Consider the following 70,622-nt stretch of genomic DNA (forward strand, 5'->3'; position numbering starts at 1 on the left):
AATTAACTTTAACTTAAATACTTAAGAACAAGAGACCTTAGAGATATTCCTAACCACTTTTAGACCTTTTACGGACAGCTAAGCCTTTAATATTACGACTATATTAGCCGACCGTTCCTTTATATACTTAGTTACGCCCAAAAACCATTTTATAAGTACCCCCGTTACGAATGTTACAGATTATAAGTAGGACCTATTTATATATATTACCACAGAACGCTATACCTCTAAGGAATTCTACAGTGTTATAATCGATATAGGTGCCTCTAAGAAGTCTACTATAGGCTACGGATAATACCTTGTATATAGGACTACTATAAATAACAATACGGATATTAATATTACGTAAACTAGGGCTATAAATATCTAATTCGGCATTAGCTTAACCGCATTAATTAGATTAGTTAAAGTTAAGACTCTAATTAGCCTAGTTAACTTCTACGTAGTAAAAGCGGATACCCCCTTCCTACTCTATCTTGCAGATATAGATAGGTTATAGGTGTACTATAATAATGTTACGGATACCCTAATTGGCCCTATAACTGCCCTAGGAAGTAAGTATATTACTCTACCAATTACACAACGATTTAGACACCCGTTTCTTATATAGGGAGAGACTTTACGGACCTATATTTAGGAATCTTTTAACTATAACCCGTGCTACCTTACCAGTATGGAGATCTACCGCCTATACCGCCGTTTCGGCCACCCGTTAGCCGAAAAGCTGTATAGAGTCCTTAAACGCTCTAGATATAACGACGTTAATAGGAAGGCAATTGACCACCTAACTAAATACTGCTCCTTCTGCTAGAAATACGGACGTTCCCTAGGCCAATTCAAGTTCACCCTTTATAAGGACCTTAACTTTAACCACTTAGTGTACGTGGATATTATGTATATTAACGGCAGTCTAGTATTATATATAATCAACAAGGCAACCCGCTATTAAGCCGCCCGTTAGTTGTAAAATATATCCGCAAAATATACTTAGGATATTTTATGGACCTATTAGATCGATATATACGTCGGACCTCTGTAGTATATTACCCACGACGCTAATAGGAACTTCATCAGTAAGGAATTCTAGCAGTATGCTACGGCTATGGCTATATTAACAAAAGCTGTTTTAGTTAAGGCGCACTAGTCTATTAGGCTTATTAAGCGAGCTTACCTAGCCTTACGGAGAGCTTACCAGATTATTACGGACAAGTATAAGGATATTTAAAAGGAACTGGCTTTATAGATGGCCGTAAAAGCTATTAATAATACCGCTAGCCCCAACGGACTAGTACCTACCTTCTTAGTTTATAGAGCCTACCTAAGAATAAGCAACCTAGGCCCTTCTGCCCTGTCTATTACGGAACAAGCAGCTACAATACGGAAGGCAATAACTGAAATAGTTAAGCTACGGGCCAAGTAAGCTATTAATAACGCCCTACACCACCGTAACGGACCTAACACGACCCTAGTATATAACCTCCCGCTTAACTCTAAAGTCCTTATATAGCGTAAAAGCGGTAGTTAGAATGGACCTTATTGTCTACTAGCCGTAGAAAACGAGACGTGCTACGTATAGCTTCCTAGTAGGCTAACCAGCTTCAGAAGCACGTCTATAAAACCCTACTTTCGGCCTAAAAACACCTATAACGTCAAACTAGACGAACTGGAAGTACCCGTTAAACTAGACGAACCGGAAGTACCCGCCAAATCAGACGAACTAGAAGCACCCTTACCTACCCTAGAAGTCCCTTAGAAACCTACTAAACCTACTAAACCTACTATAAAGTATAGTCAAGGACGCCCCCGAAAGCACCCTATAACTAAGAATACCGTAATAGAAAATGACCTAACCTCCGCAGGAATATCCGCAAGGCAATCTCCGCCTGCGGATATATTAGTTCTAGTATAGGAAACCCCGTTTATGGACTTATAACGTAAAGAGATTAACGGACTACTTAAAAAGGGTGTCTTTACGGTTATAATAGAGAAAGACGTCCCGCAAGGCGTCTGTATATTTAACTCATGCTTTATTAATAAGATTAAGCACCCTAGTACTAATAAAGCCTTTAAGAAATTAAGGCTTATTGTACAAGCTTATAATAATAAGGGAAAGAACTTAGTCCTTACGCAATTGCCTATAATTTAATAAGTCAGCCAATAAATTATACTTGTACTTGCGCTGGGACTATAGCAAACCAAACCTATAGCCCTATACTTACGGGATATCTCGCAAGCTTACGTGCAGTCTAATACCTACCTAAGTAGGGACATCTTTATACAACCACCCCGTGAGCTTAACCTATAACTAGGAACAATTTTATAGGTTATAAAACCTCTTTATGGAGTACTAGAAGCTAGGAACTACTAGTTTAAAACGTACCATTAGTATTACGTTAGTAAGCTTAAAATGGAATAGTTAACCTATGACCCCTACCTTCTATACAGCCCATCGAACGGCCTTGGTATTGTTAGACTTTAAATAAATAATACCCTATTCCTAGCAGACCAGACCTTTACGGACGCTGAAGAAACTAAACTATAAAAGGCTAAGTTCTTAGTAAAGCTGTAAAAGTAGTTAACTAAGCAGAATCCGATTAAGTTTAATAGAGGCCTAATTATATAAAAGGGCAACCTAATTAAGCTAACTTAGGAACGCTAAGCTTAAAACCTAAAGCTTNTTATAGNAAAGCCTANNGACCTTANTAGNTCCNNNNGAGANACCTATAAGACCGTAAATATAAAGGACTAATACGCTATATAGCGTGCAAGAGGTGCCTATATTGCTATAGTCTGCTAACCTAAATCTGCCTATGACTTATCCTTTGCGGCCTAGGCAGTAGATCTATAAAAAGAAAATATTAAGCAGCTTAATAAGCGCATTTAGTAGCAAATTAATAATGCAGTAAGGGGACTTACTTTTATACCACTAGACCTAAATTCCCTTAGCCTACTAGTATTTACGGACGCCTCCTTTGCCAATAATAAAGACCTATTATTATAAATTGGCTTTATAATTATACTTACGGACTGTAATTAGAACGCAAATATACTACACTAGTCTTTAATTAAGTGCAAATAAGTAACCTATAGTATACTAGCTTTTAAACTATATATACTAGCTTATAAATTTAATATAGCAGCTATAATCAAATTAACGGTCTAGAAGATTCTATAACTAAAGTAGTTACCCCTGGTTTTATATACCGATTTAAAGTCCCTTTACAACTGCCTAGTTAAACTAGGTATGATATAAGAGAAGAGGCTTATAGTCGACCTAATGTGCTTATATTAGGCCTACGAACAACGTAAGATTACGGAGGTTAAATAGATTAGTAGTGGAGATAACCTAGTGGACGCTATAACTAAGGCAAAGCCGTATTAAGCCCTTAAAACCCTAATTAACATAAATAAGCTTAACCTAAAAGTTATAAAATAGGTAGAACGGGACTAACGGAGCACCTATGGTATGTCTACGGCCCGTTGGAAGGCCGTATGGCTTGTTATACGGTACAGGTGGAAAATGGTAGAAAGCTACGGTGGAATTTAGTGGACTTATATAACCTGCCGAATTTTGCAAGGTGGTTAAATTAACCAATTATAATTTTCTATCCCCGGGATAGAAAATCGCTATTGGTTTGCTTAGCACTAGCGCCTTAGCGGCCCTTAAAATCTAACTTATAGCTCGTCTACTGCCCGTTAAAAGGCCGTATGGTTTATTTTACGGACCGTAAGCAGAACTTACGGCTAGCTTGGGGCACCGTTTGGAAGGCAGCCTAGACGGCACCTTAGGGAGATTTCCTATATATTTTCCTTTGTGTTCTATGGTTTTATTAAAGCAATTACGGAGGCTGTATATAGGTGGTTTCATTTTTTAAGTACTGCTAGTGTATAATTATAGCACCTGTTGTACTAAACGCGTGCTTATGCGTTCGGTATACCAGGTACGCGTTTACGCGTTTAGTGCACTAACCACTTGCTTACGCGTCTGGTGCACTTATGAAGCACTAACTAATTAGGGGGGAGGTATATTAGTATATAGACCACGTAGTCTGCTTCATATAATTGACAGTCACCATCCAAACAAGTATACGATACTACATGTATTTCGTGCCCGTGGATACGACTTACTTGTGCTATTAAGTTAGTACGAACAGTCTTTAAGAAGATAGGTAACTTATATAAAGTAAAGCTCCTAGATTTAATTAAAGTTTACCCTATTTTCTCTTTAGATAAACTATAGAAAGCCGTAAATAACCTATTACCTAGATAAAAGAATAAACCTCCCCTACTAATCTAAGTTAATAGCGAAGATAAATACGAAATTAAAGAAATACTGGCCTATAAGCTTATAAGGGGAATATTAAAATATCGTGTTAGTTAGAAAGGGTATAATCTAGACCCTACTTAGTACCCTATATAGAACTTTATAGGTAGTCCCTATAAGCTTTAAAAGTTTTATAATCGTTACCCTAATAAACCTAAACCCCTAAAGTACCTCAATAAGTAGATAAAGTGCTAGAATAGCGAAGACGATAAACTGCCCATTAAGCATAAAGATAAGAATACCCTATAGATATAATACCCTATAGATATAATACCCTATAGATATAATACTCTATAGATATAAATACCCTAATAGATATAATACCTATAGATATAAATAACCCTATAGATATAATACCTATAGATAATAATACCCTATAGATATATATAATACCCTATAGATATAATATACCCTATAAGATATAATACCCTATAGATATAATACCCTATAAATATAATACCTATAGATATAATACCCTATAGATATAATACCCTATAGATATAATACCTATAGATATAATACCCTATAGATATAATACCTATAGATATAATACCCTATAGATATAATAATATAATACCCTATAGATATAATACCCTATAGATATAATACCCTATAGATATAATACCCTATAGATATAATACGGACGTATAAAGCCTAAGGGCAGACTTTTTTAGAGGGGAGGGTAATGTTACGGCGCTAGTAGAAACTAGTGGATTATAGCGGATAGTTTTAGATAGTTTTAGATAGTTTTAGATAATTACTATTATGTAACTAGAGGATTATATATAACGTTAAGCGGCGCTACCCTTCGTCTCCTTTTCTTTTTTTAACTTTAAATCCTTATCTATAGACTACTAATTGTATAGGCTTACGTGTCCCTCTTACTATACTCATGCCTTAATTAACTAAGTCGCTAATAGTATTAAGGTACTAGCGGATAAAGTTAATTAGTTTAACTAGCAGTACGTCTAATAATTAGATATACTTAGGGGGTTATACCCTTTTAATACCCTAGATAATTTTAATAGATTTGTTAATATAGAAGATTATACTAACTAGGTTAGGGAAAGGTTAAATAGGGTTATTAATTTAATAAGGTCGCCACTATTCATACACCCCCTAAATAATACACGTACACCCCCCAATTGATACGCATACACCCCCTACCTCATTTGGTTTGGATGCTTCCTTATTAAGTTAGATGCATCTTTATTAAGTTAGAATATCACGTACATTTGACTTGTTTGCGCCTGCATCACGAAAATTAAAGTGCAAGTCCGTAGTATTTCGCTCGAATGCTGAGGGCTCTCTACGAGTAGATCTGTTAACGCGATTGGCAATTGTAGAGCTAGTTATAGAATTAATTACCCGACCGCCGCGACGCTCTATAATTGCAGGCTCTTAAATGCGAAGCAGAGGTGTTGATTTAGGTCCCACCGGGCGCAGGCGCGGGCGCGGGTGTGGGCGTGGGCGTTGGGCGCGAAGCAGAGGTCGCAGCACCCAAATTAGTTTGCGCGACGCCTCACAAAGTACTACGCAATCTAATTAATTAACTTAGGCGCGATCTAAATTTAGACTCTACTACTTATACTGTAACTAAAATCGAGACCTGATCGTGATGTTGCAGTTGTAAAACTTACATAGCGCGTACTTTGATTTTCGCGATGCAGGCGCAAACGCACGTGATATTCTAACTTGATGAGGATTTATCTAACTTAATGAGGAAGCGTCTAAACCAAATGAGGTAGGGGGTGTATGCGTATCAATTGGGGGGTGTACGTGTATCATTTAGGGGGTGTATAAATAGTGGCGACCTTTAATAATTAACCTTATAACAATTAACATAATTAATCTTATAGAAATTAGAGTAGCTAACTAATCTTTAGACTTCTATAAACTCCTATAAACTTCTAAACTAATTAAATGCCTATATTTATTAATGCTTTAAACCAGTATACCTATAATAACCCCCTTAGGTTAAATTTACTCCGTTTTTAAACTTTTATAAACTCTTACGAACTTCTAGGCTAATTAAATGCCTATATTTCTATTTAACTAGGCTAACTAATCTATATAAACTTGTATATAAACCTATATACGACCTTTTATACGACCTTTTATATATAAGGCAATAATAGAACCTAGTAACTATATTTAACTACTATCTACCTATACTACCTACTAGACAACTTTAGGGCTTCTATAACGCCTTATAGTTAGGCCTATACTAAATAGTACCGTTATTTAGGATTACCCCTTAGATTAATATAGCCGGATTAAAGCTTGTCTATAAAGGATGCTTTATAGTTTAGCCTGTACTAAATAGTATTATTGTTTAGGTTTTACCCCTTAGATTAACACAGCTAGATTAAAGCTTACCCATAAAGAATATGCTATAAAAGCCGCCACTTTAGCTTACTAGAGTGCCAGAAAGTAACGCTAACCCCCTATTTTTCCCCTTACGCCATATTACTGCTGCTAGGACCTAGTAGTAGACCACTAAACGGCTTATACTCCGCTAAAAACCTTAGCCTAGGAGGTAGGGGTAAGGGATTCTTAGGGTCCTTACTTATTACTATTAAATACAACTATTCCGGGTATTAAATTAAGGTAGATTCTATTGAAAGGAACCGTTAACTAAGTTAAAGGTCTTCTAGATATTACCTTATAAGCTTTACTTACTCTATATAGTTTATATTCTACTATTATCGGACCTTTTAGAATCGCGCCCATTACTAATTAAGGTAGTTACTTAATTGCTTCTTTTCCTGCATAGCCTAATCGCTAGTGCTATATATAGCCTTCTGCCTAATTTAGTAGAGGCTTTAATAAATACTTTATTAGCTATAATTAAGTCGCAAATAAAGCCTCTAGTAAGTTACTTTTTAGCCTATTGTATTTAATAGGGTTCTAACTATAGTAGCAGCCACAGTAGGCGTACGTCTCGTTGTCGCCATAGAAGAGAGTGTTCTCTTCACTATTCCAGTAAACTCTCTTATTATTAAGCTTATTAAGATATACTAAGTTAGTATAGAAGCCTAGTATAAAGGCTGCTCCTAAGAGCTATATCTATCTCTTCCCTTTAGGGTAGTTAATTATAATTATAGCTAAACGCTAAACTATAGCCTACGATTTCTTCTATATGCGAGCCTATATAAACGCATTCTAATATAGGCTCGATATTACTAATAAACCTAGCTTTATCGTTAAAGACATATAGGCTAGTTCCCAAGTTAAGAATAATACTATCACGAACCTTATAATTAGAAGCTATGTTATAGGCTCCTATATAATAAACTATAAAGTTTCCATAGGGCTTTTAAGAGCTCTACTAGTTACTATTCTTTAGCTTTTTATTAGCTTAATCGTCCTTTTTAATTTACTTAATACAAGCCTTAATTTCGGGCGTTGCATTAGCAATCTTCTTATCCACCTTCTTCTAAATTTCGTTACTTAGTTTAAACTAAGATAGGTAAGAAATCGACTCTATAATATACCAGCACTTATTAAAGTAGTAACGTTTTCCGTATAAGCACTCCAGCGGCGGTCGCCTTTTCTTCTTCTACTTATCTACTAATAATTAAGGCTTTAATTTAGGCTTTAAATTCGGCAACTTATCCGTAAAGGTAATACCAAAGGATCCTTATAAGGTTTTACCCTTTTAGGCGAGCTCCGTACAATAGTAGTTTCGGTATATTTTAACTAGTTTAAAGAAAGTAGGAAGCGTCTTCTTCTTCCACTTAAGCCTTTTAAGCTAATTCTTCTAATATTCTAACTAGCTTAGTATAATAGATTTAACTGCGTATATAAAATCTTTTACTAAATAATTATTATTTACCTTAGGTAGATCTAGCTCCTTACACTTAGTATACACCGTCTCCTACTCTTATAACTAAACCTTAAAGTTCTAGTTCTAAGGCGCTTTCTTAAGCCTTATATACTAGGTAGCTAGTTAAAGCTTTTAGGCGCTATTAGTTAGAGTAATTCTCTACTTAAGAGACACAAAGATATTATAGGTAGTTACGCATTTAAACGTATAAATAAGGTAGGTATATAAGATAGAGCTTAGAATATAGCTATGTAACGTATTAAAAGCTAACAGCTGTTTTCTATATAGCTTTATATTATCCCTATAGTCGGCTTTAAGTATATAAAGCTCCTCCTTCTCCTCCTTATCTACCTCTACGAGCTTCATCTTCCCCCAGCTATTAGTATCCTTAGGTAAGGCTCAAACAGGTTCTTTAAGCTATAGTAGATCGGCCTTAGGTATTAATAGGTCAACATACTTCTAGAGACAATTATTATTCGCTTTTAACTTAATAACCTTAATCCATTCGTCCTAATTGTTTAGGCTTATAAGGATAACGAATAATATAATAACGGGAGGGGTTTCTTATTAAGAAGTTATTATAGGTAGTTGTCTATAATTAAGATAATAATTAAAATTAATGGGAATAAAGGCTTTGGAATTAAAGATAATACAGTAGACGGCCTAATAACTATTAAACGGACGATTAGGAATAAGAACTCTATCTATTAATAAGGGCTCTAGAAGCTCTTTATATACATTAGGTAGGTCTAGACAACTAAGTTAAAATAGGTAATAGAAAATAGGTAATGAGGCATTCGATGAGACATTTAGTCATAAGTTGAGAGACAACTAAGACATAGTTCGTATAGATGATCTAGGTCGTCAGACAGTATTACGATGGTGGTAAGGGTCGACAGAACGTGCGGCTCGCTTTTGAAGTAAACGCAATAACAGCCACCAAAACACTGGGAGCATGCCTCTATTGGACACGAATCTAGATCCTCCAAGAGCTAGTACTTGCAAAGAGTGTCGATGTTCTATGCGGCAGAAGCCAACTTCCATTCTCTTGCTTTCGGCTTGCTAGCAGCGCTTGGTCGAAGATTTCCCACGTTTATTCCGACGAATTGGACGAGAGATCTCTGCAATACCTATCGCTTTGCGGCACGCCGATGTTCCACATGTTGGATATGGTCAATACCTTTTCGCCAGATCGCAGCCAGATCGCCCGTAATCACGCTCCAAGCTCCGAATTCTCCGTTGCCCTTCTACTTAATTTACAAAGTCTCGAAGCAACTGATCCACGAGACAAAATCTACGGATTACTAGGCATCTTACCACAGAACATAGATCCTGCTATTCAGCCGGACTACACTAAACCTATAGATGCTTTATTTCGTGAAGTTGCTAAAGCATTGCTACTTAAGGATGAAAACCTGAGAGTCCTTCACTGTGCTGCCGAAAGAAGTCCCATACCAAGCACCTTGCCATCTTGGGTACCAAGCTGGCAGAGGAGCAATAGCAACTTGCCACTCGCGTCTTTCGTACCTTAGTATCAACAGAGTACTGCTATTCAATTCACTCGCTTGGTTCGATTCACCGACAATGACCGTATCCTTTACTGCAAGGGATACACTATCGACTACGTTGAGAACATCTACCATGGGGTTTCACCTTTCGTTAGTAAGGAGGGTCTCGAGGTCCTATACGAAAATATCCTAAAGGGTCCCCCGGCGGGCGGTGTGTCAGCCTTACAAGCGTTCTTCCGCGCCATTTCGTTGGACACCTACGGCCATGGTCTATATCGCAGCCAATTGATTGCTGACACCGATGAATACTATTGGCAAGCCGCCCGTTTTCTCAAATTACTGGCCCAGCAGCTATCCCACAACTGGGAGCTCCCGTCCACGATCTCCATGGACGAATTTCTTATATTTACCTTTTTTGGGGATGAGGAAATTACTCTTGCAGCAGTGGAACTGCTTTTGCTCGTCGAAGATCCAGGGCTTGATTTGGGTGTCTACCATACTCATTTGATAACTATGATGTCAGGTCGTGTGCCTTTCCGGTCTGCAAATGGCAGGATGGGTTTGGGCTCTTATCGGCAGCTTTACTATACCAGAAACGTGCAACGCCTGCCCAGGTTTCGCGATCGCGCAGGTCCTCATTTTCGATAGCCATGCGATATCAACCAAGATCACCAAGACATTCGATCCAAGTATCCTCAAATGTAGGCACGGTCTCGTAGAGAAGAGTCAGCATCTAATAAGCAAGGTATATAAAAGCGAGCATATAATCCAAACTTTCGGGCAGCCAACGACGTAATAGCTCAAGGAAAGAGTGGATACTATGTTTCCACATTCTAGCAGGCATGGAGTACTTAGTTACCAGACAACGTAATGCGGGGGAAGTAGAAGGATGTTAAGAGGCCAAAAAGAAGTCATGATGCTTATGCAGCAAGGTTCGGTGTAGAGTAGTCAATACTTGCCAGTGATTATTTGCAAATTTGGAATTTGGATCTCCTTCGGTTTCAGGAGACGCAGAGGCCTAAGCTCAGTGGTCTCGATGATATTTTTATTCATTGCTTCTTAACGATATATTCATTCATAAGGAGTGATAATGATTGAATATTTTAATAGCCCTTATGAATGAATATTCATAAGATTATAAATATATATAGAGACTTAAAGCTCTCATGGGGTAGTAGGGTGTAGTAAAAGGATACTAAGGTGTAAACACAGGACCAGTTTTACACTGTACGTTCTNATATATACGCAAGAGTCAAATTTTTTAGACTCGCCCACAGATGCTTCCTTTCTATAATATTATTTAACACCCCCCCCCTAATACCAACCACAATTTAGTACCATGCCTCCTTCTCTCTCGCAATCCATTGTTATTAACTCTGATAGCAATTCTAACGCCCAATCGGAACTATCTAAGCTTAAAAGCGAGCTCTTTAAAGACCTAAATCCCAACGAAGAATACGACGCGTCACTCTCTTCCAAGTCCTCCCCCCAATTCTCCCCCTAATCCTTTAAACAGGCCTATAAAAAACGGAAAGTTCGGGCTATAAATACATGGGCTCTCGCGCGTAAGCCTGTTGGTAGTAAGCCGCTTATAAATAGTAAAGGAAGGCAATACTAGTACTATAGGCAATGTGTATTTTAGCGTAATATAGTCACCATAAATATACGCACTTATCTATTTAATGCCCACGGCGTAGTTGTTAAAGAGGAAGACTTAGTTATTAAGCGGGCCATATAGCAGAGTCTTTAGGGCCTATTTTATAAGCAAGGAGAGCTTTATACGCAGCAGCTTAAAAGGCAGAAGGACACTATACTACGAGAGAGCGTAAATCCAGCCCTAGTACGCGATGCCCTTGCACAGCTAATTGTGGTTCGAAATCTACCATATAAGGTAGTAACTTGGCCGGAGCTTCGAGCGCTACTTCTTACAGTAAACTACACCTACGAAGAGGCTCTAATAGACTCCAATACTACGGTGCCTAGAATAATTAAGGAGTCCTACATCCTTAATAAGGAAGTTCTTAAGCAGAAGCTACAGTCCTCTCTTATATCAATACACCTCTTACTTAACGCCTAGACTTCGCCAAATTAAAAGACTTTTATTGCAATCTACAGTCACTTTATTAACGATACAGGCGTACTTCAAAAGGCTCTACTTACTCTACCTTTTCTTCTTGGTAAACACGGCGGCGATAAGCAGGTGGAAGTCCTCTGGTAAGTCCTTAAGGACTACTAAATACTTAATAAGGTTGGATACTGTATGGGCGATAATTACGGCAGTAATAATAAACTTCTTTAAGAGCTATCTAAGAGGCTTTAGAAAGTAGGGACAGAAGCTTAATACAATCCACAGCAACACCGTATTCGCTGCTATAGGCACGTACTTAATATAGCCGCACAAGCTTTCTTCTTCTTAGAGGATAAGGAAGCCGTCGACGCTGCCTTCAAGGAGGCTCGCGAGAAGCTTAAGGCAGAGTTAGATCTTGAGGACGATCGGATTAAGGAGCTCCTTGCTAAAAGGTTTAAAAAAGGGAAGGCTAGCCAGTTTACTTATCGCTAGATTAGTCCTCTAGGAAAGTTGCATAATGTTATTATATATATTTAAAGCTCTAACGCCCACTATAATTACTTTATCGCGACCGCTCTTTGAGCTATTTCTATAAATAATAACACACAGTGGAACTCGTGGTATTATATAATCTTAATGGCTCTTAAATTAAAAGACGCAATTATAAAATATTAAGAGCAGTATATTAAGGAATTTAATAAGGAGGACATCCTTAACGCCGCCAATTAGAGAGCTCTTAAAAATATTAGAGACTTTCTACAGCCCTTCTAGAGAGTTATAAAAGAGACGGAAGGTGACAAGGCTACCCTTAATAAGGTGCTTTATATAATGGATTTTATAGTAGAGCACTTTAAATCAGCTCTATATAAGTACGCAGCCAACCTAAAGCTCTGCGACTGCATTCGAACCAGCTGGCACGCCTTTAATAAATACTACCTTAAGACCGACGAAGTTACCGTATACAGCGCAGCCTTACTATTGGCTCCTTACTGTAGGAAGGCCTATATTAATCGCAACTAGAAAGCTTCTTAGAGGAAGCCCGTAGTTAATGCGGCCCGGAGGCTTTGGGTAAATAAGTATAAGGATAAGTATGCAAGTCAAGCAGAAGAGGAAGATATTGCTCGCGATTAGGAGCCTAACGAGTACAATATATGGAACAGGAAGCAGTCAATCCTTAACGCGATTGAGGATAAATTTAAACACTTTATTAACGCCTCCCCTACTAATCTTCCTGCTGGTACTACTGCCCTTAATTAGTGGCTTAATCCAAGCAATTACGTAGACTACCCATCACTCTACCGTATAGCAATAGATATCTTATCTATACTACCTATGTCAGCTAAACCAGAGCGAATATTTTCCGGAGCTTAAAGGACAATTACTTAGCAACGGATAAAGCTTGGGCCAGCGAATATTAAGCGATCAGAGTGCTTAAAGTCGTGGGTAAGAGGAGGAGTTGTACAAGGCTGGAGGAGGCAGCTACTGGTGAATATAAGGGGGGGAGGGAAGGGGTAGAGGACTCTATAGAGACGTCGCCTAGATCAATTTAGGTACAACACCATGCCAAGACTGTTGATATTGCCTATATCTACAATATCGCGATTATTCATTCATATCGCGATATTCTGATTGGCTTATGAATTGAATACGATATTAGGCCTATTTATTCATTCATTCATCATCGAGACCACTGGCCTAAGCTCTATCCACATAAATACATTTTGTCTCTACCATTGTAAGGCCAGCATATATAGACTTCACTTCTAAGGCGAGCTGCTCTTAAGAAATAGGGCGTAAGTCGGGTTAAAGTAGAAGATTTGGATATCGAGGATTAAAACGCTGAATTTCCATAACACTTGGCTGCCGTTGGCGGGTTGGCTGTATATTGAACGGCGACGGTGAACCACCTACCAAGCTGTGCTTTGGACTTCCATAAGATGGCGGCCTATAGGTCTTGGATTGTCGCCGATGGGTAGAGTAGTAGTGCCCGTAGGGGTTTGCTTCAACGGACTACCCCTCACTGGGCGGGCTGGACGTTAGCTGTATAAATAGATTCACACCAGCGGTCGGCCATAGTATAGATCAAACATGCGAGCGTGACTAGATTTTGGCTTTGACGGATCCAGGCCGCCAGCATATCGAATATCTCTTGAATAATCTAAGTCGTCCGTATACGGATCGCCGGCATTGGCACGCCTCGGAGTGTCCTGGCAGATTGGAACTCGTGCGGCAAATTCTGTAGGCTGTATGTCAGAGCCCTGCAATAACCGGAAATGGAAATGAATTCACACCGGAAAAGTCGGTGAAATTCACAGGGTACAAGTACAAATAAATCTTACGTAGGATAATTGACCAGTGATCTTGTTGGACTGGACTGGACAGGAGCTGGAGCTGGAGCTGGATTACTAACCTTTATAGGTAACCGTTAGTCCCATTTAGGTTTAGCGTTCGTGGAGCTCCAGTAGCTTTGGAGTGGATTTGGGGGTCAAATCCACTCCACTCCAATCCAACAAGACCACTGGAATTGACAATACGTGCAATCGGTAGAATGGGTGGGTGTGGCTCGAAGGAAACACCCAGCGAATCTATGCGGTTGGAGCAACCTAGGGTTGCCACTGCCAGAGCTCCCACTTCACATCGGCCTCGCACCAGCCAAAACCGGCCCGTATCTAAACAGCATTCCCAAAGGCCTTCATCTAGTTCAACTCGGCCTTCCACTAATTCAAAGCGGCCTTCCTCTAGTTCGGTTCGGTCTTCCTCTAGTTCGGTCCGGCCCTCCTCCAGTTCGGCCCGGCCTTCATCCAGTACGAATCGGCTCTCGACTTCGAATCGGCTCTCGAGTTCTAAAAGAACTAGCTCCGGGCACGGGGGACGGCGCCCAAAGTCAAGCTATCCGCCGCAACCGACGATTTACGAGGATGACATACCGGAGGAAAACGACATCACGGAAGGCATAATAGGACTCTGTACGTTGATAGACCAGCACGCGGAGAGTTTTTTCGGTGTGGATAACACTTCCTATGCTCGTCAAACCATTGGTAAAGCCCTTGTCAACCATATTATGGCTAGCAGCAGTAACGGTATAGCCCCGTTTCTATTTCCTAATTGGTCTCATCTAATCCTGGGTGTAAATATTAGTGAATATTATCTTAGATAATCTTTCAGAGAAGCTTCATCCTTACGCTAGAGCGGATAGTGGGCGTAGAGACAGTCTTAACCAGATTGGCGAAAGCGCCGATAGGATTAAACGCTCGCAACGAAAACACCCATCTAATTGGAGTTTCGGACCATTTGAGCGGAATGTATGGTTTCCGAGTGTTTCCCAAGATGGAGTTGTAGCTAAGGATCCGAACACTAACGAATCCAGGTTAGTAGCCAAGGCATAACTTCTTAGAGGTTCTTACAATATTCTAAATGTACACAGGAAGCGTCAACCGGAATGTGATGGAGGACCGCGCGAAAATAGATTTCCCCCTCTTTTTTGGAATTAGTGGTTTTCCCTCCAGAAGTCGCAACAGTCCTTGGTCAAACGACTGACATTTGAAGCTTTAACTGATTAACCAAATACGTCGTAGATTAGACGAAGCTGACGACGATTTCTTAATGTATATATAGAGGCTCTAGAGCCACGTTCAATGCAGCAGAATTCCCATTCTTTGATCGTCCTGTTCGACACCTTTGGCGGGTCTTATAGGCAGTTGCTTAGGCGATAGAGCCCCTATAACTCTGGGGCCGTATGCGGATAGCTACTAGTCCCAAAAAGGAAGGGGAAATCTATTTTCGCGGGTCCCCACATTGTCTTTGTGATAGCTCGCACAAATGCCTTCAAGGTGAAGCCTGTGGATTGCTATATTACGAAAATACTAAGCTAAGGAGAAGGAAAAGGGGGCCGCTAGGGCCGGTGTAAACAAATAAATAGAGCTAGCCGCTAAGGCGCTAGTAGTAGGCGAGCCCATAGTAGTGTGGCAGTATGCGGCATGTTGCGGCAGTAGGCAGAATATGGCAGAATATGGCAGGTGACGCGCCCCAGCACTATCACTGTCTTAATTGGCGCTGCCAAAAGGACCAGTCTTTTTAGTACCAGTTAGCGGTCAATAGTTATGGGCCTAAAGTGACTTCGAGCGTATTTTGGGAATCACCGGCGGCTATAAGACATAACAAGAGTTCGCATCCCCTTAACTAGCGGAGAAAAATTCAAATTTTACAACACGTTTTGTGTGCGATTTAAGCGAGATCTAAGAGGCTAAATCCGTCAGCGAGACTGAAGCGGGCCCAGAGCGGCCTTTAGCGGCAACTAGATCTAGAAAGGACTAGACCCAGTCAAATAACTAAAACGGCAGAATCCTAAAGAAAAACAATTTTTGACACAATGGAGAAATTTTTCAGGAATTACTAGCCGCTATCAAGCCACTAGCCCCTGGGGGGGGTGCGTGGACCAGAATTTAAGGCTATATATTGTCCTAATTGGCGCTAGTTAGCGGTCAACGGTGGGATACGCCGGACGATGGGTTCGCACCTTCACGTGGTGTCCGGCGCCTACACCACCCTGGCGCATCCGGTTGAAAGCGCGTGTTGATCACGCTAATCAAAAATGCGTATATTCACACCCAAAAAAGATACCTGTGAATGCATAACGCAGCGGTTGTATAATATTAGCAGTAGCGGCAATGGATTTAGTGGGGCTACTTACGGCGCTCTAAAACTTCCAGCGGTCTTTCTCGTGTTGTTTGACTCGAACCGATTTAATAAAGTTTTTAATAAACTACTTTAGACTACTTTAGTTTTTAGCTATAGAATTAATTAATAGAAAAGTTAAAATTAAGAAAAGATGAGCTTATCTAAGTTTATCGGAGCACTAACATCTCAATCCACTGCTTTAATATTGCCTTCACCGCCGTGGAATAGCGTCGGAGACATAGTACTTCAATCGATATTCAGTATTTAGTAAAGCTAATCAGTACCGAGTACTCATTAAAGCACTAGATAGGCGGCTCGGTCTTAGCCATCTGGAAATGCACTGCTTGGCTCGCTGCATTTCAAGACTGAAATCGTCCTCCGCATTATGCTTCCCCGCCCCTCGCTTCCTCTTCCGATTAGGCGTGATGACACCCAACGGCTGCCTAGCACGGATCTCCGCTCGCTCAAATCCACAAAACTAAGACGCTGACTGTGCTCGTCCCATAGAATGTTCTGTGGTTCAGGATCTTTTTGCAGTACTTGTAGGTCGTGCGAAGCCTGTAAAGCCGTAGCCGATTTGTCTGCAAAGTACTCTTCATTCTCCCTAGTAAGAAAGTCGAAGAGTGGCCGCCCAGCCCAGCTGAGGAAGAGCATACTGACATAAACCCCACCGTCGTAGTAGTATGGGAGCTTCAGCATGACGGATCCAATGCAGACGGGGACGAATTTCCCTTGGATAGGACGAACGTGATTGTAGATGCGCTGTTCATACTGGGGGTAGCCGAGATTGCGTTTCACCATCCCTTTCGCGACCAGAGTATATCTATGTGACGACAGTCTGACTTTGAAAAACGCTCCGCAGGCTCCTTTGATATATAGTGGCTTGCAGTCCGCATTACTCCTACGGTTTGTGGCAAGCTGTTACCGGATAAGGCGGGGAAATGTCCTTTGGTCGATATGCTTCCCTTTATAGTCCTAAAAGTTAGGGCAATGCTTATCTATCACACCACCATGGGCTAGCCCAAGTAGACACCGCTGCGTGCAGTACGGCCGCTCCTCGATCCTTGGCCTGGATATTGGTTCCGCTAGCTTCTTACCACTAGCCGTGCCATTATTGGTTCTTCTGCTTGCTTTTTGTTCTTTTGCAGTAGCCGCTTGGTTCCCGGCCACACGTCGACTGCTGCCCTGACGCGGGGGTAGTGAGTCCGGAATGAAGTCGTCTCCCTCGCCATGTCTATCGTCATCGCCACTGACATCTTCTTTATGCTGCAGGTAGTCGCTTTGCCGCGAGACCGTAATACAATCGGCGAGCGCAGAAACCCTTTTTCGCGCTTAGACCTGTACGCGCTGTGGTGGACCTTGTTCTTCTTTCTCTCCGGAGTTGGTAAGATCTGCTGCAGAATATTAACACGCTCCACGGGCCAAATGGGTAACTTTTCTGCTTCGTCGTGCCACGACTGACTAGGCTCCTCGGCCCTGGCTGCACGAACAACAAAGGCAAAACCCTCCAGAACCGCCGTCATGGACAGTCTGTTTTTATCGTCTTCTTAATAATCCAGCTTCGGTATCGAGAAATGGTAGTGGATAATCGAAGGGTCATCCGAAATATGCAGGAAAATGATAGCTTCTCCCATAAAGATGTACCCCATTGAACGCCTTTGCGGATCATGTCTGAGAAGAGCTGCGTGATTACTGCAGCTGCCAGCCATTTTGATTATATCTTCGACCAGTTGAATCTCCCAGTCCGACTACTACATTGTCCAAGGAGAACCTGTGCGGCGCCTTGTACTTAATTGATATAATTGTAGTCTTTTCACCGCTCAACTGCTCGTATATGCAGAACTGGTCTGCTAGTCTACCTTTCGTTCGACTCCTGCTCCTCGAAATGTCCTGCTTGGCTTTCCCTTGCCTTTGTCTGCTTTCTGCCCTTTGCCTTGCGCCGTCTCCATTATCTGGTTTGGCGTAGCGGGTCTGCTGATTGACATTTGCTTCATTTCCTCCTTAATTGGTGTCCCGCTCAGCTCTATATTCGTGTAGCTTTCGAACACCACCTTTCCCCAAAGCCCGAGCACTTCCCGCAGCTGCTCATCTTTATGTATTTCCTCAACCAAGCTCCGCACGTAGTTCTTAACCGTTTCGCGTGCGTAGTGTCGGAGCCCGACCCCTGTACTAATTGGGTGGAGGTTTTTGCGAACGTAGTCAAGTTAGTGCTCAGACGGGAAGATCGGCTTCAAATGGAAATCTGGGTTGGTCAAGAATTGTTCCCAGACCTCTTCTTGTTCCAGTAAGACATTGTCCCACGGTACGATGCGCAGCGGGTGTTATCTGTTAGTAGGGTCGGTTGTGTTTCCCTAGGTCGTCGAGGCTTTGTCGGTAATAATTTCGATAACAAGAGTTTGTGGCAAGCTTCAAGATACTCGATGAATGTTTTCGGCTGGCTTCGGCTGCCCGCCGCAGGCGTTGCTCCTCCTTTGCCCGAGCTTCGGCCTGCTCGAGCCGTCAGCGGAGTTTTGCAAGTTCTTGTTCCATCCGGATACGACTCTGGTGATGTTTGTTGTTGTTGTTGAGTTCTTGCGCCCGTGCCGACGCGCTAGCGTCTATGGACTATTTACAAAACCGCCGCCAAGACCAAAACTTACAATCTCGGTTTCAGCTGATAGCCCATAAGCGACTTAATAAATCCACGACTCCTCGTCTATTATTCTTACCAATCAGGAACTCTGGTGGTATTGTTCGCTCAAACACCGTTTACTTTTCGGATACCCTAACCTAAATAAGTATAAGCAATGCAAATCAGCGCAAGTCTCTCAGACCATAGAATTCACTTTTTGACCAAAAGGGTTAGCGATATCCGCTTGCGGATATACGTATGTCCGCTAATTGATTCTATAGTAAACACCTTACCTCAGCAAGCTCAGACCGTAGAATCAATTAGCGGACTTACGTATATCCGCAAGCGGATATCGCTAACCTTTTTTGTCAAAAAGTTGATTCTATGGTCTGAGGGACTTTCGCGAGGTTTATTAAGCGATGCGACTTATTTTGTATGTAGAGCAGTCACCTTCTTCAACGAAATTGATCTACACCCCCACAACAGCTATCATCTCAGAAATACCGTCAAATTGATCCGCAGAAGCAGCTCTATAATCGATCAGTATATCTACTCCGTACGCCTCCACGATATCTAGTAGAAAGCGCCGCCGAATGGGCGATTCGCCTACTCAGGGTCTGCACGAAGCTCCGCACAAAGCTCCTGCGTACGGAGGCTCTGCACGAGCTCTGCACGAAGCTCTGCGCGAAGCTCTGCACGAAGCTCTGCACGAAGCTCTGCACGAAGCTCTGCACGAAGCTCTGCACGAAGCTCTGCACGAGGCTCTGCACGAAGCTCTGCACAAAGCTCTGCGTACGGAGGCTCTGCATGAAGCTCTGCACGAAGCTCTGCGTACGGAGGCTCTGCACGAAGCTTTACACGAAGCTTTACACGAAGCTCTGCACAAAGCTTTTATATAGAGCCTCCGTAGTAGAGCCGTCGTGCAGAGCCTCCGTATACAGAGCTTCGTGCAGAGCCTCCGTACGCAGAGCTTCGTGCAGAGCTTCGTGCAGAGCCTCCGTACGCAGAGCTTCGTGCAGAGCTTCGTGCAGAGCCTCCATATGCAGAGCTTCATGCAGAGCTTCGTGCAGAGCCTCCATATGCAGAGCTTCATGCAGAGCTTCGTGCAGAGCCTCCATATGCAGAGCCTCCGTCGCAGAGTTTCGTGCAGAGCTTCGTGCAGAGCTTCGTGCAGAGCTTCGTGCACAGCTTCGTGCAGAGCCTCCGTACGCAGAGCTTCGTGCAGAGCTTCGTGCAGAGCCTCCGTACGCAGAGCTTCGTGCAGAGCTTCATGCAGAGCTTCATGCAGAGCCTCCGTATGCAGAGCTTCGTGCAGAGCTTCGTGCAGAGCCTCCGTACGCAGAGCTTCGTGCAGAGCTTTTATACACGGAGCCTCTGTACGGCCTACCCAAACAATAACTACCTAAGGTTCTTTAGGGTAGCTATTGTAGATTTATATAGGTTTTATATATATTAGCTAGCGTTTAATAAAGTTATATATTGTCACAGAATTGCTAATAACGATTTTTTTTTTTTAACGAAAATAATCTTAAGACCTGAAAATACCTAAGTAATAAAAATAATATATTCTAAAAGCCTAGGTTCTGTTATATAATCGATCAACTTTAGGAAATAATATAAAATATTAGTGTTGAGTTATTCTAATATCCGCAATTTCCGCAACGCGGATATTGTTGAATTTACTAAGAACCTTTGCGAAACACGCTGGTGGTTTCGCACAAACGTAGTTAGTAAGCTTGCGGACCGATTGAAAATCCGCACCTACAGAATCGCGTCTGAGCTTGCTGAGGTAAGTAAACACCGGGGATCGGTCCTTAATAACCACCGACGAAGGTCCGCGCGCGGCGTCTGAGCTTTCTGCAGAATAGAAGCACCGGGCATACGTACCCGGCTCCCCGATTGGAATTCAGTTTTAGTGATGCAATGAAGGATCCATGGATGGACGATCGGCGGATGGAAAGAGTACCATGCTAACAGTTAGGTGTGTACGCATAGCGCCATCTGCATTCCCCTTTCCAAAGTCTGGATTGGTGTCACGTCAAAGATATGAGACAACATCCGTGGGGACGAGACAAAAAGTCCGCAGTCTCCACTCATTGTCGACGTTTAGATAGCTGTTGTGAACTTATTGACATCTAGCCACGAGTCTCCTTATATCTAATAGGGACCTTTCGCAGGAATATAACTCAATATTGACACTATCTTAGCGTGCATAGCCACAGACTACTCCTGATTAAGAAGTCACCCCCCAGAATCGTCAACCGCAGGTTTGACTAAGCACGATATTTTAACGTCCTATCCCTTTTTTAACACGATGCTATATAAAGTTGTATTTCTTTTAATAACATTTTACCTATAGGTTCTATTTAAAATATTTATATTATAGACATATAGACCTTGTTTATGCGAATCTAATGGTATAGAAATTATAAAAATTCGAACGTATAGTTATTAAGATATAAAGAATTATAAGTTCTACTAGTCGCATTTTATTCATTCGTGATCAAAAGTTGTGCGTTATCTGTCCCTTTCTCCTACCAGCCTTCTAAGGCCGTAGACCTATCTCTGCTGTATGCATCGTCCATACAAACCCTATAGAATCTCTCATTTTGATGGGGGTGCATATTGCTGGGCGCCAAGCGTTGACTATTGGTTCTCGGCCATGCTCGGTCACCTTTCGCCCGGTCGACGTTGCATCGTTTCGAAATATACATCTCGCCGAGTGATCAATTGTCTCCTCAAGGAAATGGTCTTAGGAGGCCCATGAGGAACCGCAAGATTGGCCGTTACAATGTTTCCGTAGGTGATCTGTCATTTTATCCAAAGGAGTGAAGCACGGCGGTAAGTAGGCGACCAAAGCGTCTAAAGACGCCAAAAGACGCGGGAGACGAGATAAGAACCGAACTAGGCGCGGTAGCCGAACTAGCGCCTTTGGCAATCAAGTGCATTGATGAACTTGTGTTGACTTAGCGCACTACCGTACCTCTATAAAACGTGCATGTGTTGTGTTCGTAACCGACCATATCGTTGAGTTGGATGGAACTGACAGCCCGCATTGGGAACAGCTTCATGCAAAGTATGAGAGGATGAAGGGTTTCTGAGGCGGGGAGAGTTCCGATTGGCCTTGAATTGTCTTCGTTGGTGTTGGGAACGGCTCGCGCACCAAGCCACGATCGACGGCATCCAACGCAGGCCTAGTCCTATATTAAGGAACGAACTTTCTAACTTAGTACCAAAGCACTCATTTTATCGAATCTAAGTTACAACATCTCTAGGTGGCTTAACTTTGGGATGCCCCGAAGTCCCGGTGTGAAGAGGCAAGACAGCCTTGATCGAAGATTTCCATCAAATAATAACGGTCAATAATAGTAACCTCCCAGAAAGAGTAATCCAAAATATGAAACGCCATCGAAGCCCTACGCAAGCCAAAAAAAATGTCGTCATTCACTTACTGACGAGGTCAAGAAACCCCGTCATACCCTTGCAGCGTTCCCGTTAGTGGAACCATTTAACCAAATCCCTTGGGCTGGACTAAAGTGCTAGATTTCGAAGGTCATTGATGATTGCTTGATCAGGGATCCGGGGAAAGAAAATTTCGCGTTGAAGTTGTGATAACTCCAGGGACCGCCAGCCTCAGATCTTGGCAGTAGTTCATTGCAATTTACTCAAGTGATTGAGTAAGATTCTCAAGTTTTCCTTGTAAAATTCAGGGCTTCGGAAGTTATGGCACTAACAAACCACCACATTACCTTCTAGATTCGGTTTTCGCGAGGGAAATACATACGATGGCACTCGAAAGGCTAGATGAAGCATTACGCTATCGAGGTTAACGCCACATGCAAGGGATTCATGGGGGTTCATGCCTGAGCTTTGTGTAACATCCGATGTGCAGGGATTTTGTGACAGATGGCCAAGCATCCAGCAAGAATGGAGGCATTAGCGACAGTGGTTGCTGTGGGTCAATCACTACCGGCCGCGTGAGGTTTCTTCCTCCTGTATACTTTATTTAGAGAATTTGAGACTGCTAGGCTAGAAAGGTGTAGTTTAGAAGGATCTTTCGTAGAATGTAAGAAAGCAGAATGAGCGTCGGACATAGAACCGAGACATCCGACGCAGGAGAAACCGCACAATCTACTTGCTAAGATATACAGACCATGTTAGTTATGAAATTATCGAGTTCGTAGTAAGAGGGTGGAAATGGAGGCACACGGCAGATTCAAAACCGAATGTCGATAATAAATAGTTCTCTATCCCAGGACTTCCTTGCTGCCATCTCAGCGCTCTAGAGTACAAGAACCATAGCTATTGTACAGACCTGTACAGAAGCAACATCCCGCTACAAGGCAAAATGCACTTTAATGGCGCGAACAAAATTCTATCCATTCTTGAAAGCTGGATATCGGAGTGGAGAACCTGAGCAATGGACCCCTTGAATGAAAATTTAACTGGAACAAAACAGAAGTATTCTACGCCAAAGCAAGCCATGCCTTCGTCTTGGCTTTTACCTAGCGTCGTGTGGATTCGTCATTGGAAAGCTGAAGAAATAGCCATCCCGTCATACACAAGCCTAGAACGTAAGATGGCCAGCGATATCCAATGGAGAATTCGAGTTTGTAAATGCGGCAAATATACAGAATAGACAGTTTGTGTGAACAAGGCTCTTGATACGGTTCTAGTACATGACTTCAGTCTCAGCAAAAGACGATGGTCCCATCCGCATTGACGTGTCCAGTTGGCAATCTCCGAGTGGCGAAGCAGGCGTCATTGGCTCGTCCCCGGAGTCGGAGCCACTACCGTAGAACAGTGCCTCATTCGTTGAATAGGGAAGAAGAAATGGCATATCGACGCATATGGATCGCTGCGGGGAGCCCGGATAAGAATGCCGGGTGAGAAGATCAAGACTAGGCCCAAATGATGGCGGCAGTGCTTCGTGCTTGATAGAATTGCTAAATTCCATTTCCGGGTAAAAAAAGTATGCTGGTGCAGGGTAGTTCATGGCCGGATCAGATGGTGCGAAATTGTCGTTGTCAAAAATGCCATGGTGCGGCGGTCCTGATCTCATGACGAATGACTCTGCCTTATGTATAGGTACACTGCGCGAGTCCCTAAGCCTCTCGGAGCGTCTCAAACGCGCAGCTTTTCTTGCAGCTTGACCACCCTTGGCACCTGAGGCCTGCCGTTGGGGTGCTGGGTTTTGTAGTTTGCAGCCTCGTTTGTTGGGTATTTTGCTCCGGTACCTCGTCGTCGACTTCACGCCTTCACGAATGGCACTCTCTGTAAGGCGCCACATAAAACCCTTTTTGGCTTCTTCTCCAGCAGGCTGGTCAACTTTTTCGAAAGCCTATCTGAGTTAGCAATATGTGAGTGAATGAACGTTGGAGCATCATACCCCGTTCATGGATAGATTATGGCGAATGCTGTTCTGCCACCCCTTGGTCTCTTTATCGGTTGCCTTGTCGGTGTTTCTTCGAAACCAATTGTAGATGTCCCGTAAAACCATAGTATGGCCAGGCGCCTCCATCAGGGCGCGGTATATGAGCTGAGCATAAGGCTGCTCTTTGTCGACATTGCTTTCCTCAAGAGCACATAATCCCTTGCAAGCCTCATTTGATAAAGAATGGAGATCTTGTACAGCTGTAGTATTTGTCACACGGTTGTCCGGCTCATATTGAGATGTGGCGTACGTAGCGACGTCTATTGCTTCAGATTCAAGGTGTTGCTGACATTGCGGATTGTACTCGTCATCAAACTGCATAGCTTGGCGAGAATTGAGGTTGCTTGAGAGGTCTATCACGTCTTGAGGTCTCTGAGGTTCAAGAAGATATGCAGATGGTGGGTATGATTCCATGATGTTGTCTATGGAGCTGACAAAGTCAAGGTCAGAATACGCGCGAGGACAGCTAGACTCGGTATCCACGGGCGAGTAGCCTAACTGATAACTGGAAATGTACGGCAACCCGTGGGTGGCGTAGTTGAAAAGAGGGCTCGGTTCAGGTCTGTAGGGTTGAGAATTTTGAGAATTGGGATTTCCCTGCGGAAGGTGAGAATGAGGAATCTCACAACTCGGCGTCCACGGCAGCGCAGCTTCATCTACGGCCATAAGAGAAGGTTGATAGCGAGATTCGTTGGAATCTGCTGAGGCACCAGGTGTGGTCGCCATAAAGTGTGTTATAGTAGTTCTTGGAGAAGAGGAAGTGGGCATTGGAGCATAAAGTGGACGCCAGGGAGAAAAAGGATTCTTTGGAGCAGCTGAGGCGCCAAAGCCAGTAGAGTGGTCCCTGATACATGGCTGAAGGGGTGAGTCTGGCCGTGTCATGATGGCCGTGCTGTTTGTCTGATGGCGATGGGTAGATGCTATGCCAGCGCCTTTGGTAACACGGAGCGAATAGTGAGACGGCAAGCGGAAGGATCAATAAGTCTTCCAGAAAGAGTGAAGCGACCTAGTGGACATTTCTATTGAGCAGGGCGAAGCTAGACCGGGAGTCTCAACGGGCAGTCATCTGGCTTCGGTTGCCAGCGCATAAGCAGAAAGGACTCTTGCCGCAGGTGGACATGTAGAGAGCAAACAGAGTCAAGATATTACTGCCTACTGTGTTGAGGAGCAGCTTTAATGTAACAATTGCTTGGGCTGCTGTACGCAACGGCTTCTGCATACTCCACTATGCAAGCCCAGCGGTCGACCAATTGAAAAGCCAGCTAGAGGGGGATGACCAGTATCGTCACACGGCATCCAACGATTTTTGTGAGCGGTTGGCGTCTGAGATCCCGGACGGAAGCCTGCAACAGCGCCGGGTTTTTGCCTGGCCACGGCACATTCCTACCTGCGAAAGCGCGCGACACGCCGCACTCCTGCCCTTTCGCTCGCCTTCTATTGTTTCTAGAAAGATGCGCCTCGTGTTACACGAGCCCCATACAAGCGCGACTTCAGCTACATTTTCAACAGGGGTTGGTGACATCGTGGCGCAACATTTCCGCTAACCCAAATTATAGCAACAAAGAGCACGCCGGTGCCCGTTACAAGCCTGTTTGCCCACCGCAAGCACCGCCGCCCATTAGCCCGCTTCACACGTGCTAAACTGTCCCATTTACGATCGACTGTAGCAGATCGTCCGTAAGGCAGAGTTGGGGATGCATCAGACCCCAAGCAAAAATGCGTGCACCCGAGCCCTCTACGCTAGCCTAGGTTTCCGATATCAAGCATCTATTGTAGTCCTATGCTATTGCTCTCGGCCAGGGCCAGGGACCTGGAACCGGTCGTCGGGGGCTTTGGTACCTTCAATTCCATCCTAGCGTCTTACGATTGCAATATAATCGGGGATTTCAGGCATTTAATAAGACGCACGGCATGCAGTCAAATCTGAAATCTGTTGGATGACTTTAACATTGTCTTGATGCTATGAATGTCGCCCTTCCGGCGACGAGAGTAGCGATGCGCTGTGTTTATCTAGTACGGATATAAGCCAACGTTCAAACGTAGTAATGCATAGGTTCGACAATAATACCCAAGTCTGATGTGCCTTTCTAGAATACCGCATTACTTAATACAAACGACTGGCTCAGGATGAGGACAATGACAGAATAGCCAATTTGAAGGGTGGAACGTTGTGAAAACCAGGGAGCAGAAATAATCCGTGCAACGAGCTTCATTTCCGGTAGTAAATCTGAAATTTGTCAGTTCCAATGCTCTTTAATTAAGAATTCGATAAATAGTGACTTACTTTCTTGAACTGGAAATGAAGTTGAAGAATACCCTGTAGGCAGTTAGCAAGGGTGCGCTTCCAAATCTTTGCGCCCCCGAAGTGGTACAAAGACACGGTCGGAATTTGTTGTAGCAAGGGCTAAGGGCTTACCTTGTCGAAGCTGCTTTTGAAGCCACGCTCTCTTTTGGCACTGTAATCCCATTCTTTGTCCACTATACGGAAAGCGACATCTTCATATGGTGGTCCAGCAACGAAGCGAATCAGGCACGTATCCTCCTCGCCAGCTGGCGCAAAAGATTGGCCTCGTTTCCTGCCATTCTCTCTTTCGATACGGTAGGTTGGCGCCTTAGCCTTGTCGATTAGATCTGGATAAAAAATGTTGAACTTGTAGCCCTGAACTACTTTCGGAGGTGGATTGTCGTGATCGTAATGTGTCTGGTTGTATTTATTCCATTCATAGCCCATCTGTACTCGGTTGAAATACCGAGGCTTTCTTGGCCGGTATTTGTTCGCCCACTGAGGTTTGCTAGTGGTAGAGATCTCTTCCTCACCGGCGAATATTTCCTCATTCTCATTTACACCTCTAGCAACTTCACGCTCGTATAGGGCGGTTGTAGCCTGGGAGAAATCATCATTGCGGGCCGGGGCAAACCTGGAAAGTCCTACAGCGCTCGCTTCCGATGGCTTCGTCGATGTTTGGGAGGAAAACTTTTCAGAGACTCTCTGTCGTACTGGCACATAGCCCAGCTTGAGTACTTTTCTCCTTTCATCAACCTACATGGTAATCAGTACCGAGCACTGCATCGAGTTTACCGATTCTACTCACAATTTTCTCAAGGAACTCTTTCTCATCTAGCGATTCGAGATTTTTGTCTTCGGGCCGTAGTTTCAGAGACGGTTCAGGATCAAGTGCAGCATCATATGGTATGGCCGTAGTCGTAATTCGTTCTGAGGAAGTACTTTGTCCGTCTAGTGGACGCTCAATGTCACGAAGAATTTTCTGGAGCTTTTGGCAGACAGCAACCGCTTCTTCATGTTGCTGGTTGCGTAAATTTTGTAGCCGACTGCTGATAACTGTTTGGGAGACTCTTCGCATTTTTGCCTTAGCTTTCCAGACCATGAGACGTCTAAGAAGATGCTCCCAGTAATCTACATCCACAGGCTCGTTAGAATCTAGTTTTTTTCGAATTTGTTTCTCTAGGACCTCCAGCTCCTCGTAGGATTTTGGGCCAAGTAAACGGTCAACATCTGCGGAAACTGAACTGACGCCGCGTGCTTCGGGTGCACTGGTCTTGGAATTTTGGCGGCAATCTTTGCAGATAACCTTCATAGTCTGCAAAATATCAGTACAATCTCTACGAAATGCTGGGTTTATAGCATACATTCCAAAAGTCTTGATTACTACCATTTGTTTCGAGAGTAAGATATATATCAATATCTTTCTCTAAGTCCTCCAATTGGCCATCATTCAATCCCTCAAACACGCCCTCAGGATCCACAATATCCAGCTCCGAGTCGTCGACTTCCTCATCCAAAAGGTTCTTCGTAGGATCGATGACCCTGAGAGTGACGGCTAGCCAGTCGATGGGCCTACCTCTACCTCCCTTTACCCTTATTGCTGCCTTCTTCTTTGCCTGTTGTAGTACGAAGCGGTCTTCATCTGCAACCCAGGCTGCTTCCTGAGTCTCGGCCGAACGTTTGCTGGGAATAGTGGGCGGTGGCGCTGGTTTTGGCGGAGCTCGAACTGGGATACTGCGCCATGGTGGAGGGTTTCGAGCGTCCATGTTCTTGCAACTTTGGTTTTTTAATCCTGGAGTGCTAACTGGCGAGTCAAGAGATGGCGGCAACGAGGGGACTATTCTTCAGTTGTTACACACGACTTCCTTGCAAGGCGGCGCGTGAAATAATTCGCGGATCTCCTCGCGCGCCCAGCTCTACCTTACCTCAGCAAGCGCAGACCGTAGAATCAATTAGCGGACAAATGTATATCCGCAAGCGGATATCGCTAACCTTTTTGGTTAAAAAGCTAATTCTATGGTCTAGAGACTTGCGTAGGTTTTATTAAGCGCGTCGTCTAAATTTATATATAGAGTAGTTGCCTTTTTCAATAAAATTAATCCATACCCCTATAATAGCTCTTATCTTAAAAATACCGTTAAATTAATCTATAGAGCTAGCTCTATAATCGATTAACTTTTAGGCCTTATATATCTACTCGTTGCGACGTTATAGCTAAGTCTACTATCCTCAATAATGAATTTGTTTTTAATAAAAATAATCTTAAGTTTAGACAGTCGTGGGCTAATTTAGACCCGATATTTATAAATTATCGAGTGGTCTCTCTAATCGATGAACTTACCGTTATAGAGCGATTTATTGGTTTATAGGGAAAATCATAAAAAGCGTTACGCTGCTTAACAAATGTTGGAAAACAGCGGTGGTGCACCACGAATGTGGTTAGCTTGCGGGCCGATTGAAAATCCGCCCACGATCAGGTAACGTTCAGCTATCGCGTCTGCCTACCTTTATCTGATGTCAATCAGCGATGGAGAAGTCAAAGTGGATGCCACTTGAGCTATCTAATTCTACTAAGAATACTCCTAAGCTGCTAGTCAAGGCTTCATTCAGCTCAGAAAGTTATCAAATATTTGTCACCGATCTTAGTCGCATTTGGTCTGAAGAATTGGAAAGTCGAGATATCATTAGACGAGCAATCAAGGACGACACGGCCATTGATCCATACCAAAATGCTTCACAGCTCCCAATTCTTCTTGATAAGATTGCCTCATCTGTGAAAGGTATTCAAGGCACGAAACGCCGAATTGTTGAGACCCAGACAGATGCTCTCCTTTTACAAACTACGACTCCGCTTCCCCCGCCTCTCGAAGCGTTGCATTGGAATATTCATTTAAAGCTCTTAACCTCGGACGTCTTGAAAAAGGAGTTTGTTTTTCCCCTTCTCGCATCTTCGTTTATACAGAATCAGCAGATTGCGGATCTCATCTCTCATCTAAGGGACAAAGACAACGTGATTTCCAAACTTCTTGATCAATTGGAATCGAATAATGTTGACCTTTCCGCGGTGTTCCCAAGCGTTAGTGGTGTAAGACCCGCAAAAAAGGCAACGCTGAGGCAACAAGCTGCTCGCTACGTCAGTGGCCTTGGTGCTTTCGATGAGGGGCAATGGCGAGTAAGCCCAAAAAAACCCGAAACGAGAAGCGTGCCTATATTTGGAGACCTGATGAGTGGTGTACTTTCAAATTCTGACATATCAGTGCTGGAAACTTTGAATGTAGAGGGAACTAGCGGCAGCTGGTGGACGAGCCTGGAGGATCCTTCGGATGAAGCTAGTAGTGCTAAATCGGGACCTGCTATTTTAAACGCAGAGATAAGCACGCCTAGAAGCGTTGACGATGAAGATGGAGATTTTCAGGTTAGTAGAATTCAAACTTAGCTTTTGCCTAAATGAAGACTAATGTCCTACCACTAGAGGCAAGCTACTCCTCCCCATCTGAAGGGGTCTAGGTCTCCAATCTCTACCAAGCACCCAGAATCGGCGAAATTAGTAGCGCATAAGAAACAATCCTTGATGGACGACGATGAGACTACCGAAGACGATGATTTAGATGCTCCACCACCGAAATTGACGAAGGAAATAGCGGGAGCTGAGCAGTCACCAAAGGGTTATCTTGACTTACCGGAAATGCAGCAGAAAGAAAAACCGCCCTCAACAGGAAATTTGGATACGGCAAAGCCGAAGAGGCTGGGTGTGATAGGTGGATCAAAGGCGAAAAGACCCACAAACTCACATAATGGCCCAATGCAACCACCGCCTTATCCATCTGTAAATGAAGACATAACGGACGAGGAGACTGCTAATGAGAAGCCGTCCCCTTCACCCATGCCAGAGATTTCAACCACCTCCTCGGACACCCCTCAGGCAACACGAAAAACAAAATTGGGGATAATTGGAGGAAAGAAAAAGAATGTGCCTGAGGCGAAGACCGATACTTCTAACATATCTATGCTAACGGGTGCACATGTTGACGGTATGATTATGGGATCACCCCAAGCTATATCCGAAGGCAGTACCCCCGTTCAAGAGCAGGCACCAGTCAAGGAAGCCGGAGCTAATAGATATGAACCGAGGGGAAGAGACTTAGTCGGAACAAAGAGAACTGCACCGCCACTCCGGGAATCGTCACGGGAAAGAGCTGACCGGAAAAGAGAAGAGCTAAAACGTGAGCTTGAGGCAAAAGTGCAGGCACCAGCGAAGAAGAAACGTAGATTCTGATGTTCCCCGCTTGGAGCTCTAAGTGCCAGACTAAAGCTTGGAGCTTTGAGAGCACGGCGAACCGTCAGCGCCGATTCACGGATATACACCTGCGCTTAGTATCAGCGTGCTCCGTCCAAACATCTCCCACTATTTCCGGGCACTTCCGGCCGTTTGCCACGCTAAACATAAGATTGCTCTATTACCAAAACAATCCAATTGTTCTAACGCAAACTTGGTCGCAATAACCTCTTCACCGCCCAGAGCGTGTCTGAAAAATGGCGCGGATATCAAACTTTTCGCAGATCTGATGTTGAAGAATCTGAACTACGTTTAAGATAGCAGGTCAAGACGAAATTTAATACGGTTGGAAATTTTCCTACTTTTACGTAGTAATGTGATTCAACGTAGATGAATTGTTGATCGGGTTTTAAACTCCTCTCACTTTAGAGATGTCATCAGTGAAGTACTGTCATGGCCACATTCGACCACGAGTTCAAACAAATATCCCGGTAGACTCTGCAATAATCAACCAAGATGTCAAACTCTCATGCGCTCTTTCATTCCGGTATCTATTTGAATGTGAACGCCTTCCCTAGGATTTACCTCCCGTGCAGTTGACGTTTCCTAATCTCTGCTAATGCTCACTCCTACCGCCGCGATCCCAAAACATCCGCGTCGACCCTTCCACTTCGGCTCCTCGTCAATTCTCTCGGTAATTTATAACTTGCATCGCTATGTGCAAGTACAAATACGTCTATTATTCAGCCTGCAAACATCAGGAACTCGTTCGATTCGACTACTGCGAAGCGGCCAAAAGGCTCATCTCTCTCACTTCCCGCCAGCCGCCCTCGCACTTCGGTCCCACCGACAACGCCGATAACGGTGCGTCGGTTGAACCGATCTCTGCAGAACAAGACTCCTCCGATATCTCCTCTCTCAACCTTACTACCTCGCTCGACGATTACAGTCCTTTCACAGTTCTAACTGGGCGCAAGCCATACGCGTATAAAGAGAAGAGTTTAGATTGGGTCAACTTGCAGTCAATCGCAATGAACACAACTTTGGAGACGGATTTCTCATTGAGCTGGAGGGCTAAACCGATATGCCAGGGCCCTAGCATAACGGCAGATCGGGACTTTAACGATACGCCTGAAAATTACGAAGCTACTCCCTCTGACCCAGGAACAAGATTATCGACCGAGGAACTGCGTGATGATAGAGCGAGTGATGCCCAAGAATTGAATAACTGTCACCAGATATCAGGCATAACTGTCTCTATTGATTTCGGAATGGATAGGTATCCTGATTTCACGACGGAACTAATACACAGTGACGGCAAAGTAAAGGAGATTGTCGCACGTTTCGAATCAAGTCTACAGGACTGTGGGGGATCAGCTGAAATGCTCTCAGAAGATGACGGCTTAATTACAGAGAAAGCCAACGGCGGACAGACACGTGTTTCCAGCAACTCATCTCTACAGAATTCCCGTCCTAAAGGCACCTACCAGAATGACTCAAAGAAGGACACAGACGCGGCTCCTCAGGACAGCAATCCTGACATGGCACTATGTAATGGCTTTCCACCACTAAAGAGTCCAACCCACGTTTCTGAGACACCAAAAGGTAATACAGATTGGCCACCGGCTCTGGTTAATAGGGCTCGCAGGATTTCTTGGGCGCAAATAGCAGCGAGTATCTCTGAAGAAATTTTCGAGCACACGGAGTCCTCGCAACCGAACCCTTCAAGCCCCAAGTTTGAAGAATTACAGACAAATAATGACGAGAATTTTGCCTGTTATTCTAATAATGTTCCTTCGGTGGAGGGGTTAGTTGGGCATGTAGATGCTGAGAATTCGCCTCAATCAACAACTCTTTCTCCTGTCATAACGGAAAGCGCTAACCTGAGAAGCCCAAGGAAACCATTGCTAGCTCATTGGTTTCTGAAGAGCAAGGGACCGGTTCTCAAAACAGCCCAACGAGCAGTCGAACGAGAATCTAAAAGGAAAGGAACTCCAGCGGAGTCACACAAGGATTCCGGCTTGAAGACTGTTAGAGGAAGACATGATGCTGTAGATACCCGCAAAGGCCCTATCTTGGATTCAACTACATTCATTACCGAGGAGGCTGCAGAGCCAGTCGAAGGCGACATAGTAGCAAAACGTCACTTGGTCCAAGCAACTAGCAAATCGAAAACTGTCCCATTAAGAAGTGCGCCGAAGGTCGCCCCAAAACCGCTAACCCTTGAAAATGCCAAACAACGCCCAAATGTCAAAATCACTATATCTTCTGCAAGACCTCCAAGGCATTCTAAGACACAAGGAACGGATAGCGAAGGGTCGGCAAATCAGTCCGATGCAGGTTTATCATGTCATGTTGGATCATGTAATAATTCTCCGTTGGATATAACCTTTGCTTCTGCACTCCCGTCACCGGTGAGTCGCAGCTCAAGAAGCTCGGTCCATAGTTTTGTGGCTGCGGTTGAGCATCAGGACACGGAGGCTATCTGCATTGATCGAACTTTGGCTGACACTGAACACCCACACCAGCCGACGGAAACAAAAGAAAGCGTAGCATCATTTTACAAAAGCGCTAAAGAGAAATATCGCGTTCGTCCTAATACCTCATTGCATTCCGCGGCTATGAATCTAGATAGGAAGGGACTACCAAAACTTTCTTTGAAAATTCTTCAAACCTCCGATACATTGCGACCAGAGAAAAAGTTCCCAGGCTTGACAAGTTCAGATGGAAGCCCTGCCGCCACATCTCCTGCATCTCCGTCGCGTATTCCTCGCTTGTCCATTAGGGTCCGAAGGACCGAAATTTCCACAGTTTCATCTCCACGAAGTGGTAAATCGAGAACGCCTAAGGCTTCAAAACTTCGAGCGAGAATTCATGGCAAACCGAACCCGGATGGTGATGATCAACTGGGAGAGTCCCCGGTCGATACATCTACTAGTAGTGTGTCAAGAACAGCTGAAAAGCATCTCTATTCCGAGGACTCTAGAGACGACATTTTGTACCATGCCGTAGATACGGTAGCCCAATCTTCCCATGCTATCAAAGAAATGTTCGAAGAGTCAGCCGATGAGGTTGATGCAGCAAGTCCCCCCGACAACGATGGGCGGTTGTCGCATCCCACTGTAGACTCAACCCAAATCCGCAAGACACCACCTATCTTAGCATCTGACTTACCGAATTTAATTAGTAATTTTCAAGGCAAAACCGTGCTGGTGGCTCGACAGACTCCTTCTATTGAAGTCCATGCGGTCGCAGCACCCGAACTCTCGTGCATAGGTGAATTAGAGGCTATTGCACTTCCTTTAGCTTCAAAGTTCGGAAAATACCATCGAGTTCAAGCCATTAAAGCCACGCGCACTTTGAATGGACAAGTAAATTCGCCTATAATCGAAGAATTATTCCATCAGACCAGTTCGGATGAAGTAACCGAAAAGGAGAAAGTCATGAATGTGGTCAAAACGAAATTACTTGGGGAGAATGAAACGGACGACATCAGCCAGTCTTTGAGCAGAGCTAAGAGTCTATCTTCGATTATTCTATCCGCTTGGGACCTAGCTAGAGATGAGCGTCTTACCATTGTGAGACCCACCATTTCTGAAATATCCGAGTCTCCGACGGAGAAAAACTCTGGATCCGAAAATAATGAATGGATCTCGGCTGCAGCTATGAGAATTGAAAACGGTGTTTCGCTAGCTGCATTCAAGGTGAATGGAGATCATCCTAGCATAGGGGGAAAGCGAAACATGGAGCCAATAGTTAAACTTACTCGTTCTATATTGTTGAACGTAGAATAAGGTCAGGAAAGGAGGACTCGTGTGTAGATTGATCTACGAAGAAAAGAGACTATATATACATGAGGTAGTACGTAATGACTAGGTTATAGAAACAGGTTTGTAAAACATTAGCGGGGTAGTAAGACATAGGGTGGTCCGTTCGACATATATTTACCCAACATGCGCGGTCTAAGAGCGACACAGCTTGTCGAATCTTCCTGGACACCCTCAGAAGCCCACCCCAGGTTTCATCTGCCGCGGCTTCGGGGGAGGAAAGGAGGCTGCCGACAGGCGATCCAGCTACGATCTACAACAGGCCAAGGGTTAGCTCAAGACCAATTGCACCGGAACTGGATGAACAAAGCAGGACTATTTCTCTCTGGCAGCAATTATCGCCAACACGAGCGAGACAATTTCAATTTGAAGCTGAAGGATTTGTCCCTCCAATTAGAGAGCATTCGCTTCATTCAAGCCGCTCTTCTGATTTGAGGGCAACTGCTCCTGAATTCGTGCCAATGCAAATGGAAAGTTCTCCAATCCGTCCTTGGTTACCGGGAGAATGGGCTTCAGAATTGCACCGGCACAATTTCTGGACAACTAATTCAGGAAATGCATACTCACCAACTCACGCCGCAAGTGAGCAGCACACTGGGCAGCACCCTTTATCGCGCTGTAGCCCTAAAGAGTCCAAATTCAATGACAGGCACAAGAACAAGAAACCCCAGGGTATAGCGGGCAGCCTTGATGCCACGCCTTCTTCCAACGGGTTGCAGACGTCTAATGGTATTCCTTCTCAGGCGGAGCCGAGACCATTCGAGAAGAAGAACAAGAGGAAAAAGAAGAAAGCCAATGATGCTAGTCCTGATTCAGTTGATAATCTTCCTGTTGCTGATGGAAGTTTGACCAAAAACGCCGCCCTAGTGAATCAATATTCACTAAGTACGCCGAAGGCATGTCAGGACACCTGTCAGAACTCTTCCTCGTTGGATGTTCAACAGGGACCAACCAACCAAGATTGGCTCGAGACCTCTCTACCGTTTGCGCAGCAACTGGAAGTAATAGCCCATAGATCTCGTGAGTGGGGCCAAGACGATGGAAGTAGCCGTTCCAAAACCTGGAGCACCTACCCATATGGAAAGGCGAATGCCGAATTTGATCCCGCTACATCTGCAGGCAGGGGCAAATATGGGGGTTATTACAACCGTTCTCCGGGGCGTCGTAGGAACGGTGGTTCTTTCCGCCAAGCTACAGATGGCCTCTACCCAGGTGCGGGATCAAGTTTCGCAGGCAGCTCACCTTCAAGCGGAGTGCCACTGTCGAGTACCGTTCCATTTCCAACTCCAACTCTGCCTCGATACGCAAATGCTTTTTCTCCTTCCGGCAATGATGGGCTCAGAGAGTATGTGGGTTACTCCTATGTCGTTAACCCCTGTGGTCTTTATGATGTCGAGATGGCCACAGAACACGGCGGTGGTTTGTGTCACAAATGTTCGCCTTGAGCACCGAAAGCGTGCTTTCTCTCCGGCATAACGGCGCAGGTTTCTATTGCGTTGGGTTGAGGAAGTTCTTTAGACTTGGTAAAATCGGTATTGGGGCTTCGTGGTGTAATTCACAATTGTGCTGCTTGTTATTCTGGATAACCGTCCTTTTCGATACATGGGTGTTTTGGTGTTGGCAGTTTTCTTGCTTGGCTGGATTCAGGATTGGCGCTTATTCTTTCTTTTTTGCATAATTTCTCTCCACGGACATCAGGGCCGTTCTGTAGATTCATGTGCTGGTAGCCTTTACGAAAATAAACTCTTTTATTATTAACATCACTCTAGATGCTACGGAGAGACAAGGACATGGGCATGTGGGAAGCCGTTCCAAAGACTTGCTCCCAGAGTACATTCGGTCACGGCAATTCGTCCCGTCCCGTCCCAACACTTGAAACGGCACGTGCAGGACTTCTTGGCTTGCGAAAGTACTGAACATCAACTCTGGGTCGGTCCCTTGTGAGTTTATTGGAAACCATGCATCTGGTGAATTTGCTACCGCCAGTTCTCAGCAGCCTTAGCGGCGTTTCTAAGTCACACCCCTAGCCAAGCTCTAATGTCAGTAGTCGCGACGACTTGGCTGACTCAAGGGCCAATAGGTAGGATGAGATCCCTAGATTGTCCGAAAAGTGAAAGGGTGGAGCCTCGAGCGACTCCGTCCGCGACGCCGCTTGCGGAAGACATGCAGGAAAGCACGGTTAATTGAGGCTCCAAAAGGCGCTTACCGATTTGTCCAGCTTGTATTTAGTGCGCGTTATTGACGCTTCACCGCTCTACTAATCGCCGCCGGCTACCTAGCGTTATCTCCTGAGGAAGGCTGGCCTTTGCGGACCGCCCGAGCTGCCCCCAGATAACTTCTCCTTGTGTGCTCATCTTTTTCTCACGTTTTCCATTTACCACCTCACTCTTACGAAACCGAAAACGCTGCTTATTATTCAAAATGGACCTCTTCCTAATCCCTTGTTTCAACGCTTCGTTGCGTAGTAGAAATTGACCTTCTTTTGTCCTGTGAATTATTTACCCGTGATCCTTTTAGACTGACTTACTGCCACGCCCAAGCCGCCACCGAGAAACAGAGAAGCGTTTTGAAAGACTGCATCTGGAATGCCTTACCCGCATGGAGCCCCCGTGTCTGATCTGTTCGCCATACGCCGCACACCCAACTCGGGACGCGCTGTCTTCGCCTCTCAGGATATCCCAGCTGACACATTGATTGCCAAAATGGACAATCTGGCAATCACAGTCCTCTTGCGCCAATACCGCAAAGAAGTTTGTGCTCACTGCTTCTCCTACGATCGCGGAAATGGCTTGAAGATGCGGGATTCCTACATCGGGTTTGCATTTTGCTCCGCTGATTGCCAACAGAAGTGGCGGGATGACGTCGGAGACGTTGGAGTTGCTGCGTGGACTGCTGCGGAAAAGCTTACTAAAAACCGATCAAAAGAAGATGATGAGATGCAGGACGTCGATGACCCGAGGCCTACATCGAAAGAGATCACTCAGGCATGGGAGAAGGTTGCCAACCGGGCCGCTCTCATCCGCCTCGCAAGGCAAGGCTCGGATAATAAACAGCACCGCAAGAGCATCCATGCTGCAATCTCTGCGCCCATTTCACCAGATGTCCTGGCGTTTTGCGTGTCGGGTATACTTCTACGCTACTCCAAGCCCGAGGTCTGGCCTTCCCTTCTCGCGTTGGCGACGGACCCGAAACCGTATCACAACGCCGACGACCTTCTGGCGTTCACCCGTTCCTACTTGCAGCTTCTCGCCATCCTCCCAGAGCCCCTGCTAGAATTCACGACGCCCGAGATCCTCTTTGTGCTCTCGACCCGCGATTCGCACAACAGCTTCGGTATTCGATCACTCGAGGACGAGGGCTCTGAATTCTTTGGGTACGGGTGCTGGCCAGCTGCCAGCTACTTCAATCACAGCTGCGGGCCTAACTTGAACAAGCAGCGTGTTGGCAGGGTCTGGGAGTTCACGACAGCGAGGGACATCCAGAAGGGAGAGGAGTTGTGCATCACGTATTTGAGCGGGGAAGAGAGACAGCTAAGCAGGGGCCGCAGGATGGAGAGGCTGAGGCGAACGTGGGGCTTTGAATGTGGCTGCGAGCGATGTGAGATCTGAGCGGTACCGGGAGGGGGGGAAGCGTTTCATTGCTGTGCTCTTGGTAGATACTGTGCATTCTCTGTATGACGAAGAGCCTCGTAAGGCGAGCTCAGGCGAGATCAGAGGCACTGGGGTGCTCAGTCTGAAACGAAACAATTGACATCAAATTCTTTGTCGATCGCAGATCTGCATCTGGGGAGACATTATTCTGTGGCAAAAGGCACAACGGCCATTCAGATGATCCTTAAATCTTGCCTAATCTTGCCTGATCTTGCCTGATATCGCCTCTGAGTGCCTTTGGGTGCCACTAGTGGAGAGCCGGTGCAAATGGTCAAAGCTCCTGGCCCGTCCACGTTTTTTTTCGTCAGAGGTGACGTGGGGCTATGCGAACGATGGCGGACCCTGCATTCCGCTAGTTTCATTTCCGTGACTTCTTCAGTGCATCCTCGCGAGCATTCCAAAGAGGAAATGCGTCAACAAAGTCAAAAAAAGCTGCTATCGCGACAACCAGGGTGCCTTCCCGTGGTCATGCAGCCAAAGCTGTTCTGGTCGGCGGGTAAGGACGCCCGCTGCCAACTTCCAACTCCTCCGTCCTCGTGTCGCAGTAGGCCTAAGAGTGGATTCCGCCAATCAACCGCCGCTTTTGGGCGATGACAGATGATCCTGAGGCTTGAAAGTCACATTAATGATGCTCTCCCGGGCATCCCGTCGACGTGAAAACTTTCCAGCGCCGCGTCAAGAACAATTTCCTACTCAAAGCCCAAGGCCCTCTCCTAAAATCCTTGATCGACAAAACCCCACCGTCAGCCAGGAAAGACATCACATCAAATCTTGTCGAATTGTCGAGAAGAATATCGAGCCGAGCTCCCTTCGTTGCAGTCGTGGTACCTGTCCAACTGCGCTTTCCTTCCCTGCCGTCAGGTGCATAATCGTCCCATTCAAAACATCTACGGCTCTTTAGGGGTCGGATCTACACGATAAAGAGTCGACGAAGGCTGGAGGGGTGTCATCCCGCTGCTTTTAAAGCGGGAGGCATACAGCGGCCTACAGAGGTCCACAGCGCCAAGACGTTAGTGAATAATCACAGTAGACGCAGCGCAACAGCCTTCGCGATGCTGATCGAGGTAAGAGGGATTAGATCGTAAAACCTGCGTTTCGTTGTGCAGAAACCTGAAGCCACCCTTCGCACCCTTCGCCGTCATTTCTCGCTTAACTCAACCCCCATTACATCATCAGCTGGGGAGCCATCTCGATTGCGACTCTCCCAAATCTCGCAGCGCTGTTCTTTCACCCATTTCGTCACACTCAAGCCTTTCCCCCTCTACCGACCGGACTGTGCTTTCATTCGTCACAGCTGACCGTGTTTTGTCGTCGCCTTTCCTTCACCTACAGCAACCCTCACATGAGCTCTTTTTTCTTTGTACACGTCAACTCGACGCTGAATCATGGCCGCGATGCAGAACTTCAAGAACTTCCTGCGCCATGGCAAGCAAGCCCGCGCCGCAAATCCTCCCCACGGAGAAGCTACTACCAACGTTTCGCCTGTACATGCTCAGCAACAGCGCTATAACAACTATGGCGTTTCTGAAGACCACCAGTATGCCTTGAGCGACCCCAGCGTCTTCGATCACAAACCATTACAAGCGAATGCTACCCATGGGGATTACTCCGCCGCCGCGGTGGACAACAAGAACGTAGCTGCGAAGGCTGGAGATGCCGCCGCGAGAGCCGCAGGAGAGCATCAGGAGGTGCAAGCAAACCAAAAGGCAGGATCGACCGACCGGAAGGCTGAGTACGACCCGTCGGTACTTGAACGAATTATAGCGGAAGAGCGCGAGAGCAAAGGAAAACTCCCCAAATACCCAGGCCTCGAAAGATGGACGTTGGTAGAAAAGATGGGTGATGGCGCTTTCAGCAACGTATATCGCGCGAGGGATGATGCCAACCAGTATCCAGACGTCGCGATTAAGGTTGTCAGAAAGTTTGAAATGAACTCAAGCCAGGTGAGTTTATATACTGGGAAGATTTCCATGCATCTCCCTTATTGATTCCTTCGTCTCCCTCTTTCTCTTTCAAACACTTTGTGGGCTTGTTTGTGGGATTTTGGCCAACAGGAGCCTGGTGTAGGGCGATAATCATCTCCACGCGGATTTCAAGAAAGCGCCAAAAACAGTGGAGGTGCGATAATATACCAAACCAAGCGTTCTTCGCGTCATTAAGGGCCTTGGCTTTGTTTCCTTTCCAATATCACTTTGAGACTTATTACTGACGTAATGAGCTGTAGAGAGCGAACATACTCAAGGAAGTGCAAATTATGCGGCAGCTCGACCACCCAAACATCGTCAAGCTCATCGAATTCTCCGAGTCCAGACAATACTACTACATCATTCTCGAGCTGTGCCCTGGAGGCGAGCTCTTCCACCAGATCGTCCGTCTAACTTACTTCAGCGAAAATCTCTCACGACATGTCATTATTCAAGTTGCAAAAGCATTGGAATATCTACATGAAGAAGCGGGAGTAGTACATCGGTTCGTCCCACCCCCTTTTTTTCTTTTGTTAGAATTCGGTGGCGTCTGACGTCATTCATAGTGACATCAAGCCCGAAAATCTGTTGTTCTATCCAAGGCCTTTTGTTCCTTCGAGGAACCCTAAACCAAGGGGCCCTGATGAGGAAGACAAGGCCGATGAAGGCGAGTTCATCAAGGGAGTTGGCGCTGGTGGGATCGGCGTCATAAAGATTGCAGATTTTGGGCTGTCTAAGGTTATCTGGGATAGCCAGACCATGACCCCTTGCGGTACCGTGGGTTACACTGCTCCGGAGATAGTCAAAGATGAGCGATACTCAAAGAGTGTGGATATGTGGGCGTTGGGCTGTGTCCTCTATACACTGCTCTGCGGTTTCCCGCCTTTCTACGATGAGAGCATCCAAACACTCACCGAGAAGGTCGCACGCGGCCAATATACTTTCCTCTCGCCCTGGTGGGACGATATCTCCAAGCCAGCACAGGATTTGGTGTCTCACTTACTGACCGTAGATCCCGAGAAACGATACGGTATCAAGCAGTTCCTTAACCACCCTTGGATCCGCGAGATAGAGGAACCCACTTACGCCGCAGCGGACGCTCCACCGCTTGCTTCTCCTCTCTACACGCGGCAAAAGGAGTTCGAAAAATCAGCCGATCAAGCTCCCCTCCAACCTAATTTCGCCTACCTTGAATCTCCAGGTGCTGGCAAGCGTATGGACTTCCGGTCGCCTGGCGCACTTAATCTCCGCGAGGTATTTGACGTTGGTTATGCTGTCCACCGCCAGGAAGAAGAAGGCAAGCGTCGGAAGAACTTCAAACAGGGCTACCGTGGTGCCAATGCCATGAACAACCTCAACGCACTCGACGAGGGGCTGGACGACGAGGAAGACTATGGTGAAAGCGTCCCTTACGACACTTCTCAACAGAATCCGCCTGCCAAAATGCCCAAATCCCAGGCTGTAGATGTGTTGGCCATGGAACAGAAGATGCGCAACACTACTCTTAGTGCTGCAGCACAGGCACGACAGCAGGCACAGCCCAAAGTTGCACCTCAAGAGAGAGGCTACGGTCAACACAGCCCTACCGTTGCTGCCGCAGCAAAGAGGCAGGTTAGAAATAGGGGTGCCTTCGAGCTAAGTTTGGACAATGCGACATTGCTTGGCAGGAGGCACAGAAAGGCAGATCGGAGTGCACTGAATCAGCAAGTTGCTGTCCCCGGGCCTTGATGTTGAGACTGAAGTTCTGACTTTTCACCTTATTGCTTTCGGGCTGGATCTCCAGAAGAAAACTCGACTTTGAGCACAGCCCTGGATCATAGTATCTGTCGTGCACGCGTTGGTGTAATCCAACAGCTCTTAGTGGGGCTTGGGTTTTCTGGCTCGCCAAGCTCTTATTGCTCTTCTGTCGCTTCGAAACAATTTATTCATTTCCCCTATATCCCCACTCCCAAAATCCGGATTTTCGGTATTACCTTTCCCCTTCTATTATGTGGAACAAGTCTTTTCCAAACACCACATTTCGGCCTACATCTTATGAGCACCTTACCCAATCATGTATTTCCCCTTGGGTGCATTTCCTCTTTTAGTCTCTGCTCTCTCACTATGTAATGATGTGTGTCGAATTCTTTGTATCTCCCTAGGCCACGAGTCACGGGTCATAATTTCGTATATGTCTATTCTTCTCTTATGGCACGGTTGGGTTTATGGACTGTATGGGAGATTACGAATGCAGAAGGGCATGATTCGACGACGGGGTTGATAGATAAATAGATCGAATGCCTGACTGCTACTGTTCTGCTTCGTGCGGGGTTTGTTTCTGGCACTTGTAGGATGCAAAGAGTGATGTAAGACAATGTGCACAATTGCCATGAATGAGAAACGGTGGATTAAGAGTAGGCTAGTCGGGCAGGGCTCAAGACCACACCATGAGCAAGACACCCCCAGCCACAGCGTCCGCCCAGCCTCCTCTCGCACGAATCTCGCCGGCGCGCCAAAGAGACCCGCGTCGGACTCAGCATCATACCAAGTCACCCTATCAGGCGGGCCGGACCGCGCTAAGCAATCCGCTAATGCAGGCCGTGCATACCCCCCTTCTGCGCTCAGCGCTGCCCCTCCTCGCCTTCACCCGGCAACCTCAGCTCTCGCCTTCGCTTACTGGCCTGCTTAAACCGCCAATCTCGCCCTAAACATTAATTCCTGACTTTGCCTTGCCCCTAATTACTACTGCTCCTCCTCCTACTAGCACTAGCACTACTATTACTATTACTACTTCTCCCTCCCTCCCCTCCTATCCCCGCTCCTACTACAACAACAACGGCAACGACAATTAGCTCGACGCACACTACGGTCTAGAATAACAAACAATGGGCCTCTTCGACGAGCTGGCCTCGGACGTCGCGAGCGCGGTGACGGGCGGTGGCGGCGGCTTCGGCGGCGGCGGGCGCGCTGGGACGGCGACGCCGACCGCTGGATCTTCGTGAACGAGGAGACGGGCGAGCGGCGGTGGGATGCCGAGGGGTTGCAGGTTGGTGAGTGAGTTCTTTGCTCTTTTTTTTCTCTTCTTTTTTTTGATGTGTTTGGTGTGCTTTTGTTGGTGGTGGTGTGGTGGTGGTGGGAGGGGGCTTTGGGGGGGGGAAGGCTGCTGGGGTTTGAGGATTGGGCTGACGAGCGGTTGAACAGGGAATGCGTGGCGTAATGAAGAGAACCGCGTGGAGAATCGCTGGGATAACGACGTGCAGGATGTTGAGTACGCGCCGGAGAATGCGGCCAGGTGGGCTGAGCGGAAGGTGAGGCTCCCTCTGATTCGCGATTCTATGCCACTATCTACTTAAAACCGTCTTTCACTCTTCGCTTGCCTCTCTCTTGAGTGATGGAGAGGGAAAGGTAAAGGGGGAGGGGTGCGGCTTCTACGAGAGAGGTTGGTGTTTTGTTCAGCTGAGCTAACATACTCGCCCTCGCAGGCCCAAGACGTTGAAGACTTCCCGGATGACGCCGCACAATGGGCCGGCCGCAAAGCGCAAGACGTCGAAGACATCCCGGAGGACGTCGAATACGGCGTCGAGCGGCGCTACGACAACGCAAAGCAAGACATCGAGGACGTGCCGGACGATGTGGCGGGCTTCGTAGGCCGCCGTGTCGGCGACGTCGAGCGCTTTGACGACCGTGTCGAGACCCGCTTCGACGATGCGGTGCAGGACGTCGAGTGCGCGCCGGAGAGACTCGAGCAGGACGTTGGCGGCTTCTTTGGCCGGAAGGTCGCCGATGTGGAACGCTTCGATGATGATGTTGATTATGCATATGACTAGGGGAGGAACGAGGGACGGAATGATAGGTGGTGAGTGTCCTTGAGCTTTACCTCTCAGCTTTGGCTGGCTGGCTGGGCTATGGTATTCAGGAGTGGTGATGCATGATTGAGAGTCTAGCCCAGGGTTCATTGGGCTTTTCGGCTCGGGCTTTGGGATAGATGGCAACTTTGATAGTCGAATTGAGAATGCGTGAAACCCTAGAAGTGTGCCGACTTGGTCCAAAACAATTCTTAGGCGGGCGAAAGAGACCCTAAGTCATAGGAAGAAGGCAGCCATCACAACATATTAGAGCTCGCTTAAAAAAACCGTTTAATTCGTGGTATCCGCAGAATCAAAACGCACTTACTCGCCTCAGTACCAGTCCATCCTTTGCCCTTGGCCGTCTCGCAACCAACCTCCACACCCAGGTACTATACCGGGAATTAGGTAGCATTGAGAACAGTAAAAAAACCCTCTATAAGATGGCACAGCAAGGAAAGCATTGGCTAGAGAGAAAGATCATGTAAGCAGTGCAAGCCATGAGAAAAAATCGTGCGAATTTTTTCTGGAGAATCTCTGAGATATAATCCTTCGCTCTACTCACGACTCAGCATCTACAAACTCGTCCACGTCCTGCGTCTCCGAGTCCTTGCGTATGAGCGAGATATTAGTCATGCCCCCTGCGGGACCGCTTGGCTGCAGCGGTTGCTGGAGGCCCGGCGGGTGCTCGTGGTAGTTATCCATGGATGCCGGTTCGTGGTGAAAGTTGTTTGGAGGGTTGTTCTCGCCAAAGTCGATGAGGTCGTCGGTGGTTTGAGGATTGGATGACGAAGGTGCTTGAGACCTCGGAACGCTCTCACGGCTATTTTTGCGAGAGGGGATGGAGAATCGCCGTTGTAGACCTTGGCCCGGGATGATGGCGGCGATCTGAAGAGTCTGCTTGGTTTGTTCCTCAGGCGTTTTGCCGTCGCTGGATGAATAGACGAGTTAGTAGCTATAATTGCAGCTGAGATGGATATGCCGAGATAGGGTAGGCTCACATATTCGCGTTTATGATCCAATCTAAGTCTTCTTCACCTTCCTCTGACCCTCCACGCCCTCCACGGACTCGTCGGAATAGCCGTGGATGCCAATCCACGCCTTCATCTGCACGTTTTGCAGCTTCCTCACGCTGCATGATTTCTATCCGTGACTTTTCGTCCGTAGCAGTGTCTTGGTCTCTTTGCTTGATGGCTTGGGTAACGTTAGCCCAAAGCTTCTGCGATTCTCGCTCCTCTTGTTCACTCAGAGGACGCGTCTTTGGAGGCGTCTCTTTGGCATGAGTAGCATCGAAGAGAAGTACTTTCTTGCCCGTCTTAGATGCGAGTTAGTATCATTCAGAGGGTAATATTTAGCAGTGCTGGCGTAGTATTGTATTTGATACAGCAGGATTCGGGATCGGAGAGCATAATATAAAGGAATACATACAGTGAGGTCCTTGATATACATCTCTTCATTCCAAAGTCCGGAGAGCTCATACAAGCTTTTGTCGGTCTTCATGTCTTTTATGAATCCACCAATGGCATTGTATGTGCCACCAAAATAGCCTTTGGTCTTGAAATCCAGGTCTGCAACAAGCCCTGTTTCGGGACACCGGACAAAACTGTGGTCACCCAGTTCGTACTTCATCTTTCCGAATAATATGCCTCGAGCATACATGTTGGGTTGAGTAATGAAGCTGCAGACGATTACTATCACCAATCTAGGTAAATTTAGGTTATCGCATGCACGTACTATCGCTCCTTTCGGTTGAGGAACCGCATCACTGCTATACCCTCCATCATGCTTGCCGCGGAGTTCCCAAGGAATTTACTCCTTGGCTTCAGCGTACCGTCTATCCGTATATGATGCTCTGGTGCCATAAAGAAGTAGCTCGACTTTGGAGGATGGTGCGAAGTTTGTTCGGAAATGTAGTATCCTTTGGTCTTGTCAAGATAGTCCCAGTAACAAGTAAATGTCTCGCCAAGTATCGGGTTCAGAGGCTTCTTAACACCCCTGCAACTTGGTTAAATTTTGTTTCCAAACTGCGCAACGAAACATTCAAAAAGTGAACGTACGGCGGTTTAATATGCCAGCCGCTTAAGTAGAACTTCACAACTGCTACAAATCTTTCTACTGGATCATCAATTGCCGCCATGGGAAGCAGCGTTTCCGGGTGTGCCATGAAACTATATTCCTTGATATAAGCCTTCAAGGTACGTCGGAGTTCTCGGAATTGGTTCAACGCACTTCGTTATCCTTTCCAACATCGACCGTGGCTCCAATATAAATGTAGGCAACGTTACTCGGCTCAGATCCGCACCAGGCCGTAGTTGGGATATAATATGCATGAGCACTTGATTCAAGGATTCCGCTATCAGCTTGATTCCCAAATAGAGGCACCTGCCTCCGACCAGGCCGTAGGTATATACGCACTATTGCCCTGCTCTGAATCCACAACAGTCTCGTCTTCTTGAGTGACTGAGTCGCCTCGATCTCTAGTCTCATCGATTGACGAGCGGTTGCCTATAATAAACATGGTTGCCATATATTAGCCTGTAACTATATATATTGATTATTACCCTTATTTCGGGTATGGTAAAAGAGCAACAGGCACTCACTGGCTAATGAGTGCCGCCTGTGTCCATGGCCCAAAACCATGGTGGAAGAGTGAGGATTCTCACGCGCGAGGAGCGTATCGAGAGAAAATGGCGCGGCGGACGAGAATAAGGGTGAAATGTAAAAATTCTACCTGTTGCCCTTTTCACAGGCAGCAAACTAGGGGCGAAGTTGCTGGCAGGGCAGTTTTACTTGTATGGCGACGGCTATCATTCGGCGGGGAGAAAGTCCAAAAAAGCGCCTCGCGTCAGGGCACCCAAATACAAGCCACCGCCGGGCAGTGACGACAGTCAGTTCGGCTGCCACCTCAGACCCCTTGGCAAACTTCTTCGTTTCGGACTTTTTACCAGTACTTATTTCTCCGACTTCTACATTATGCAAATACTTCACAAAATGTTTGCATTTCAATTTAGGGTTGGGAGAAATTGCTGTCGAGCTCTATATTTATGCGGTTCCGAAGTGCATCAATACTTTCAAGCAAGCTTATCTAAACGACTGCTGTTGCTTCCAACCTTTTGAGGGTTAGCACTTCCGATGCTTGTAAAGGTTTCACAAAATATTCATTGCACAGCGACGCAGAATTAGTGATGAATCTGGGATTGCTCCGACATGCACTCCCATGCTACGCGAAAGGAAATTGCCTAGGCCCCATTTCATCACAAAAGAAATAAGGGTACGAGGGACATCAGGTATCATAAGGCTGTCTCTAGGACACTGCTTGTAACCGTACGCCATCCTGGGTATCTTAGACCATATTTGCCCTTCACGTAGACTCAGCGATCTTCTTGATTTCTTTCCCCTCCATGGTCACGAATTTCACACCAGCTTTTTTCAGTTCCCGGTGAACACCATCCACAGCTGTCGGGTCTACAGCCTTTGTTGCTTCGCCTACCACAAGTGTATTAAAACCCTCCTTCACGGAATCTAGAGCTGTATACTTTACGCAGTAATCCATTGCCAGGCCAGCAATGTAAACGTCTGAAATTCCCGCATCATGGAGTATGTCTGCTAATTTACTTCGAGAGACGGTTGGTTTAGTAAACGGATCAGCAAATGCTGAATACATTTCTACCCTCTTGTCTTGGCCCTTCTCCACAGTATGCTGCACCTTCTCAATATCAAGCTCCGGAATCAGCTCAGCGCCTGGAGTGCCTTGCACGCAGTGATCGGGCCATAAGCGTGTTGTCTCGGTCTCCTCTGAGTTGAGAGGGTTGTTAATGGTGATCATAGTCTCGAAGGGTTTATTGTTAGGTGGAGAATGATTCGATGCAAAAGATATGTGATCTTGCGGGTGGAAGTCCTTCGTGGCAATCTTAAGAGCGAAAGGAAAGGAAAGAAGTTTGTTGACAGTCGAAACGATCTCACGACCACCCTGAACTGCGAGTGAGCCGTTCTGGAATAGTAGTCAGTAGGCGCTCTTTATAGGGAAGCAGAGATATTTACAGGAGGGCAAAAATCCTCTTGGAGGTCTACGACCACAAGGGCTGGCTTGAAGGGCATGGTCGCGTTGACAAAGCCAAGTTGGTGACTCTTGAGCAGGTCTCAGGTTTCAGCGAAGGTCAGCTTTACAGAAGGTACAGATAATTGATATTTGGAATTTCCCTGCCACAAAGGCTTACAAGATTGAGCTGCTTTGAAGTATGAATATTTTGTCCGTGCGGCTCATGACTCCAGGCTGTCGTACCTGAGGAATTGTGCCTTGAGAAGTGATCGGCTGGGAGAGCTAAGACGCCAAGGTGGTCCCAGCCAATGACACGCGAGATCTTGGCACCTGATCAGGATAAAACAGGCTAATCTTTCAATTCCAACATCATAAGCCTTGGTTTAACTGGCAGATTAAGGTCACATTTCAAAGTACTGTAATGGATATCCGAGTCACTACGGGATACTTTCGTCTAGGAACCGCCTTAAATGCAGCGGAACTGAGTCTAGCATTGTCGAAAAGGGAGTTGGACTCCCGCTAGATCTTCTACTCAAGGTCCATGGAGCGGGAAAATGAACCCGCATCATTCGTAAGCCGAGATGACACTGATGCTGGAAATTTTCCACCTCAACGGTTCTTGTCCATCCTGATTTAGGGCTTTGATAGCCAAGAGATGTAAGAATCAGGCTTGAATGTGAGCTTGGATTTCTAAAGACCAGGGTAAGCCCTTTATAATAGGCAGTCGCCGCAAGGCTATAGATTCATGCCACGATCAACATGATTTGCTGCAGCACTCGACTTCTGCATACAGTCGCTTCGGAAAAGGATGGGTTTATGTCAGAAACCATGATCAAGTACAGAAATTTACCGAATCCTCACCTATTTGAACCACTTTTCTGTACCCGCGCATGATACCGCCCGTCCTCCATACCAACACATCGCCGTTGCCTATTTTTTTGAAGCTATTTAAAGCCTATATTTTTTCCTATTGCAGTTAGCGCTATGGCACATAGGAGAAGAGCTAAAGCACCTAAGAATACTATAAAGAATACCGCTAAAGCGCCTTAAGAAGTAGACCTTACCGTTAAATCTGCACTAATGCCTTCTACTACTGTAGAAAAGTCCAAAGGCCCTCAAACCTTTCTTTTGAGTATGGCCGTGTACGCTAATAGCATAACGCTATCTAGTAATGTTCGACCCGTCTCATTCGGAGTCTTTAAATTCCAGAAGTTTGTTGCCGAAAATACGCGTTAAGCTAGCGAATATTACGGCCTTTGTTCTTTCTAGCTTAATTAATTAACTGCCGTTATTATATCGAGTCCGAAGGATCCTATAATACCCAAAGAAGTTAACAACGTAGATAAATAGCGTAAAGTAGAGAGAATAATAGAGACACAATTAAAGTACGCAAGGAAGGCTTTTTAGGTTAATCTTACAGTTAGATATAAGACCGCTGCTACGGCTATTAACGCGTCTACTAAAGCCAGAGATGCTAAAATCGCTACAGCTGTTAATGCGGCTGTTAATGCGCGTGTTAAGGCAGCGCTTTAAGCGGTAGGTCTTCTAACCAAAGCAGCGGCCGGTAAGGAAGTAGGGTCCTCTAGTAAGGTATAGTAGAGGAAGTTATTAGTAAAAAGAAGAGATTAACTACTACCAAAATGCAGAAAGAGGCTGCTAAACGACGTAACTGTGTAGAAGTTAAAGGCAAGCATATATACCCGCTACTTAAACGTTATTGCTGCCTTTAATAGCACTATAAGAACAAAAAGCATGGCGTTATATACTGTCTTAAATTTAAATTAAAGCACTACCTATTATATGCTTACCACTAGGCGCGCTAGTTGGAAGTAATTAAATAGAAGAAAGCCACGCTTAATATACTAGATCTATTACTACTATTAAAGATTAGGTATAGTAAACGCATACAGGATAGGGAGGATAAAAAAGATATAAAGTCGGATAGCTATAAGCACTGTTAAGGTAACTCTAGCAGCACGAATAAATTAATTAGCTTCCCCCTAAGACGACAGCGGCAATAAGGAGAGGCTTATACGTCAGGAAAAAATTTACCAGCATTTAATTTTACTTTTCTACCATTTTAGCATTTTCTAGCATTTCTAGCATTTCCTAGCATTTAGCTGCCAAATGCCGCATTTAGAATTAAGTGTTAGTATTTAGCTGCTAAATGCCGCATTTAGAATCAAGTGTTAGCATTTAGCTGCCAAATACCGCATTTATAATTAAGTGTTAGTATTTAGCTACTAAGTGCTAACTATAAGATTACTAAGCATATATAAAAGTATAATTTTTATAATTTTTATATTTTATATACACTTTATTAATATTACTAAGCATATATAAATGTATAATTTTTATAAATTTAATATTTTATATACGCTTTATTAATATTACTAAGTATATAAAAATATATAATTTTTATAAATTTAATATTATTAATAAAAATTTAATATTTAATATTTTATATATATTTTATTAATATTAGTAAGTATAGGGGGCGGGGCGGCATTATAAAAAAATTTACCAGTATCTTAAATTAGGTTTATGCTAATTAAGCAATTTTAGTATTTAGCTGTATTTAGTTACATTTTGCGGCCATATACTACACCGCTAATAATATTATTATAATTTGCGGCTAAACGCCGCCTTAATAATAAAAGTGCTGCAAGCTGCAGCTTAATGCTCTTTTAGAAATAATAATACTAGAAATATTTTAGTTAACTAAGTTTACTATATACGCTACGCTACTACCTATAAGTTACTAGAAGATACGTCCCTTAGCCCACGTATACGCCACTATATAATTATAACAGGTTTCGCTATATAGCGGCTATATATAGTATTTAGAACTATCTATAGTTATATTATACTTTTATAATTGTTACCAGTATTAGATAGTCTTAGTGTCTTCCTTTTTACCTTAGCCTACTTTTAAGCTTAAATTGGCCTTCTCCTTATATACTAACTTGTGCAGTAATAACATAAATTTAGTTAACTTTAATATCCTCTACTTAATACTCGACTTCTAATTGGCTATAATAGTACTATAGTAGACGGGCTTAGTCTGTCCTTATTAATTTATCTAAGTAAATAGTTGCTTTACCTCCAAGAGCTTATGGCTTAGCTTAACTATAATAGTGTAATTTGCGCGCTATAGGTTAATAAATAGCCTAATTAATATAAAGGTGCAAAGTAGGATCTACTTAGAGTTATTAGTATTAAAGGTTTGCCTAGCCTTAGCTTTTTTAATATTAGATATACTAGCTATATAGTAAAGCACCTTATCTTTGCTATATTCTTTATATAGCCTATTAAACTAATAAGCTAGTATAAGAGGTAAGCGAGTGGTAATAATAATCTTACACGCTAAACCATCCGTTCGTTTTTTGACATAAATATAATTATAGATTTTTTTAGCTTAAAAGAACTTTATATTCTGTTAAAAATAGCGGTTAAGTATATTAATAAACTCCTTACTAAGTAGGTTAGTAGTTTACTTAGCGATAATTAGGTCCTTAAGTGTGCAACTTTAAGTTTTTAGGCGTTTATTGTTAGACTTATTAGACTTATTAGACTTAATTATAATAGAGGCATACTAGTCCCAGTATTAGATAACCTAGGCTATACTTACTACCGTTTTCGCGTTAGTATATAATTTAGCTTAGGTAAGTTTCGGTATCTTAGGTTTAGTATTTAAATCATTACTATCTTCCTCCTATATAGCCAGAAGTTCCTTATATTAGCGCCTCTACTCTATCCTTACTCAGTCCTTTATAGCTATAATTATAGCCGCCTTAGTATTATTAGGGTCGGCCTATAATATAACTAATTTAAAACAGCTGTTTTTTAGGATAAGCTTTTACTAGTTAAACTAGAGTGTTAACTCCCCTCTATATATCTAAAACGTTAGAATAACTATATAGAAAAATGTAACTAGTTTGCCGAATTTCCTATCTGCTATTACTCTAGCTAGGTTAGTCTTTACATTCTTATAAAGATGGTTAAATTCCTTCTTCTTTAGCTAGATATTTTCTTCTTTAAGCTTAAGCAGTACTTTAAACTCCGTTCCCTTTAGCTTATTAGCTTCTTTCTACTCTAGCCTCTTTAATCCTACTATAATAAACCACATTAGTTATATTAGGTTTTTATTATTAGGCATACCAAACGCACCCTATACGGTAGGGCTGCGATTATATATAATATAATACTCCTTAACCACATCCTTAATAAATAACATTAAGACTCTACCGGTTGCGTTTAGGTGGCATTTATCCTAGAGAATACGCCTAACCTATATTATACTCTTTAATTTCTAATACATTCTAGGGAATTAGCTATTTAGGTATTTCTATATATTAGTTTATATAATAATAAACCCGTATATTAGTTATATAGTAATATAATTTTATATAGTAATTAGAAGGAATTAGGTTAAGTATTTTAGCGCTAATAGTTCCGTTATATTAGGGGTAGGGCTATAATTATTCTTAAACCTAGCTTTACCCTATAGGTGTAATAAGAGAGCCTTGCTAACTAAATATGTGTTATTATTATTCTCCTATTATTCCTTATTGGTTTACTTAAGAGCCTTATAGATTTACGGCTATTTGTCCTTTTTTAGTTTACTAAACATCTTAACTTTATTATAGTTAGGGGCAAGAATTGTAATTTAGGGCGGGTTAGGGCGCTTTATAATCGCGCCGTCTTATAATATTATACTTACGTCCTTTAGGAATCTTAGTAGGCCCGGGGTCGGCGTAAGGATAACTAAGTAGCCTTACTATAGGTCTATAGGGTATAGCTTCTTAGGGTTATCTTTATAGTAGTATATAATTAGCTACTTTACTACCTATAGGTATTTTAAATCCAGTGGATATATCTTAGGTAGGTAATAGGTTACATCCCTAGTAGCTTAGGCCTCTTAAATATCTATTACATTCTAATAATAAAAGTAGTTTATTAGCTATTAAGTAATTATTTATATAGTCTTGCCTACGCCGGGTTTGTCTACACAAATGCTGCCTCCTTTAATTATCCTCTCTTACTTAAATGCCTAAGCTATATATACTACTTAGTATAGGCTGAATTTAAAGCCTAATACGAGGCCCTAATTAGGGAGTTTAATTAGGGCGGTCTTAAAGAGTGCTTTTAATAAGATAAGTAGGAAATACTCTAGAGTAAGCAAAAGATCCGCCTCTATTATATACGCTAGTGCGCTATTTAGGTTATCCTTCCTAGCCTTATAAAGCTAGGCTAAGAAAGTTTACTAGTTAAGTTCTTTCTCTACGTCTATATCTTAGTCGTTATTATTAACTAAATCCTTATTTTAGTCGCTATTATTAACTAAATCCTCATCTTTATCTCCACTCTCTGCGTCCTTAGAGTTAGTATAATATGGGAACTAATTATTATATCTACCGGCACGTTACGGTAATTTACTATTCTCTATAGTAACATCTTAAGGGATATTAACGGTTAGTAATACAGTAGTAGGGTTATCTATTATATCGTTAGGCTAATATATACCTTTAGGTTCGGTAATAAATTATAGCGATTTACCGTTATCTGCGGCAATTTCTCTAGTATTGCTATCACTCGCTAATATAGGCTTATAGGTAGATAGGTTACGTCTTTTCTTTACTAATTACCTTCTACATATAACCGGCTCATTATTACTATTTTCTATAAGGGTGCCTACCGCTAATTCTACTTAAGGGCGTTTCCTACTTCTATTTAGGTTAGCCTTATAACTATTTAACTTCCCAGGCGCAGCTAGCTTACTTTTATTATCCTCCGCTAGGGCACTTATTGCCAATCTTAGTTAAGGCTATTTATTATATCTACCTAATTTAGTTTTACTATTATCTAATTTCTTATATCTAATAAGCTTGCCCTTACTACCTTTATTAGAGCTATATACTACTAATCCTAAATAACTTTACTTTTTACCTTCTCCTAGTTTGCTTTTGCCGCTAGCCTTATACAGCGTTAGGACTTACTAGCTGTCTTTTATACTATATCTATCGCGTCTAGGCGCCTTAGATTTAATGGCTAGCGGTATATTATTAGTGGTAGTAACTTAGGAGTTTAAGCTAAGAGGTAAGAGTAATGCTATAAGCACGGCCTCTTTTATGCCATTTCGCGCTATTTTACTAAGAGCTATAATAAGTATACCCTTTGACCGTATTATAAGGTTTTTATATCTTTACGGCAATATATAGATATTTTTTTAGGCAGACTGTTAATGTTAAGCTCTATATAGGCTTACAGTTCCTTTTATAGCTTACCTAGAGCTATATATAGGTTTCCGCTTATTAAATATAAGACTTAAACCACCCTAACTATTAACCTGCCCATTAAGCCTATAGATTAGATTTTAATCTTAATATCTCCTATATTAATTGCGTTACTTACCGCTAGGGTTACTAGCTAAGGCGAAGGGATACCATATAGTAGGGTTATAGTAACGTCTATGGGCTATATCGCATATAGCAGCTAAGGTAGCATTATTTTATCTTATGCTTTAGTTTTTAGGGGTAATATATATTTATATAGAGCATGCCTACTCTTAGAGGTACTTAATACCCTCCTTACGTAATTAGAATAAGTACTTTTTATAATTTTTAGGATTACCTACAGTTTCTAATTTAGTAGAGCATTAGTAAATTACAGAAGTTACTTATAAAACTCCTTAACATACCCTTTTTTTATTATTATAAAGTTACCGCGATATATTACGTACTTAGGCTTAACTTTAATTGCGATATCTTTAACCTTCTTTTTTAGTCTATTATAGTTTTTAATGCTTATTCCAAAGCCTTAGGCAATATTTATATCTTTAGTTAGCTTTAGGTTCGCCTTATACCACGCGTTTAGCTTTGCCTATAGTTACGTCATTATTAAGTCGCTTATTTAGTTAGGTACGTATAATATTGCGGTATATATTAAGTAGAAGGTGACTATTAAAGCAGAAGGGCTTTGTATAGTAGCTAGCTACCGCTACACTAGTATAACTCTAGTATTAGACGTAGTTAGAGGTTAGTTATAGGAGAGATAAAAGGTAGAGTAAGTAAAGTTAATTAAAAAGAGGTAAAGAGGTAAATCTTATAATTACCCGTATATACCCGCATAGAGGTGAAATTAGCTATAGCTTACTGCTACTAATTAAGGTAAATGTGGCTAGACTTAGTACTATATAGTTAAATAAGGGTATAATTATATAACTTATAGGAACTACCCTACCTAGCCTATTTAGGGCTAGGTAGTGGTCTAGTACTACTAGATTCTTATAGTTTTTAATATAAGCAATTTGTTAAGTACCTGTGAAGGGGTAACTAGTTATTACGGCATAGTAGATTATAGGAGGTTGTGGGCGTTATTATGTTTCTTATTATTATATGGAGTTAGTATATATATACGCCGCCAGAGTTAAAGGGCTGGCCTACGTCTATATATGTAGGCTCTATTGCTGCGAAGTGTTTGCTATATAATAGATAGTATTTCTAATAGACGGCGATATATTACATTTATTATAGGCGTTACTATATTTCTTATTATTATATAAAGTTGGTAGATATATACGCCACTAGAGTTAAAGGGCTAGTCTATATTTATATATGCGGACTCTATTACTATAAAGTGCTTAGTATATAATAGGTAGTACTTTTAGTAAACGGTAATATATTATACTCACTTTGTAATTACTAGTGTTATTATTATACTATATAGTACTTAAGGGCCTACTAAATAAGTTTATTTAGAATAATAATTATCTAGTATATAGGATTTATGTCTATGTATAAATATCTAGTGCTTATTTAAACACATATCTACTATAAAAGGTAGTAGAAGGTTTTATATCTTATATTATAAGTTTATATAATTAATAGCATTTTNNNGCATTTTNNGGNATTTTAGNGNATTTTAGGATANTAGATATNTTATATATACNAGCATCNAGCNNCTTAGTAACGTTAACTTATCTTACTATTTATCTATTTAGTGTTATATAAGAGGTTAGTATTCTACTATAGTATTTATTACGTTAAAGTCTCTTAAATTTAATATCTTTATTTTAAATCTATTTAGAACTATATACAGTTTTATAATATCCTACTCCCTACCTAGTACTCTAGTAAGAGATTGTTTAGTTAATAATGCCTTTTCTCTTACTAATTAAGGGAGGAAAAGACTTATACTTTCTAGTAATAGTAGGCTGTGCTTATTAGTAACATTTTTAACGGATTATAGTATTTAAGTTTCCGTTTACCTATAACGTAATTAGCCTACCTATAGTAAAGTGCTTTTATTTTACTATTTACTTCTCTTTTCCCTTACCCTTCTATACATCTATATACTTGTATTATAAACTATAAGAGCTTAATAGTGCTAGACTATCGCCTAGCCTATATTAAGAGATAGGCTAGATAGGGTAGTCCCCGTAACTTATACTATACCGCGTCTTCCTCTATAAGTTAGTCTCGTTACTATAGATTTACCCTTATACGCGTTTAACCTACAAAGTATATAACTATATACTTTACCACCAAGGCCTTACTTATATAATTTTATTAGGGCGCGCTTTATTTCCTTACCTTTACTAGTTAACCTAACTCTATTAACTACCTACCCTTACTCCTACCCTACTAGCATTTACCTTTATAACTAGTGCCTTTATAGATCTATCTAAGCTATAGAGCCTTATAATATAGTAAGTTAGTTACCTTATCTTTAGCCTTAGCTATATAATAGAGGGTCTATATTTATTAATACGTTTATATAAACTACCGCTTAATATAGCCTACTACTAAAATAGACCTACCTACTAATTATTTTATAACTTATGACGTTAACTATATCTATAACTATAAAAAGTTTACTAAGGGCGTTGTGGTTTTTAAAATTGCCTTAATTATAGCGACTATAGGCTCTGGTATCTTATAAGGTAATGGCAAAGGCCCTATACTTAATAAGCCTTTTCTTCTAAAGCTTGGTAGTCTATACCTCTTAGCTAACAATGTTTTAAAATGCTATCTCTGTTTATCTACCGGCTATATATACGCCAATTATCCTCTTAAAAAAGCCTCTTAACTTTGTTACGGCTGCGGTAAAGCCGGTTATTTTAAAGCTAACTACCCTAACCCTATATATAATAATTATAGGGAAGCTAGTTATCTTAAGAGTAACTGTCTTAGTATAATATATAACTAATATGGTACTATAGGCTATAGAAAGCAAGACTGTCCCTAACTATTAGGTAAGAAGAAGTAAACTTACCTAAACTATAGCTTCCTAAACTATTAAACTGTCTTCTATAGTTAGGTATATAAGAACTATAGAGTTATAGGGCATAATATTAATGATTGCATAAGTAGACCTACTTTAATTTGGGCGATAGACGCCGTAACCGCTTTAGGTAAAGTAGATACACTAGGTGCTACCGCTTTAAGTATAGCTGCTACTTCTCTATTGCCCAAACCTCTTAATATAACTAGCTTTTATCCGGTGGCGGATGGCCTAGTAGATAATCTAGATACCTATATAGAGGATAGCAATTCTATAATAGCCGAACCTTTAAATATACTCTAGCTTCTAAATAATAACCACCTTATAGTTTAGTTTGTTATGCAAATTATTAAAGAGTATATTATAGTATGTGGTATTATATTTTAGGTGTCTTATAAAACCGGTAGAATGCCTATTTATTATTTATATAAGATAGCGTCTATCTAATTTACGGATGCTAATATTACCGGCAATATTAAAGTTAATACTGCTAATACTACTTCTCCGGTTACTTAGTAACTATTACATTTAACTACGCTTAAGTATCTTACTCGCATTCTTCTATAAGATGCTATAACCCTATAACTTTACTATATTAGGTTTGTTATCGCCTCTAATAAACTCACACTAGGTACGCGTAAATTGCTTAGTAAGTACTTCTTTATTAATGGGGACTTCGGCCCATTTACGCCGTAAATCTATAAAGCTTAGGATATGCTGTTAAATAGTCCTATAGTCGTTATCCACTTCTTTATACTAGGCACTAAATAGCTTAATAGTTATATCGCGAGCCTAAACGCAAGCCTATAATAGTAGAGCGTTAATAATCCTTTAGGTTATTAGTAGAAGAACTATAATATAAATGTCTAGCTTAGTATATAGCTTTTAGTAGAGGACCGACTATTGTATAAAATCCCTATAAGGTATTAGTTTAATAGCGTTCTTAAGTATTTTACGGTCTAGTTCTATACCGCAGTCGCGAGCCTTAAGGCCGTTAATTAGAACCCCTAGGTACCCACTATTATTTATTTTATTACTTTTTTAGGTGGCGCGGATTAAGTCTACTACGCTACTATCTAGATAGTTAATAGTCTTACCCTTTATACTAACTCTATTATTAATATCTTATTTCTAGGTAAAGATATAGATAGCTAGGCTAGCTAGAAAGAAGTTATTATTAATATTACTCCCTTTAGCTCCGGCTATAACTACTATACTTTTATCTTTTAACTATAGGTAGGTTATAAGTTTATACTAAACCCCGTATTTGCTCTAAAGCATATCCTAAGTAGCAACGACTTTATAATAGTTAGTAACCTAAGTAAGGCCCTAATTACGGTATAGGGTATTAAATATTTTATAACTAAGCGTGTCCCTAAGGTTAGAATCTCCTAAAAGATTAATACTTTACGCCACCTATAGTAAGGAGGCAATAGTTTCTATATTAAGCGCTAAATTACGCTATCTAATAACTTTATAGATCTCCCGCGTATTAATTACTTTAACTATAATATTGCTAAGTATAGGAAGAACTTAATTAATAATGCCCTTAAGGCCGTCTTACTACTACTTAATAAAGAGTAAATAGGTGCCTATACTGCGCTCAAATATATAATAGGTGGTATTTTGCTAATATAAGGCCCCGGTAGTATTAGGAAATTAACCTTTCTAACTATTTTAGTACGATACTAGTATTAACTTAGGTTACCCTAGTAGGATCCTACTAAAATCTAGGTCCTATTGCTGCTTAATCGCCAACTAAATATACTAGCTAAAACAATTAATAATGCGCTTATAGAGGACTATAAGGCACTAATTACGCAAGGCCGTCCCACTAAATTTCCTATCGTCCTTTGCCGCTATATACGCTTAACGGAAACTAAGGTCTATAAGTAGGATGCCATTATATAGCGAACAGCGGCAGGTATTAATACTCGTTCTAAGTATTTCGAGGAATAGAATAACTATGCTATGATTGACAAGGACGCGTCTATGCTAAATATAGCATTCCTACTCTACCGTACGTTTAAGGCTAGTAATGCCACCAGCTTTAATAAGTGGTTGTAGGTTATATATTTGTTTAAAGGTTAGTAGTTGTTATACCTTATAGGTGTCCTAGACAGCGATAAAAACCTATATCCTATTATAGACCCTAATACAACTAAATACGCCAAATTCTGCCAATACTTGTACTAATTTGCGCTTAGTAATAATATACCACAAAATAATAAGATGGGATTAATACTCGCGGCTAACGTAGTTATCGCAGACCTGGCTAAGAAGGCTAATGTTATTCTTATAATACCTAATGTAGTCTTGTAAACTCGTATATATTCTATTAGCGCTACACGCATAGTTTTCTATAATGAGGCTAGGAAGGCGTCTAAGCTAGGTAATCTTGCTAGGTTTACCTAAAGTAGACTATATTTAATCTAGGGAGGTTTATAGATCTAGGCTAGCGACCCTATACCTTAGGTTTTTCTTAGTAATATATACTAACTAAAACCAATCCTTAGTCCTAATTTTAATAATCTGTTCTACTATTAGAAATCCATCTCCCTCTATATACGTCTCCTCACAGCTAGTACGGATACGGTATAGTTCTTACTATAATATCAATTTGTTAAAGATATTATATATCTTATAAATACCATCCTACTATATAGCTAGCTTTAGATAAGCCTAATAGTTAAGAACTAAGAGCAGTTAAAGCTGGCGGCGAGCTTTTTTAAGGATATGCTGCGCTGTAACCACCCTATTACCTTTTTTACCGTTAATAGTACTATATAGGTAAATAAGCTTAGCTAATTAACGTATAACCTAGTCTATGCTTAACGCGTATTTTAGGTAGCCATGGCGCTAATAAACTTTGGATTTAAGCCATTAGAGGTTGGCCTTGCCGTTTTATATATAGCCTAACTTGCTATCTACTCCGCAGCGCTGCATGCGCTTAAAGAATGGTGCTATGCCTAGTAAGATGGTAGTAAGTGGCGGGAATTTGCGCCAGTAGTTAGCGAGATTAAGGTTTTTACTGTTGACGGCATCTAAGGCGGCTAGGTGGAGTTATTGGTGTATAATATAACAGTTACTAGTTTACTAAAATTTATCTAGGATACAGCGAGGAACCTTTTTATAATTACTAGACTATAAGCGGGCCTTATTATTATTAGTAGTCCCTAGATAGTTTATAATTATTATACTAACAATAAAACCTTTATAAATACCGCGTATTATAAAATTAAGAAGTAGTGTAAGGATAATAAGGTATTTATTAACCTTAAGAATTCTAAGCGGAAAGAGCACTTCTAGTAACTTATTGCCCTATTTAATATTAATAAAACTATATAGCGTGTCTACCGCTAGCGTATAGCCGATTATACGCCTATTTTATATAGTATGGACGTTAACTTTAATATTACTATCCCTGACTTCGCGGGTATAGCAAATATTAGCGGCATTGGTAATTATACTAAAGCGTAAAATAAGGCCAATAGAGAGGGCGCTAATAATAATAGCTGGGGCGGTGCTGGTAATAATAATAAGGATAATAATAATAGAGAGGATATTAGTGGCGTTGGAATATAAGGAGGGTAGTAAGGATAGATATTATAGACTTTACTAGCAGCGAGACCCTTAAATAGGGATACTAGATAGAAGTTAAGAGCGGTAGTAGCTATAGGCCTTTAATATTTACAATTTTGCTATAGCACTAGGTAAAATACGGTATATTATAATATTATATATTATAGCTAAATAAGATCTCTAAAATAGACAAGCGTATTATAGTAAAGATAGCCTAATTTATAAAGCCTAGTGATCCTAGTTTCTATCCCTTTTAGGCTAGCGGTTAATTAATACTAATCTATAATCTAGATTTTAAGGGGTTGTTTAGTTATAATCTGTTACTTTTAAATCTAAACTAAAAGTCTAATAGAAAGAATGCGTTCCTTCCTAATTTAATACGCGTTTATAGCTCTATAGGTTATATAGACGTATATAATCTAAAGCCTTTAGATTTAATCTAGAGTTTAAATAAGGAGCTTTAAGCTTCTGATTTAAACTAACGCTAAGACCTTAGTTTAGATTCTGTATATAGTAAAGTTGCTAACTTTTTAGTAACTTTTAGCGTGTTTTTTAGAACATTAAAAATTTATAGCTAAAGTTAAGTTGAACTAGAATTTAACCGAATGGTTGCCTTAGAATTAGATTAGAGCTCTAAATTAACTCTATTTTAAAGCCCTTATTCTAATTTAAACTTATAACCAAATATTTCTTAAGTACTTAACTAGTTAGATTGTAGTTTAGATATCTTACTAGTAACCATAACTATTATTAATTACTCTCCGTATAGTATAGGCCGCCTCTATTTTTATTAAACTATAATAACCTTAAATAGGATCTAATTCTTTTCTTACTATAGCTGCCGCTAAGGCAATGTAACCTAATACCCTCTCCTACTTATATTGGGTATGCTATTCCTAGTATTAGTATACTATTACCATATCTTAAGAAACTTGTTACTAATGCTATAGGCCCTTAGAATAATACCTGTCCTATTATACTGGCTACTAGCTAGTAAAATATAGGATAAATATAATATCTATGTAGTTGTCCCTAATAGAAGAGCCTATAGTAAAGGCAATTTACTATACTATATCTAGATAACCTAAGATTATATATATAGGTAATAATCTTAGGGCTTTCTAGTGTAATAGGAGGTCTTGCTATAAGGCAAACTTAACTAAAGTTACTATCTCTACGTAGATTAGATTAGCTGTAATTAATTAATACCTTTTAGCCTACCTAGCGAAATGTATTACGCTAGAGATAGGGCTAGATAAACGTTAGTAATATATTATAATTATAATAGACACCTATATACTATCTCTACGGATAGCTGTAAATATAACCTAGCCTACCCTATAATAAACTACCCTTAATAGAGCAGCCCTTAAGGCCCTATTATTTTGGATAGGCATAGTCTCTATATAGGCGGCCTATATCTACTCCTTATTATAATCTACCCTGGCCTCTAAAAATATCTTAACTAGTAGCTAATATTTGATTATATATAGGTCTTAAGGCGTATTAGACAGCGATACTAGACTTAAGGCTACGTCTATACTTAGGACTAAGTTTATACTATCTAGTTTCCGCTTATAAAGTAGTATAATAAGTTATTTAAGATTATAGCCGCAGTTCTATATATAGTTAAGCTAGGATAAACTTTATAAGTTTACGGTAGCCGTATGCCCCCTTTCTATATCTACTATATAGTTAATACTAGGCCGCCCTGGCACCTTTATCTTCTTATATATATTTAACTATACACGGGCTAGTATATTCTGCATGGCCTTATATACCTATAGTGCTAGTGCTTTTTTATATTCTACTACCTAACGGATAACTTTTTAGATCGCCTGCTTACGTAGCGAATTGTTTAATTATCCGCGAAATAAAATATATAGGATGCCGTCCTTAATAATAACCTGCTTAAAAGTCCGCTTAATAGTATTAAGTCTCTCCGCAGTAATACCTAAGCTAGTAATAAGCTGTATATCTTTTTATAAGTCTGTGGCGCTTATAGAGTTATACTACGCCGTATTTATAGCATACCGCTATTATATATCGCGTTCTATTATAAAAAACAGTCTAGTATCCTAAGTAGGGAATAGTAGTATTTAGAATCCTATGCTTAGTATAATAGAGAGGCGGCGTGATGTTAGTAATAAGTAGAGTTTTCTAGCCTAATATAATGCGATCTAGCGTAAATTAGCGCAAAATGTAACGGGTTACGCTATCTAGCGCGTTAGTGTCTATAGACATTGCTATACTCTTACTATACTCCTCCTATTTTAACTAGCTTATAACGTAATATAAGCTATAAATACTACTTTAAATATACGGTTCTATACGGATATTGTTTTTAGCTCCCTTCCAACTAAACTGTAGTAAATTATAGCTTAATGTGGTAATTTATAAATAAGCTCTATTTAGCGGTAATATGGAAAGTATAGGACTAAAGTAAAAAGCATAGGCGGTCTAACCTGTTATAAATAATATTATCTAAGATAACAAAAATAGAAGAAGGGTAAATATAAGGGCGTTAATATTAAAGAGATAAATAATAATACACCCTTACGCTATTAAAGCTTAGAGGAGTATTAGACAGCTTATTATAGGGCCAAGCTAGAGTAATATAATAAGTGGCCACTTATATAATATATAGACGACGATACACTATTATACTATTAAACTTTGGAAGGGTATTATATAACTAATTATAAGGCCGAATTAGAGTAAGGTAATAAGTGGCTACCCGTATAAGCTCTAGGTAATAATATTATTAATAAGCTAAATAATAGGGCTACGGATGTATACTATAATAATAATTCTATAATATTTAATAGGGTGTATAACCTAGTAATAGTTAAGACTAATTAGCAAACTTTAACTGGAATATTTATAGACGTCTTTTAGACTAAAATATTTAAAGAGGCTATTAGCTGTATTATAGGAAAGCCTCTAAGACGGAACTAAGGAAATCCATAAACTGCGGACGATACTGCGGTAGTATATAATATTATACCGCGTATTAAGCGTACTAGCAGTGCACTAGATAAAATACCTTTCCTATTTTATCTATTTAGTAATAAGGCAGAATATATATAGGTCTTATAGTAGGTAAGCCATAGGATTTCTAACCGCGCTATTAATAAGTAGTTTAACGATATTAGGCTTTAGGGAGTATTTACTAACTATTTTTCTTGCTAGAGTGCTAATAATGTTAAAGTAAAACTACTTTTAAAATAGATGTAATTTAAGAGTAATTAACCGCAGTGGATTAAAATAATTGTAACTATAGGGGACTAGTAGCTGCTGGTACGTTACTAAAATGCTTTAAAGATTATATCCTTCCTTATTAGTTATAGCCCTTTCTAAAAAGATATAACTTTCTTACTAGTAAGGTAGTATTTGTTAGTAGGAATAAGAATATATAATAAGCTTAATACGGTAGACTAGTGGTGGGAGACATAAAAGTAGTTACTGCTTAGCGTAACTATAGTACTAATTATATTAGCTAGCGATAAAACCTAACTAATATAATACGCCGGCGGCAAGAAAGTATGGCCGCTCTATATTTTAATTAAAAACATTAAATTGCGTATTTAACGATCTGTAAATTAACTAGCCCTATTACTGCTTATATACCTCCCAGTCTATATACCTAGTAACTAAATAATATAACTAGCAGTATAATATAAGACCCTCGCGGCCATCCTTAAACGTATACTTTAGCGACAACCCTACTACTAGTATGGTTATGCTAATAATGCCTATAATATTAAAGAAAGCTAGTAAAGAAGGAGTACGTCTTCTATACGCGGATGGCTAGGATTAATACTGCTTTCCACTTTTAGCTGTATTTATAGCTAATTATAAAGAATAGGTTACGCTTATAGGTATTAAGAGTGGCTATAAATGTTTAACTTGTTATATATATACAAATAAATAGTATAATTTAATAACTGCTATCTAGCGACTGTGGCCGTTCTATATATACTAATTAATAAAAGACTAAATATAAATGCAGTAGGAAGGTTGTAATACTAATAAAAAGGATAACTTAGATTATATTTGGCCGTTCTATAACTTTATATAGGGCTATAATCTATCTAATATCTATAAGATAATGGCGCCTAATTTCCTATACTAGGTACTTAAAGGCCTTACTAGTAAATATCTTATGTACTAGATTAAGGGGCTTATATAAAGCGAAATATAGGCTAGAAAATATTAGGGCCTTAATATCCCACGTATAGATAGTTGCGGCTAGGAGATATTAAATGTTAATATACTTATTACTACCTACTTCGTATAGGTGGAACGATTTACTAATATAATAGTATAGGATAGCTAGGTAAATATCGGCTAATAGATAGGAAAGATATTACGGACGCTTTAAGTACGATATTACGACTACTTAGAGAAGAGACGGAAGAAGCTAGTTAGTTAATTTAGGCACGGTCCAGGATGGAGCCGATAGAACTATATAACGAGGAATAGTAACCAAGGTTATATAATATACTACATATTAAACAAAAGGAACAAGAGGAACTTACGTACCTTATATAATAATAATTCTTTGATTAACGTCTAATACGGATGCTATCTAGCCCCACGCAGACTACTCCGTACACAAGGGAAAAGTAATATTAACGGGAAAAAACCCTTGCTGCTGGGGGGGAGAAAAAACCCTATAAGCCACCTCAGTAGGATAAAAAACCCCGATTTGCCATGTCCGTCCATAGCGGCGGCCCTGCGGGTCTACGGCTACGTCCTATCCTCCTTGGATATTCGAACTCCTTAGGAACCACTGCTTCCTTCTCTAGCTTACCCTAGCTAGGGTTTACTACGTCCTAGCTAGGCCTTGCTAATTAATTACCGTACTGCTGTTTCCCATATCTTGGCCATCCCCTATATACTATTTCTTGTCTAACCATTGCCATATACGCCATGCCTTTTCCCCCCTAGGGCCTATTGAAGGCGTAAGGGGGATTCATCCGTTCTAACCACCGTAATACTAATAAGCGAGCGGGATATTGTGTTGTATTTGGGTATCTTTTATGCCTAGGCCCCAGCTAGGCCCTTTTTAAGGGTCACCACTCCGTTAAAAGAAGATAGGGAAAACCGTGGGTCGCAATCCAGGCTGCTAGGTAGTATTTAGTAGAAAAAACGGCGAGTGACCGTATGCTCCGCGGGCGATCGCCCTGGGGGTTAGGAGGGGCCGTATATTTGCTNATTCGTCTNCTTNTTNNTTCGCGATCGCTCGTTCGTNNATNTAAGAGGTCNTNNATGCTTTCTATTGGGGGTCNNGGGATGCTATNNAATGCCGTATATCCACGTTGGATTGTATAGGTGCCTTAATAGGAGAATAGCGTAGCTGAATTGTAGAGGGCCACAGTAGTGGTTTTCGAGATCTTACTATCTGAAAAATTTTCACCACCGCCTATAACGCTCACAACCACGACCACCAGGTCCTATCGCACGCTGTATAACGTCTCTGCGTTGGCTCTGAGTCTGAACTTCGAAGACCCAGGTTCGTAGCCGTCACTACGTACAGGTGCAGAGTCCGTTTTTGACGGCTACGTACCTTATATATAAGACGTATATCACGTATAAGAAGGATTTTATAGGAGTACGGTTATGTATTTAAGGACCCTTAATCCCTACCTAGATAGTTCCTTCTTTGTAGTAATTTTTAGAATACAATTAGAGTTAATTTATTAGGTAACCACTCTACTAGTTATTATTACGTTCTTAACTTTTATACTTATATTTCCTATACACCTAGCCCAATAACGAGCCTATTATAGTTCTTGCTATAAGGTTCCGTTACACAATTACTACCTAGTTACGGTATTAATATAAGAAGTTAAACAATATGCCACTAAAAGCAGCCACCACGACGCTATTAATGGCAGCAACTACTTTAAGGACAGGAGGTGATACTAGTATAGCAGATACTGACTTATAGTAACCTATGACGGTCGGATAGCTATAGGAAATAGTTAACTAGCTAATAGCTAATAATATAGTATTGGAAGAAAGACTTAATAGGATAGGAGCAGCAAAGATTAAGCTACTATTAATTAAGAGATTTATAGGAGAGAGGTTAAAGCTTAAAGGATTCNTTANNTANATNNACTTTAAGGTCTNATANGAGGGAGNAAAGTTACCTANNCCNGTNGATNGGATAGCCTATATAGGACTATTCTTATTAGGAAAAGCACTTAAGTGGTTTAAACTTTACCTTACGGAGATATAGGCAAACGGAATGACGACCACTAACTAAGATATGCGATTTATGTTCTTAAGTTGGGAAGAATTCGCAGAATAACTTACGCAGATATTTAGAGACCCGGAAGAAACAACTATAGCGGAAAGAAAACTCTAAAACCTTATATAACGAACTTTAGCAATTAAGTATATAATATAGTTCTAGACGCTAGCAATATAAGTAGAGTAGAATAATAGGGTGCTTATAGCATAGTATAAACAGGGACTTAAGGCTAAAGTCTAGGACGTAATTATTCTAATAGAAGATGTGGATACCCTAAGGGAACTAATAGATTAGGCGATTAAGATTAATAATTAGATCTACTAAAGGGAATAGGCTAAGAGAGGCTAGGATAGAGTTCTATAGTTATATAAGGCGCAGAATACGTAACGATAAAAGCTAAGTTAGAAACTATGGTATGGCGCAGAGCCAATGGACCTAAGTAGTACTAAAGAAGCTTATAAGAAATGGAGTAAACTATAGAAACCCAGAGGATAAGGATTAAGTAATTAAAGGTCTAAGGAGCAAAGGCTAAATTAGGGATCTTAATAGCAGAAGACATTTAGGCGGACTCTATAGCAAAAGAAATGGTTTAAAAAAGAAGCTTATATAAATTGCGGAAAACAGGGTTATTACGTCAGAGACTATAGAAGTGGGCAGAGTTACTATATAGTAAAGGGTATAAGACTAGCAGACGATATACACGTATAAAGGGACGATAATATGCTGTAAGGAACAAAAGAATATTTAATTAGAAGTTTTGCGTTTTGTTATAACAACGCATACTAAATTTATAAGGACGCTAAGTATAGCGTAAGCTATTAGCTATAAGAGCTAGCATCTATAGGATATAAAAGAACTAATAAACCAGTTCGCAGATTGGATATTAAGGATAATAAATTCGACCTAAGCGAAATATTCCGTAACGATAAGGTAATAAGGGCCGCTTACTAGGAGCGAGTAAACCTTAGAGATATTATACTAGAGGCAGAGGATAATTCCACTATAGAATAAGGAATATTAGTAGGGATCAAAACCCTACTAGACACAATGTCTATCGCTTTATAAAACGTAAGAGAAGTAAGACAGCGAATTACTTCGGCACTTAATAAAGGCAAAGGGCTAAAGGCTTAAGATTCTTAAGACGAGATAAAAAAACGACTAAGATTTTTAAGACGAGATAAGGTATACCCTAGGACCTATAACGGACGAAAACCGATAGAGTAGGGCAGTAGCTTAGTTCAGAAATATACGAATAAGCTTAGGACAAAGTTTCCCACAAATATAAGACTTTTAAGACGAGATAAGTAAAATTTAAAACTCTTAAGACAAGATAAGAACACTATAGACGCCTAGTTAGACTAAGGCGGGAGCTAAGCTTAAGTTAGAAGTAAGCTTAGGATTAAAGAATCTAAGGGACTAAGATTTCGGAGTATAAATAAGGGCACCCATAGATAAGAGGTAAGGAGCTTCTTTATAGATTAGAGAATCTACAATATAAATAGCAGTTAGACTAGGAGACAGATATATAAACCTAAAAGACTTACTAGGGGAACGCAGTGTTCAGCCTAAAGATCAAAAGTTTAATACCAGGATTAAGAAGTAAGATAACTTTAAGGATTAGAGCGTAAGGCGCAAACTAAAAGAAACCATAGAAAAGTTTAGGTAAAGAATTATCGTATAGTAAGAATAGAAACTAGACAAAAGATCTAGTATATTAGGACGTATAAAGAACAGAGCACTAATACAAAGAATTACCAATAGGCTAAAAGTAGGCACACTAAGAGCTAAATGGCTTATTAAACTGGAAAGTAAAGAGGATTTAGGGATTCTAATTAGGTTCAAAGAACGATATATAAAGGGCTGTTACAATACAGTAATAAGAAGATACTTCCTTATGGACAGACCGTATATACTCCAGTAGCTATACTAAAAGTGGTATAGGTAAAGGCATAATGATAAGTGGGAAGATTTCTATATATAGTTAGATAAAAAAGTTATCTAGGACCACCCGATTATAGAAAAGGCTATAACGCATATTAAAGAAGCCTTAATTATAACGTTAAAGGATCTAGAGGAACATTTAGAGGACTGGAAAAGCGAGAGATATATCTTAGTACCTACGAATAAAGTTATAATATTTAGATTAGTATAATAAAGGTTTAAACTTAGGGATAAAGAAGAGCTAAAAGTTAACCTAAAGCACCTAGTATACCATACGTTATTATAGATTGCGTATATAGACGATATATACGAAATGCACAAAAATCCGAAGGAAAAGAATTAGAAATACCCTATAAGAATATACTGGATAATAGACGAGCAATAGTACAGGAATGCCAAATATATATATAGATAGCATCCAATAGAGGTCTAAGAGAAAGGAAGTATAGTACTTTAACTAGGAAGATTCCTTACGGAAGAATACTTAGATGGATGATAGTGGTGGGAATACCTAGAAAATACGTGTCCATAGTATATTAAAGATAAAAAGTAAACTAGGTATTAGCCAAAGAGTAAGCCAAGTATACTAGGATTAAGCAGCTAATAGTTAGGAAAAGTAGAGGCCCATAAAACTAAAGGGAGCTAGTAGTAAAGCCTTAAACCCTTAAAGGAATTTAAGGACAACACCTAAATTTACAAATTAATTGGTAAGATTAGCAGTTTAAAGCGCTAATAAATAGTAGAGCAATACGAAACTATATCTTACTAATAGTAGTTAAGAGAATAGGACTACCTTATAGATAAAAGGAGTAACCTTACCCATTAGTTACGATTTTAGGGGATCTAATAACCTATAGAGGAGGGATTATTAATCTTAAAATAGGACCTATTTAGATAACTATTAAAGGAAGATAAATTAAGATATCTTTTAATATCCTACTATTAGGACAGGACGAGGCAGTATTAGGTATACCTTAGTTATAGGAATATAATTTAAGGATCGATTAGATTACAGGTTAGGTTAATATTAGAGATACTTAATACCACAAGATATAATAATAAGCCAAGTTAGTATAGTACTAAGTAGGAGTAACCTATAAAGAAATAGAAAAAGGACTAAGTCATATACTAAAGAGATACCATAAGTATAGCAAAAAACTATAGTTACCGGAAAGTAAAAAGCTGTTAGAATATGCAGCATAGGACTATAAGATAGAATTAAAACTAGGGATAAGTC

At 41.8% G+C, this 70,622-nt stretch overlaps 11 protein-coding genes across 11 annotated transcripts; 7 read left to right on the plus strand and 4 right to left on the minus strand.

Moving 5' to 3' along the window:
- Positions 1–23,689: 23,689 nt before the first annotated feature.
- Positions 23,690–25,117, minus strand: K441DRAFT_684997 (uncharacterized protein; the record flags this gene model as incomplete). Its single annotated transcript, XM_067651834.1, has 2 exons — positions 23,690–24,358; positions 24,407–25,117. The coding sequence occupies 2 exons, from the start codon at positions 25,115–25,117 to the stop codon at positions 23,690–23,692; spliced, it is 1,380 nt and encodes a 459-aa protein (XP_067507422.1).
- Positions 25,118–26,660: 1,543 nt separating this feature from the next.
- K441DRAFT_674603 (uncharacterized protein) lies at positions 26,661–28,501 on the minus strand (the record flags this gene model as incomplete). The annotated part of the gene is made up of 5 exons (XM_067650770.1): positions 26,661–26,678; positions 26,736–26,768; positions 26,868–27,491; positions 27,544–28,050; positions 28,100–28,501. The coding sequence occupies 5 exons, from the start codon at positions 28,499–28,501 to the stop codon at positions 26,661–26,663; spliced, it is 1,584 nt and encodes a 527-aa protein (XP_067507423.1).
- Positions 28,502–29,280: 779 nt separating this feature from the next.
- On the plus strand, positions 29,281–31,011 carry K441DRAFT_674604 (XLF-domain-containing protein; the record flags this gene model as incomplete). The annotated part of the gene is made up of 2 exons (XM_067650771.1): positions 29,281–30,150; positions 30,208–31,011. The coding sequence occupies 2 exons, from the start codon at positions 29,281–29,283 to the stop codon at positions 31,009–31,011; spliced, it is 1,674 nt and encodes a 557-aa protein (XP_067507424.1).
- A 526-nt stretch (positions 31,012–31,537) lies between these two features.
- K441DRAFT_339056 (uncharacterized protein) lies at positions 31,538–35,052 on the plus strand. The gene has a single exon (XM_067641255.1). The coding sequence runs from the start codon at positions 31,728–31,730 to the stop codon at positions 34,803–34,805; it is 3,078 nt and encodes a 1,025-aa protein (XP_067507425.1). The 5' UTR covers positions 31,538–31,727; the 3' UTR covers positions 34,806–35,052.
- Positions 34,955–36,347, plus strand: K441DRAFT_339078 (uncharacterized protein). The gene has a single exon (XM_067641256.1). It carries the CDS (start codon positions 35,300–35,302, stop codon positions 36,281–36,283), a length of 984 nt encoding a protein of 327 aa, XP_067507426.1. The 5' UTR covers positions 34,955–35,299; the 3' UTR covers positions 36,284–36,347.
- Positions 36,348–37,077: 730 nt separating this feature from the next.
- K441DRAFT_654778 (SET domain-containing protein) lies at positions 37,078–38,659 on the plus strand. Its single transcript, XM_067647737.1, has one exon. The coding sequence runs from the start codon at positions 37,424–37,426 to the stop codon at positions 38,444–38,446; it is 1,023 nt and encodes a 340-aa protein (XP_067507427.1). The 5' UTR covers positions 37,078–37,423; the 3' UTR covers positions 38,447–38,659.
- A 652-nt stretch (positions 38,660–39,311) lies between these two features.
- On the plus strand, positions 39,312–40,838 carry K441DRAFT_339088 (uncharacterized protein). The gene is made up of 2 exons (XM_067641257.1): positions 39,312–39,552; positions 39,889–40,838. Exons 1-2 carry the CDS (start codon positions 39,541–39,543, stop codon positions 40,474–40,476), a joined length of 600 nt encoding a protein of 199 aa, XP_067507428.1. The 5' UTR covers positions 39,312–39,540; the 3' UTR covers positions 40,477–40,838.
- On the plus strand, positions 40,711–42,593 carry K441DRAFT_654781 (Pkinase-domain-containing protein). Its single transcript, XM_067647738.1, has 2 exons — positions 40,711–40,957; positions 41,019–42,593. Exons 1-2 carry the CDS (start codon positions 40,743–40,745, stop codon positions 42,178–42,180), a joined length of 1,377 nt encoding a protein of 458 aa, XP_067507429.1. The 5' UTR covers positions 40,711–40,742; the 3' UTR covers positions 42,181–42,593.
- A 1,044-nt stretch (positions 42,594–43,637) lies between these two features.
- On the plus strand, positions 43,638–44,156 carry K441DRAFT_455891 (uncharacterized protein; the record flags this gene model as incomplete). The annotated part of the gene is made up of 2 exons (XM_067641737.1): positions 43,638–43,739; positions 43,914–44,156. Coding segments are annotated over 2 exons (345 nt in total), but the record flags the coding sequence as incomplete, so codon positions are not given.
- Positions 44,157–44,612: 456 nt separating this feature from the next.
- K441DRAFT_339152 (Oxysterol-binding protein) lies at positions 44,613–46,853 on the minus strand. The gene is made up of 7 exons (XM_067641258.1): positions 46,692–46,853; positions 46,506–46,611; positions 46,334–46,444; positions 46,011–46,271; positions 45,705–45,954; positions 45,278–45,591; positions 44,613–45,207 (listed from the first exon to the last, which is right to left on the minus strand). Exons 1-7 carry the CDS (start codon positions 46,801–46,803, stop codon positions 44,838–44,840), a joined length of 1,524 nt encoding a protein of 507 aa, XP_067507431.1. The 5' UTR covers positions 46,804–46,853; the 3' UTR covers positions 44,613–44,837.
- Positions 46,854–47,288: 435 nt separating this feature from the next.
- On the minus strand, positions 47,289–48,553 carry K441DRAFT_654783 (Isochorismatase hydrolase). The gene is made up of 2 exons (XM_067647739.1): positions 48,318–48,553; positions 47,289–48,267 (listed from the first exon to the last, which is right to left on the minus strand). The coding sequence occupies exons 1-2, from the start codon at positions 48,372–48,374 to the stop codon at positions 47,638–47,640; spliced, it is 687 nt and encodes a 228-aa protein (XP_067507432.1). The 5' UTR covers positions 48,375–48,553; the 3' UTR covers positions 47,289–47,637.
- Between the last annotated feature and the right edge of the window lie 22,069 nt (positions 48,554–70,622).

This window comes from Cenococcum geophilum (assembly GCF_001692895.1).
Source record: "Cenococcum geophilum 1.58 unplaced genomic scaffold K441scaffold_8, whole genome shotgun sequence".
In the NCBI taxonomy this organism is placed as follows: Eukaryota; Fungi; Ascomycota; class Dothideomycetes; order Gloniales; family Gloniaceae; genus Cenococcum; species Cenococcum geophilum.

Excerpts from the sequence above, each read along its gene's own strand:
- K441DRAFT_339078 (XM_067641256.1), top strand. The coding sequence starts at position 35,300 with ATGCAAATGGAAAGTTCTCCAATCCGTCCTTGGTTACCGGGAGAATGG.
- K441DRAFT_654781 (XM_067647738.1), top strand. The coding sequence starts at position 40,743 with ATGCGGCAGCTCGACCACCCAAACATCGTCAAGCTCATCGAATTCTCC. Across the intron at positions 40,958-41,018 it reads GAAGCGGGAGTAGTACATCG|TGACATCAAGCCCGAAAATC; the intron begins GTTCGTCCCACC and ends CGTCATTCATAG.
- K441DRAFT_654783 (XM_067647739.1), bottom strand. The coding sequence starts at position 48,374 with ATGCCCTTCAAGCCAGCCCTTGTGGTCGTAGACCTCCAAGAGGATTTT. Across the intron at positions 48,268-48,317 it reads AAGAGGATTTTTGCCCTCCT|AACGGCTCACTCGCAGTTCA; the intron begins GTAAATATCTCT and ends CTACTATTCCAG.
- K441DRAFT_654778 (XM_067647737.1), top strand. The coding sequence starts at position 37,424 with ATGCCTTACCCGCATGGAGCCCCCGTGTCTGATCTGTTCGCCATACGC.
- K441DRAFT_339056 (XM_067641255.1), top strand. The coding sequence starts at position 31,728 with ATGTGCAAGTACAAATACGTCTATTATTCAGCCTGCAAACATCAGGAA.
- K441DRAFT_339152 (XM_067641258.1), bottom strand. The coding sequence starts at position 46,803 with ATGGCAACCATGTTTATTATAGGCAACCGCTCGTCAATCGATGAGACT. Across the intron at positions 46,272-46,333 it reads GGCTGGCATATTAAACCGCC|GGGTGTTAAGAAGCCTCTGA; the intron begins GTACGTTCACTT and ends ACCAAGTTGCAG. Across the intron at positions 45,592-45,704 it reads TGTATATCAAGGACCTCACT|ACGGGCAAGAAAGTACTTCT; the intron begins GTATGTATTCCT and ends CTCGCATCTAAG.